The sequence below is a fragment of the Lissotriton vulgaris genome, chromosome 7 (assembly GCF_964263255.1).
Source record: "Lissotriton vulgaris chromosome 7, aLisVul1.2, whole genome shotgun sequence".
NCBI classification, from domain to species: Eukaryota; Metazoa; Chordata; class Amphibia; order Caudata; family Salamandridae; genus Lissotriton; species Lissotriton vulgaris.
Genome location: NC_141695.1, coordinates 173,147,225 through 173,219,313, shown reverse-complemented (window position 1 = coordinate 173,219,313; position 72,089 = coordinate 173,147,225). Strand labels below are relative to the sequence as shown.

The 72,089-nt window shown below is 44.3% G+C and overlaps 1 protein-coding gene across 1 annotated transcript; it reads right to left on the bottom strand.

The window, feature by feature from the left end:
• Nucleotides 1–53,024: 53,024 nt before the first annotated feature.
• Nucleotides 53,025–55,482, bottom strand: LOC147701114 (putative G protein-coupled receptor 33). The gene has a single exon (XM_086928577.1). The coding sequence runs from the start codon at nt 55,479–55,481 to the stop codon at nt 54,006–54,008; it is 1,476 nt and encodes a 491-aa protein (XP_086784703.1). The 5' UTR covers nt 55,482; the 3' UTR covers nt 53,025–54,005.
• Between the last annotated feature and the right edge of the window lie 16,607 nt (nt 55,483–72,089).

The window sequence follows — 72,089 nt, the reverse complement described above, 5'->3', positions numbered from 1 at the left end:
GTTGTTGTCGTTGTTGTTCTCAAGGTGAAAGTTCAGGTTTCCGAGGAGGATGTAGTTGGTGGAGGTCAGGGCGTGCTTGCTGATCCAGTCAGCGATGGAGTCGCCGAACTGGGGGCAGGGTCTGGGGGGTCCGTATACGAGGGTGCCTCTAAAAGGTGGAGTTAGGGTCTGTGTGGATCTGGAAATGCATGTGTTTGGCAGTGCTTAGCGCATCTTCGGTGCTAGTGGAGACCCTGATGATGTTCTAGTGGATGATGGCGATTCCTCCTCTGACTCCGTTGGTGCGGTCTCTGCGGGTGATCTTCTAGCCGTCTGGGATGGCTATGGCGATGTCAGGTGCGGAGGAGTCGTTAAACCAGGTCTCTGTCAGGAAGGCGACCTCTGGGGATATTGAGTCGAGCAGGTCCCAGAGCTCGACAGCATGCTTGCGTGCGAAGCTGGTGTTCAGTAGTATGCATCGGAGGTGGTTGGGGTCTTTCTTGGTGGGTCGTTCGTCAGCTCTGAGGCTGGTGTAGCTGCAGTTCCGGCAGGTGAAGGGGCCATGTGTGCTTTTCGGGGCAGCCTTGAAGCAGGTGTGGCTCCGTCCGGAGTTGAGAGCGTGCAGAGTGCTGGCGTCGTAGAGGTGGCTGTCGACGTGGTGGGTTTGGGGGCCAGTGATTCTGGCACTGGGCGCGGTCCAGGCGCCTATGGGCGCATACGGACTTGCCTTAAGCGCGCCTTTGGCACCACAGCAGTCCGACTGCGCAGCGGCCGGCATATATAGGGAGTTGGGCGAGAGGAGCAGCTGGGAGGTGGGAGGCGGGGGCAGCGAATGGGCAGTGGGAAGTCACGGGGGCGGGGCCGCAGGGGACGCATCGGCGAGGGACAACAAAGGTAACAGAAGGAAAAAGGGGCACAAAATCGAGGGAAAAACAAGTGGCACAGAAGGCAAAAGGGCACAAAAAACGAGTGGAACAGAAGGCAAAAGGGGCACATAAATGAGGGAATAACCAATCAATCAATCAATCAATCACGGCATTTGTATAGCGCACTACTCACCCGGGAGGGTCTCAAGGCGCTGGGGGAGGGGTAAGTTACTGCTCGAACAGCCAGGTCTTGAGCTGCTTCCTGAAGGAGAGATGGTCTTGGGTTCGCCGAAGGTGGGTGGGGAGGGAGTTCCAAGTCTTGGCTGCCAGGTAGGAGAAGGATCTTCCTCCGGCGGTGGCTCTGCGGATGCGTGGTACAGTGGAGAGTGCGTGGCTGGTCGATCGTAGCTGGTGGATGGGCGTGTAGAAGGTCATGCGGTCGTTGAGGTACTTGATTCCCAGGTCGTGGAGTGCCTTGTGTGCGTGGGTGAGGAGTCTGAACGTGATTCTCTTGCTGATGGGGAGCCAGTGTAGGTCTCTCAGGTGTCCGGTGATGTGGCTGTGTCGGGAGATGTCAAGGATGAGTCGTGCGGAGGCGTTCTGGATGCGTTGGAGTCTTTTTTGAAGTTTGGCTGTGGTTCCGGCGTAGAGGGTGTTCCCGTAGTCCAGTCGGCTGGTGACAAGGGCCTGGGTGACTGTCTTCCTGGTTTCGGTGGGGATCCATCTAAAGATCTTGCGGAGCATGCGCAGGGTGTTGAAGCACGAGGATGAGACGACGTTGACTTGTCTGGTCATCGATAGGGAGGAGTCCAGGATGAAGCCCAAGTTGCGTGCGTGGTCCGTTGGTTTGGGAGCGGTGCCCAGGGCCGGTGGCCACCAGGAGTCGTCCCAGGCGGAGGGTGATGATATCAGGATGAGGACTTCCGTCTTGTCTGAGTTCAGTTTAAGGCGGCTGTTCCTCATCCAGTCGGCGACGTTTTTCATCCCTTCGTGTAGGTTGGCTCTGGCGGTGGTGGGGTCGTTGGTGAGGGAGAGGATGAGCTGGGTGTTGTCGGCGTAGGAGATGATGTTGAAGTCGTGCTGGCGTGCGATGGCTGCGAGGGGGATCATGTAGACGTTGAAGAGGGTTGGGCTGAGTGAAGATCCTTGTGGTACAGAAGGCAAAGGGGCACAAAAAACTAGTGGAACGGAAGGCAAAAGGGGCACAGAAACGAGGGAAAAACGAGTGGCACAGAGGGCAGAAGGGCACAAAAAAACAAGTGGAACAGAGGGCAGAAGGTCACAAAAAACGAGTGGAACAGATGCAAAAGGGGCACAAAAACGAGGGAAAAACAAGTGGCACAGAGGGCAGAAGGGCACAAAAAAACGAGTGGAACAGGGCAGACGGGCACAAAAAATGAGTGCAACAGAAGGCAAAAGGGGCCCAAAACCAAGGGGAAAACTAGTGGCACAGAGGGTGGAAGGGCACAAAAAACGAGTGAAACAGAAGGCAAAAGGGGCACAAAAACGAGGGAGAAACAAGTGGCACAGAAGGCAGACGGGCACAAAAAACGAGTGGAACAGAAGGCAACAGGGACACAAAAACAAGGGAAAAACAAGTGGCACAGAAGGCAAAAAGGGCACCGAAATACCGGAAACACGAGAGGCACAGAGGCAAAATACAAAATACAGAAATACAGAGGCAGCTAAGAACAGAAGGCAGAACAGGCAGAGAGGCACGGGGGCAGCGAGGGGAACAAAAGGGAAAATCGGGCAGAGACACGGGGGCAGCGAGGGGAACAGAGGGAAGACAAAGGGGCACGGACCACGTACAGGCTGCGGGTGCAGATAAGACAACAGCAGTCACAGACACAACAATGAAAATGCAGGCAATACAATAAAAATAATAAAGCAGAGGATGAACAAACCCACCTACGGCCTACCACTGGCCACCAGGGATGAGGCGCAGGTGGTAGCCTGCGGGTGGTAAAGGGCCTCGAACTTCCTCAGCAGGGGCAGCTGGGGCAGCGAGACACAGACGGTGCTGTGCGGAAGGGGAGCGGCCTACCTGGAACACGATATTTCAATAAACAATATATGATGACTGCTGCTCCTTGCCGCTTGAAGATTGGGTACAAATGCTGTTTGCACTCAGGACCAAACCTCCTTGGTGGTGGGTATGAGCCAGCAGTCAGGCCTACTCCTGGGTGCTTTCAGAATCACAGACACATTCATAACACACAATGAAGGCGCCTTCTCACCTTTATGTCGAACTGGGATGAATACAGCAGTGGAGAGGAGTCCAGGCAGCACAAGTCAGCATTGCATAAACACTTCTAGATAGGCACCCAAACAGTTTAATGCACCATCTGCTTCTAAACACTGAAGAATGCTGTACAGTAATGCAAGGGGATGAATGCTAGTCTATGTTAGCGTTCAAAGAGCGTTAGATGTACTTGGCTCAATGTCTGAGTGTGATAACAGCATTGCCTCCTACATTAGTCAGTGAAACTGAACCTGTTCTGTAAATTCCTGTTATCAGTCAATGGAAGAAGGAACAGACTTGGCATGGATCTACTTTATGACAATAGTGGCTTGTGTCAGAGAAATAAAAAGGGAAAACCTAGGAAAGGTCGTAGGATATTACATAATTAAGGCCCTGTTTATGACATGCAACCACATTGTGTATTCTGTTGGCTAAACATTGGTGCAAAGAATAAATAATAAGAAATACAACACCACCTTTGCAGAATTTCTTCATTGACTGCATTTCATGTTTTTGGACTTCTTTGTGTGGTTCAGCATGATTATTTGTACGCCAACCGGGGTTTCCTCGTTTTTGCCACTACACCCTAGGTGGCAGGGTGTACATACCAGGAAAGCACAAACCTGAATTGTGTTTGCTTTGTATACTGACCTCTCTAGATTTGTGTGTGGCCTAAGATGTGCGAAGACTCTGGCATTGACTTCAACATTTTCTACATTGATTGTTGATTCTTTTGCCCCCACTACCTCCCTTCTCAGACGACTTAGTGGGGGGTTTGGAGCAAGTGGGACCCTTCCCACAGCGGGATTACGAATACACTAGAGTATTTATGGCTCTGATTGGTCACCATGCTGACTCGCCAACCAACATGTTGAGAAGTTAGTCCGAGCTTCATCTGATGCGCTCCTCCAGGAAGTAAAGTGGATTTCTGGAGCTCTTATACAAATCCAAGCAAGTTTCCAGAGATGGATTCCACCCATTGCAGAGGCCTGGCCTGTTAATCCGATGTCACTATGTTTAGAAACATTGATCATGTGCAACTTAGTGAGGTCCATATAATCAATCAATCATTCAGCCTTGTATAGCGTGACTTGTCACCCTGGGGGTTGTTATGTTCTAGTTGTCCTACGCTAGTAGCGCACTAGGCGCACAGCGTGGACCCACGTGGCCCGGCCAATAAAAGGGTCTGCAAGCGTACGCACGCCAGTTGACGGCGACGTGACCAGCAAGTAACTACAGCCCCAGAGTCTGTGTGGTTTATTCTAGGCCTGTACCACGTGCAAAGCACATAGCATCCCAGAGTTCCCCCCGAGCGCAGGGTCATCACCAGCCCTACCTGTGGACCCCCACATGACACAACAGCTGGCGACGAGGGTGGGCGTACCCTCACTGTGTGTGTGGGCACGTGCCTTGTGGGGCGGCCGCGAGCGCTGCCATCGGCTCGCGGCGCACGTGCCCCTGGGGTCCCGACTGCTGCACGACGTCTCGCCCGGACCGTCGACCGGGGAAACTCTGGTGCACGCCAGTTGAGCCACTGCGCCTGCAGGGAGGGGTGTGCACGCCCGGACCGTCGACCGGGGCACACAAAAGTTCGTGTGGCGAGCCGCCGTGCATACAGGCGGTGCGCACTGAACCACTGAAGGGCTGCGGTCTCCTCACCCGCCCGGCCGCTTGCACTGGCGGAATTCCCCGTAGTGGCAGGTGGAGCCCAACTGTCGTCGCGCAGCGCAGCAGGCGGACGAGCCATTGCGCTGAAGCGCGCTACCGCCTCACGGCCGCGGCCACGCCCCCTCAACTCCGCGCGGCCCGTGAAGAGGGCCCTGACACCGCGCTGCTGCAGGGAGGGGAGAGAAGATAGGATCACACGGAGCCACCACACGCAACCTCACCAAGAATAATAAAACAAGCATTGGCAACACAAAAGGGCAAGGAATACCCTGCTGCACAGATCAGAAAGTAGCCACATAATCTAAGTCACACGCGGGCACAACTGCACCACACGCCTTGCCAATAGCGAAACTGCACAGCGGAAGCCCAAGAGCACCCAGCACAGCCAGTAGCGCGACACCTTAATGGACATGGCCACGATACCACCAATCGAACCCTTCCTAGTAGAAGGCTCGCCGTCTTCACTGGCCCCGAAGTGGAAAGACTGGGTCGACAGGCTGATAATATTCTTTGAGGCCACCAAAGTCCATAAGGATCAAAAAAGGGCCATGGTGTTACACCTTGGGGGCAAGGATGTCCACAACATCGCGAAAACTCTAGCAGAAGCGTCTCCGAAGACCCACCGCACATTGATAGAAGCCCTGAACAAGTACTTTGAGCCCATGGCCAATCAGGACTACGAACGGTTCATATTCAGACAAGCGCGGCAGCTGCCCGAAGAATCTTTGGACGCATACCACGCCTGCCTAAAGAACCTCGCCTCGACCTGCGGATTTGCAGACGTCACTGAGGAGATCCGTGGACAAATCATTCAGGGGTGCGCATCAGCCAAGCTACGTGAACGCATACTAGAAGAATCAGGGAAGCCCCTGGCGGACATACTGACCCTAGGTCGCACAAAAGAATTATCGAAGGCCCGAGCGGCCCACATGGAGGCGGCTCTCCAGGCACCGGTGAAAGCCGAACCGGTCAACAAAGTGACCGCAACATTTCCAGCAAAATGGAACAAGAAGAGCCCCGGAACTGGAGCCGCAGGAGCAACCGCAAACGCATCAGGAAAGACGTGTGGATACTGCGGAGGATCACCGCACCCGGCAGCAGAATGTCCAGCAAAGGGGAAACGATGCTCTGGGTGTGGTCGCTTCAACCATTTTGAAAAAGTGTGTTGATCCAAGAAGTACCGAAGACCACAACAAGTGGTAAACACCATTCCTGAAGGAGACCCCAGTCAGAGCGACATGGACGACAACGAGGAAGAAGAAAAGGTCGTCCACCGGGTACACATGATCGGCACGGCCGTCAGCAAGACCAGGCGGCTACCACAATGTGGCATCCAAGTTGGAGAACAGTAACTTATGGCTGTGGTAGACACCGGAGCGACCATCAACCTCCTGGCTGCCTCTCTGTACCAAACCATGAATCCACCCCCTCGACTCAGTCCGTCACCCATCACCGTCTTCGCGTACGGCCAAGACACTCCGTTGAAAATCCGAGGTATATTCAGGACCTCCATCTCAAACATAGAGATTGTTCCATCACGGCCAACATCTTCGTGGCGGAAGACGGGCAAGGCATGCTGCTCGGATGCCGGGTGGCTGAAGACCTGGGGATTGTCACCTTTGCATTTGGGGTACATCAGGAATCCATCCAACAGCTCACCACGGAGTTCGCCGACATCTTCAAGGGCATTGGAAAGTTCACCGGGAAAAAGATACACCTGCACATTGACCCCACTGTCCAGCCGGTAGCATTGAGGCATCTAAGGATTGCGTTTCACCTAACACCGCTGGTGGAGGAGGAACTAAAGAAGCTAGAGGAAGCGGGCATCATAGAAAAGGTAACTGGGCCCACCCCCTGGGTTTCTCCGATAGTGGTCACACGGAAACTGAAACAACCTGGAGCGGTCAGAATCTGTGTAGATATGCGCCTCCCCAACGCTGCCATCAAAAGGGAGCGCCACATAACACCCACTATTGACGACCTGATAGGTGAAATGGCAGGAGCAAGTTGGTTCTCAAAGCTAGACCTCCGGTCGGGGTATCACCAGCTAGTGCTTGACGAAGAGTCGCGCAATATTACAACTTTCTCCACACATGGGAGACTCAGAAGAAACACACGCCTCAGCTTCGGATTGTCCAGCGCCGCGGAAGTATTCCAAAATGTGATTCAGGAGCTGATCACTGACATACCTGGAGTAATTAACGTCAGTGACGATATCATGGTACACGCCCGCACAGTACAGGAGCACAATGCCAGACTAACACAAGTGTTCAAAAGACTCAGAGAAGCCGGCCTCACTCACTCTACATCGTGAGAAGTGTGAGTTCCTAAAACGCAAATTCAGACCACTACAAGGTAAAGGACATTAAAGCGGCTGCTCCCCCCACAACAGTCACTGAAGTCCGCAGCTTCCTGGGGATGGTCAATTACTGCGGAAGGTTCATCCGAGATCTGGCGAACCTCACACTGCCACTAAGAGACCTCACCAAAGGCAACACGCCGTGGAAGTGGGGACCGGAACAGGCCAAGGCATTCCATGACATCAAGGAAGCCCTCTCAGACGCCACAACTCTGGCCTTCTTTGACCCCCGGAAACTAACATTAGTCACAGTGGATGCAGGCCCAGTAGGACTGGGAGCAGTGTTAATGCAAAGACAGAGGGCAGACGAAGACTGGACCCCCGTAGCATTCGCGAGTCGCTCTCTCACTGAGACTGAACAAAGATACTCGCAAATCGAGAAGGAAGCAATAGCAATCCACTGGGGGTGCCGGCACTTTCATCTGTATGTATATGGAAAGCCATTCACTGTAGCCATGGACCACAAGCCACTGGTGGCCCTATTCTCTCGAACATCCACAAAACCTCCCCCGCGTTTAGAGAAATGGATGCTTCAACTCCAAGACTACAACTGCCGGGTAGAATACCAGCCAGGATCAAGGAATCCCGCGGATTACCTACACCGACACCCGAGAGCTGCGACCAGAGAGGAGATGGAAGACGCAGCGTACACTGAAGCCTACATGAGGTGCGTCACAGCTAGGTCCTGTCCTGTGCCGGTGTCTTTAAAGAGCATCGCCGCAGCCACCCAGGCGGATGAGTGCTTACAAAAGGCCCGAGAAGCCCTGCAAAGTGGAAACTGGCACCTGGCGAGGGAAAGTTGGAAGATACTGACACCAGAAGCACAGCGCATCCTGGAAAGTTTGTACCATTTACGTGAAGAACTCAATGAAGACAACACCGGGTGTCTCCTGCGAGGACACCGACTGGTAATGCCATCTGCCCTGACGGCCCGTATGGTACAGCTGGCGCATGTGGGACACCAGGGAATGGTGAAAACAAAATCCCGACTAAGAACCAAGGTCTGGTTTCCCCTTATGGACGAGCTAGTGGAGGCCACCGTGAGATCATGCACCGCCTGCCAAGTCACAGGGGAGACGCCACGAGAAGCTCCCATAGCTGTTGAGCCACGACCACAGCACCCTTGGGAATGTGTCAGTCTGGACTTTGGTAGCCTTCCGGACGGGAGGCACACCATGGTGGCCATCGATGACCACTCCAAATATCCTGAAGTTGAAATTCTATCGACGACCAGTGCAGCGGAAGTCCTCCCTAAATTAGAGAAACTAATAGCAGCCCACGGTCTAATCAAAGAATTACGAATGGACAATGGCCCGCCCTTCCAAGGCCAAAAGTTCGCCAACTATCTAAGTACAATGGGCATACAGCATCACCGGATAACGCCCCGCTGGCCCCAAGCCAATGGAGAAGCCAAACGATTCATGAGGACCCTCAACAAGGTGATCCGGATTGCTCATGAAAAAAGACAATCAATAGAGTTGGCCATCTTTACATTCTTAAGGAGCTATCGGCAAACACCTTACACGACCACGGGGGTTGCCCCTGGACACGTCCTCATGGGTAGAGTTGTGGTGGACTCGATACCTCATCACCCTCACTGAAAGCCAACACCGTCCAATGAACAACAGATTGAAGCCTGACGGCGAAAAGCCTACGCCCAGACCAGTCTACGCCGAAAGGACAAGATCCCACAGATGGTCTGAGGAGATCTAGTGCTACTCAAGAATCGGGTCACCAGTGGAAAATTTAGACTAACCTATGAGGCACGACCTTGGAAGGTGATAAGCGTAAAGGGACCTCGAGTGATAGCCGCCAGAGGCAGAGAAGTAGTCACTCGCAACGTATCTCACTTCAAGATCTTTCACCCCGAGACGGAGGTGATCTCTCCCTCTGAGCCGCTGATAAATCCCCCGTCAGTCAACTCAGAGGCTCTCTCCCCGCTGGTGGCATCAGGGAGACCTCAAGAAGAAGAGTCCACTGACGTCGCTGGAGGAGAAGGCCTTCCTCAGGACCCATCAGAGAGCAGTGTCGTGGACCAAAGTGAGAACAGTCCCGTGGCCAGTAATGAACGACTACCTTCCCCGGCTGGGGTTGGTGCCACGCCGAGCAGGGGTCCCAGCCGATACCAGGAAGAATCCAGAGCCCTCCCGCCGGCTGCGGGATTACTTCACGTAAGACGGTTCCACTATTTTTGTTTTGAGTTGGTTGAAATGAACATTCTAAGACTGCGTGCCATAACCCATGTGGTCGAGATGCCTCATCCAATGGTGTCCTGAACTGTGCCCAGTAGAACTGTGTCATCTTTTATTTTGTTTCATTTTGTGGTTGGTAAGGAATGTTATGTTCTAGTTGTCCTATGCTAGTGGCGCACTAGGCGCACAGCGTGGACCCACGTGACCCGGCCAATAAAAGGGTCTGCAAGCGTACGCACGCCAGTTGGCGGCGACGTGACCAGCAAGTAACTACAGCCCCAGTGTCCGTGCGGTTTATTCTAGGCCTGTACCACGTGCGAAGCACATAGCATCCCAGAGTGCCCCCCGAGCATAGGGTCATCACCAGCCCTACCTGTGGAACCCCACACGACACAACAGGGGTCTCTAGGTGCAGGGGTTCCATGAGCCTTGGTTTAAAAGCCATGTCTTGAGCTTGAGCTAATGTGAAGCAACATGCATAGGGAGGGTCTTTGGACTTTGTGTTAACTATAAATAGTGCAGAAGGTTCAGTCACATTGGGCCCGGGTTGGTGAGGGGCCAATTGCACCCCAATGTTAGCTGTCCTTCAATACTGGACCTGACCATAGAGTCCTTTTCGGTGGCACTGCTGCAGCTTTGGGGGAAATCCCCCAGAACGCTTTGATTGTCACCATTGAGATGTTAAAAAGTCTTCACTTTGGAAGCAAACTGCAGTGCAAACAGACTAGGACTGGGTCTGGCAGACGTGCTCTCATGCGCCTAACCTGCAATGGTCCTGGGAAGGAGCTATACAGAGCATTGTATACGTTCTTGTGTGATAAAGTAATAACTCTACTTAAGATCGCCTCTTTTGGGTGTGCGGGTTGTGGGTGATTTTTATTGCTAATGAGAGCTGATATGTAAATATATTAACAACTTCACAAACATGTTTTTTCAAAGTCTGGCATTTGAGACAGCTTTTAGCTGCTAGATTGCAATTTATTTTCAGATTTCTTTTTAAAGTTGTTGTTATAAATGTTTAAGTGACATTGTAACATTGGGGCTGTCTGAGATTTAAATCGTTGGTTAGGTAGTAATGAGGTCTGGCTTTTGAGACAGCTGTACTTGTCTCGCCAAAATATTGTTTTCCACAAAAGCATACATAATACACATAGATGGAGGAGCTTCTGGTCAGTAAGCTTCCCCAATTTCTCTGTTGAATCCATCACAGCACACAGCATGGGGCATTGGATCAGCCCACTTTACCCACTGACTCCCTTGACATTGAGTGACTGCTCAAAGTATGTACACATTGTTCACAAAATAGTTGTTTTCACTTCATGGCAAAAACATTTTCAAAGTGGGCTTTTTAATTGTATATATTAGCTTTGAAAAAACAGCCATTTATTTACATATGACATGTACGGCCCCTAAAAAGTTAACCATAATGTATCCGAAAAAAACATCCAGCTGTGGCAGATGCAATGAAAATGTGGCAAACCGCGTAATGCGGGCCGGGGGAGGTAAGGCCCCGTAGGGAACCCCTAATGGCTGTAGGACCACCAGAAGCAGAAAGGGCGAAACCCCGTGAAAATATGCACAAAGCCTGGGTGCATTGTTTGTCTCAAGTGGGCAAAAGGGGGAGCTGCCACCGATCGGTAAACCGCTGGCAGCGTGGCGGAAGCAGCAAAAAAATAGAGGACCCAGAGAAAGAGTAACCTAGGTAGAAAAGCTGCTCAGACAGTGTCCTTGGTTTGCCTCGTGGCAGGGACTTAGGGAGCAGGTGACAGCACACAATGACAGCCAGAATAGAAGAGCTGCTCAGACAGTGTCCTTGGTTTGCCTCGTGGCAGGGACTTAGGGAGCAGGTGACAGCACACAATGACAGCCAGAATAGAAGAGCTGCTCAGGCAGTGTCCTTGGGATGCCACACAGCACGGGCACTGGGAGCAGGCGAGTAGCCAGCAAAGGTCCCAGGAAGCGGAATAGCACTTGTAGCCCTGGCTGGGTCTGATGGCCTCCCACGAGATCGGTAGTAAGAGAAGCCTAGAACTTGTAGAACCTGTGACACCTGCAAAAGGGGTCATCACGCAGGGACAGTATTGTCAGAAAGAAATAGAAGGAAACCCAGTGGACAATATCCAGAGTGATATGTAATCAGCAAAACATGGGTCGCGAATGACCAAGCAGTAGGTTGCAAGATGTATGATCAATGTTTTTTGTAATAAAACTGCAGCCTTTATACACCACAAACTGTTGTCCCCTTGTATGCTTGGTGGGAAGGGGACGATGTAGCGTATGGGCAAGACGGATGGGGGTAAATTGCATGCCTGTAAGGGGTTTTACACATGGTGTTGAGAGGTTCACTGGTGGACAAGTGGCGGGACAGGGTGGGCATCAATTTATGCGTGCAAGCAAGAGAATAAAACAATGAATATTGTATATATTTCCCACAAAGAAAAACTAAAAGGTGAAAATGAGTCTAGCTTCTCTGAGTACGGTTCTTGCCAAGCATTCATTTCATGAAGCTTTATTCGGTTCATATGATACAAATGACCATAAAAGCACACAGGCGAAAAACATATAATTGGGTGAAGATATACAGATTAAAAGAAGATACAAAATTTAAAATATCATACTTTTCCTGAAGTGGATGGATTTGCATAGAAAAGTAGCAGTAAAAAAACATTTTTCAGGAGAATTCACTTTAAAAATCAGCTTCATAGCCTCCTCAACATTATAGATACCATATTTTATGAACATTGGTTTCAGATAAGCCACCCTAAAATTCATGAAAAGGGTACAGATTAACATAAAGTGCAATGTGCTTTGTTTAGAATGTCCATCACATGGACAGGGACCAACAGGGTGCTTTTTAAGATGCGGAAAAGCCACCAGATGATGAGCCAGTCCAAATCTAAGTCTCGTAAGAACAAACCTATGGGCTGGTCTGGTTACCTGGCTCAAGTATAGTTGAAAGCCTTCACAGTCAATGTATTTGTTATAGAGGTTAAGTGTAGTCAAGTGGCCATTGGTAGCTAAACGCTTTTGGGCTCTATACAACATGAATTTATTTTTCATCTCCTGCTTGGAGAGATCTCCTGCAGCATAGGGGTCCACTGTTATATTAAGACCATAAATTGCCTGAAAATTGTCTACGATGTACTTTAGCCAGGGGCTCTTAGAATAATTAACCAAATCAAGGCAGTCCTTATCAACATGTTGGTTAAAAGCTGTCTCCTCCTTGTACCGAATGGAGCGCCAAATCATTAGAGGCCGTAATGATATAAGATCACATAAATAGGCGGCCCCCACTTCCAAATGGATTAGATCGGTTGGAGCAGAGGTGGGTGGGCAAAGAAGTTTTTTGAGGAAGGTATTTTCTTCCGTTTGCAAACAGCCTACGTTAAAATAACCCCACAACCCGGCCCCATATAATGCAATCAAGACACTCCTTGCCTGATAAATCTTCATCATATCATCGATTCGTCTATCGTCGATTTTAGAGGCAAATCTAAATATACCATAGGCGCTTTTTGCCATCTTTGACCGTACATTAACAATTTCCTGGGACCAGCTACCATCCCTTGAAAAAGTAACACCCAAATAGCAAAATTTTTCACATTGTTGCACTTTCACCCCTTCTATAAAAAATACATGATTTTTATTAGCCCTAGCCCCGCAAATCATCATGTGGGTTTTGCTCTTATTAATTAATAATTTTGTATCCTTTATAAAAACAGAGAACCGGTCCATCAGACACTGGAGACCTATAGGGGTCCTTGACAATAACACAGCGTCATCTGCGTAAAGCAGTACTGGGACTTCTGACCCTTTTACCTGAGGCGCATCAGCTCTGACTGTTTTTAAAATTGAGTCCACGGCATTTATAAAAAGAGTAAAAAGCAGGGGGGGCGAGGACACAACCTTGTCTTATTCCACGCTTTGCATTAAAATTAGGGGTACACTCCCCACTTACCCCGTAGCGCACACAGGCTTGCATCTTTTCATAGAGTCGGGCTAAACAGAAAATAATTTGCTCAGGTGCACCAAGTTCTAACAAAGTTGGCCATAAAATTTAGTGGTCCACCAGATCAAATGCACTGCTTAAATCAGCGAAGCAGAGATATAAAGTGCCACGCTTGGCCTTGGTGTCTTTGCCAATTAATAAATCTAGATTTAAGCATTGATCTAATGTACCACGCCCCTTCCTAAAACCATAATGTGAACTGGCCAGGATCCCCTTCTCATCAGCCCACACTTCCAGCCTGAATAGCAGCACTCTACTCATGATTTTCACCGAGGAATCAAGTAAGCTGATCGGGCTGTAGTTACTTGCTGCTGACTTGTCCCCTTTTTTATGGATATGGACAATAATAGAGTACCCCCATTTTGGTGGAATCATGGTAGTCACTGCTGCATTAAGAACTATGGTAAGTATAGGGCCCCATAACAGTGGGAGAGCCTTGTAAACATCAATAGGGACCCGATCCGGTCCCTGGGCCTTACCCCCCTTACTGGCCTTAATACTTTTTTCCACCTCAGCTAAAGTGATGTCAGGTGGGACTGTAGGCTATATTCTTGGTTTCACACTATTATGGCCAGTAGTTTGGAATATGGCTGAAAAGTGGGTGACCCAGGCCGCACTACTGACATGGGACGCAAGATGTGGGGCTTTATCGTCCATGAGAAAGAGGGAGTTTGCTGTTGCCCAAAACAGGCAGCAGTTGGAAGTATCCGCTGCCTGTGCTAAGTGGTCCCAAGCTTCTTGCTGCAACTCCCTCTTCCTTTTGGAAAGAGCCAATTTGTAATCATGTCTTAAGAGTATTACTTTGTTCTTGTCCCTAGGCCTAAGAGCTAAAGCCTGCTTTAATTGAAAAAGGAGGGCTGTACATGCGTGATCAAACCATCCCTTTTTATGGGCGGTTTTCCCTTTCAGGGTCCCAGTAAATATGGTATCTATAGACTTATTAATATTAATAAAATTCTCTAAGGTAGAAACGGAGGCGCTCCCTGGTGTCAGGATACCGTTAATATCTACCATAGATTTGGATATAATTGTGCTCATTACCGTCTCAGATTTTTCCCCTTTCCACCTTAGTCTTGTCCCGTTTGGTCAGTGTGGTTCGACGTTAACTATGGTTCTAGAGTTCAACAATGTCCTACGTTCCCAAATCTCAGTTCTCAATAGGATACAGTTATGGTCGCTTACGGTAGATTCCTCGATTACCAGGGTCTTACAGTATGACACAATATTTTATGAGACCATAACATGATCAATATGGGAATTAATATTCCTGCCTGTATAGGTAGAAATCGTTTGGCCAAGGGCATCTTTAGCAGGCTGTAGGAGCTCTAGATCATAAGTTGACATAATATTATTTATTGCCTCACCATATACATTATGTGGGAAGTGGGGAGTATTTTCACCCCTGTTATTTTGTACCCCACATGCCCTGGATAATGACATTGGGCAGATCGGAGTGTTAAAATCACCTGCCCAGATAAAATCAAAAGTAGTTTTCGCCTCTGCTGTCAGCTTCACTATGGCACTTTGTTGTTATGTTATGTTAAAAATGCTCTTTTATAGCGCACGGCTACTCCTGGGAGTGTCCCGGCGCTTTGGCAAAGAGCCCTAGGAAGAAGAAAAACATAACACGGCAGAATGGAAGAAAGCAAGAGAGCAGTTACTGAGCAAAAAGCCAGGTTTTAACTCCTTTTCTAAAGGAGAGCAGGTCATCAGCTTTCCTAAGCAGGGCAGGCAGATCATTCCAGCCTTGAGGCGCTAGAAAACGAAAGGAGCGTCCTCCGATTCTAGCGAGGCGAATGGAGGGAATCAAAGCTTTAGACAAAGAAGCGGAATGTAGCGTCCTGCGGGGCACATAAAAAGCCAGGCGCTTCTGAATATATTTGGGGCCTATCTGACGAAGGGCCTTGAAGGCAAAAGTAAGCGCCTTAAAAGCGATCCTTTTTGCGACTGGGAGCCAGTGCAAATTTGTTCAGCAACTCTGTGGCTCCAGCTCTGCGCTGGAGACCAAAGATGGCTCTGGTCGCAGAATTTTGCACAATCTGCAGTCGAGCCAAAAGATATTTCAGCAGGCCAGGATAGAGGACATTCGCATAGTCCAGACACAAAACTATCAAGGCCTGCACGATGATCTTTCTATGCTTCAGCGACAGCAGCGGAAGAAATTTCCGCAGCATCTTCAGGAGGCCGAAGCATTTACCAGTCAGCCCAATGATCTGGGGACCAAAGGCGAGGCCATCATCTATCACAAAGCCCAGGTTTTTATCTTTGTGAGAGGCGGCATCCGGTGGAAACATATCTAAAGGCCACCAGGCCTTCCAACCAGGATCAGGAGGGCATTCGAAAAAAAGCAATTCCGATTTATCGGAATTGCATTTTAGGCTGTGTCGCTGGAACCAGGCAAAGACAGCTCCCAAGCAGTCTCTAATCCGAGGACCATCGAAATCCTTGCCCTTATCAAATGTAAAGAGCAACTGGGTGTCATCAGCATAGGTTATGATCTGGGCACCGAAAGATTCCGCAACCGCTGCCAGAGGGGCCATATAGATGTTAAATAGCATAGGGCTTAAGATGGAGCCCTGCGGAACCCCCACCTCCAGCGGCGGCATTTCAGCGGAAAACGGAGGTGCCCAGACCACTTGCCGGCGGCCGGTCAGAAAAGACTTGAACCAATTCAAGACCGTGTGTTGTGTTGCTTACTTTATGCTCTGTTCCTTTAACCTCACACATTCTAGTTATGTCATCATTGATGTAGAATGTTATACATGTCATAGCTATGTGCATCCTTTGTATGTGTCAGTTATTCTTGGATGCTGATCTTGCTGGATTACTTGTACTATGCTCTTCGACTGAATAAAGGATCTTCCTTAATTATTGGACTGATCTTCTTCATTTCACTGGCGACGGGATTCGAAGAGCAGAACCTACGCGGAATATTCCTTTTACCTGCTTTGAATATTTTTTTTGGAGGAAAGGACATTTACTTCTCAACAGACAAGGAAGGATTTTGCTGTTTGGTGATTATACCAGTTATTATTGACTAGTATGAATTGACTTTCGTGTGCTTGAGCCTGTTATTGAACTTATTGAACTCCTTTTTCTTAAAATATTCTACGTTTAATTTGGCAAGCGCTTCTATATTTTGGATTATTGCCTTTAAAAAAAAATATAAGGAGAACTTTACAGCGACCGGACTTTCAATAGGAGTGGAATTGTTGATTTTGTGTGACATTAGTACTAAGGTAACGAAGGATACGAAGCATTTTACCGTTACCGTTGTACCAACCACACGTCACAGCTCGCAATCATTTCTGCTCGCTCAACAGCTCGCACCATTCTTTTTTAAAAGTAATCACCTTGTGTCTATTCTCCGTGTTTGCCGTCAGCTTCTTCCTTCGGATTCCACCTTCGAAGAACAGAATGCTACGCTCTGACGTCTAATGCTCTGTTTTGCATTCTGGGACATTTGCGTGTGACGTCTGACGCTCCGTTTGCATTGTGGGACAATTGCGTGTGACGTAACACGTTGGCGGCCATCTTAAGTAAACTGGAAGTCAGGAAAAGATACGAAGTCCTTCGTGAGAGACTTAAAAGGGGGAGTTTTACGATCGGAAAGAAAGTGACATCTTTATTCATCTGCGCAGTGCCATCAGCGGTGATTCGCACACCTTCCTCACTCTCATCAGCGAGTTACTACCTACGGTGATTCGCACACCTCTTCATTTTATTATTTTTTTTGAATTATTTATTCAGGCAGTTTTTGATAACTTAAATGAGCATTTAACACTGTTTTACCGCTATAAGCATATTATATATTTATGCATTAGTTCTTTTTGCTATTGATATTTAAGTACTGTATCCAGCATTTTATTTTAATTGAATTGTCTAGGTTTCACATTTTAGAATGACTCAACCTAATTATAATATTAGTCCTCCTCAGGCATTTTGGGTTTCAGGCAACGAACCACCACTTAAATGGTTGGAGTGGAAACCATATTTCTGCAACTATATAGATGCCTTAGATGAGGATGGAAAAATGTCTCATGCTCAAAAAAAGAGACTTCTTCTTCATTCCTTAGGTCCTGTGGGACTAAAAGTATACGAAACCATGACTAAACCCTCTTTTCCTGGAGACTTAAATGTTTATATGTTAGCGCTTTTACATTTAGACACTTATTTTGCTCCTAAAGTGTGTATTGGCGTAACGAGGTATAAGTTTTTCTCCAGGAAACAGACTAAAGAGGAAAACATTGACCATTTTCTTGCTGATTTGAAGAAATTGTCTTTGGATTGCAAATTTGGTGTTCTACAAGAAGAGTTAATTAGAGACCAAATTGTTATGCATTCCTATAATACATCCATACAGGATAGGTTATGGATAAATGGAGATTCTCCTTTAGATGATATTCTTGCCATTGCACGCAAAGCAGAAATGTCTGGCAGATGCGCTAATGTGATAAAAAAGGATAATAGTGCAATGTCTAATGATGTAGTTTGCAAAGTTAATGCTACTGATAAAAAAAGGTATAACTACAATTCTAGGCAGTCTTTTAGTTCTAACAACAAATTTTCTTCAACTAAACTTAAATGTTACAGATGTAACAGTTTAGACCATTTGGCCGACTTCAAAAGTTGTCCTGGGTTAAAAACCAAATGCGCTAGTTGTGGTTTGAAAGGTCATTTAACGAAAGCATGTAATAGGAAAAAGAGAAGTAAAGTAAATTTCGTAAATGACATTGATGAGGAAGATAATTTTGAAAATGATGTTGAGGACAATCTTGTGATGAATGTTCATGATAAGTTAGTGCTAAGAATAAGAGATGAGGATATGGTTAACAAACCTATTTGTACAATGAGTATTGGTGGTGTAGTTGTAAAAATTTATGCCGATTCGGGCTCGCCTTATACCATTGTTAATGAAGACATGTGGAAATCTTCATTTATTCAACATGTGGGGGAGAGATTATTACCATCGGATATCCACCCTGAAGGTTATTTAGGAGACCCTATTTCCATCTTGGGTTTTCGCTGGTTTGTTTTCAGGTTCAAAGACAGGGAGTGTAGAGGGAAACTGTACATCTCGAAGAAAGGACCACCTGTTTTAGGATGGTTCGACCAAAAACAACTCCACATCATCTTAGATCCTAATAGTAAAGAACAAGTCCTAGTAGTTGATGATTGTTCTATTGTTACGGATAGCATTTTAAAGAAATTTCCAAAAGTTTTTAGTAAAACTTTGGGGAATTTAGTTGGTTTTGAACATAAAATCATACTAAAGGATGATGCCTGTCCAAAGGTGCACAAGTGTAGAAATGTGCCTATCTTAGTGAGAGATGAAGTCAGTAAAGAACTGGACAAACTTGTGTCTACTGACATCATAGAACCTATTGAGGCGAGTGAATGGGTTTCGCCAATTGTCGTCGCAAGACGTAGCAACGGCAAAATCAGGTTGTGTGTAGACCTAAGGTATTTAAACAACAACATAGTGGTTGATAAATTCCCACTTCCCAAAATCAATGAGATGGTCTCTAGTGTTGGTAATGCCCAATGGTTTTCTACCATAGACCTGTCATCTGCATACCACCAGATTTCCTTATGCCCTGATTCAATGAAGTTTACGTCCTTCGTGACACCTTTTGGTTGCTTCCGTTATAAACGCATGCCATTTGGCTTAGCCTCAGCGGCTGCTGTTTTTCAACGACTTATGTACCAATTATTTAAGGGAGAAAAAGGTGTCAGATTTTTTCAGGACGATATTCTGGTTTTCGGAGATGATGAAAATGAACATTTATCAAGGCTACATAAAGTTTTGAATATTCTTGAAAGCAAAGGCCTTACTATTGAACATTCAAAATGTAAATTTGCTCAGAAAAGTGTAACTTACCTAGGCCATATCATTGACGCTGAAGGGGTTAAACCCAAATCCTCTTTGGTTTCAGAAATCTCTGAAGCTCCTGTTCCTACAAGTAAGGATGACATCAAGTCGTTCTTAGGAATGGCTGAGTTTTGCTCTAAATATGTTCCTAATTTTGCGAGTGTCTCATTCAATATTCGGCAACTTTTAAAAAAGGGTGTGAAGTTTGAATGGTCTAAATCTTGTAATGAAGACTTCATGAATATCAAAAACGCTATTGCCCAGACCACTGCTCTACACAGTTTTGATCCATCTTTAGACAATGTAATTACTACTGATGCTAGTAACAAGGGTCTAGGAGCTGTTTTGGTGCAAATAAATGAGAAGGGGAAGGAAAATGTAATAGCCTATGCCTCAAGATCTCTTTCTCCTTGTGAGGAAAAGTATCCTATTATAGAAAGGGAGGCCTTAGCCTGTGCTTGGGCACTTGATCATTTCAAATCTTTCGTATGGGGTAAAATGTGTTTATTACGCAGCGACCACAAGCCATTGGTAAAAATTTTGACTACCGAAGGGGTTATCAATGCTTCTGCTCGCCTGGCTAGAATTTCTATGAGACTACAGAACTTCATTTACAAGATTGTTTATGTGCCGGGCAAAAGCAATGTCCTTGCAGATTTTCTATCAAGGATGCCTGTAATGTTAGAGGAGGTTGATAATAATGAGTGGAATGAATTACAAATAGCATATGTTCATGATGAAGGCCTATCAGCTTTCAACAAAGAAGAATGGAATAATGAGTACTTGCTTGATGAATGTTTACAAAAGGTAATTTCTTACACTATTGAAGGTTGGCCAGATAAAAAAGATATGTTGGACGATATGTTTAGACCTTTTTGGGAAGTCAGGTCTGAACTCTCTGTTGCTCACGAGACTTTATTAAGGGGTGAAAGAATAGTTCCTCCTGGTGGTTTGCGTGAAGGGATCATTGAACTTTGCCATGAAGGTCACCCCGGGATTGTGAGATCCAAATCTTTGGTAAAGAATTTATTCTGGTGGCCTGGTTGTGATTCTCAAATAGAAAAGATTGTTAGAGATTGTGTCATTTGTGCTTCTGCAGACAAAACCCTACGTACCCTTCGCCCTCCTATGTTGGAGTGTTCTCCTCCTGAATCTACTTGGGAATCTGTCGCTGTGGATATTATGGGTCCTATTCAAGATCAAGATGGTTCTAATCGGTATTTGATAGTCATTATTGATTTGTTTTCGAAATGGCCGGTTGTTAAGGTTGTAGAGAGAGCAGATACTGATTCTGTTTTAAGTTTCTTGGATGAAACTTTTGTTACTGAGGGTATTCCTTCTTGCATTCTCACCGATAATGGTGTTCAGTTCTTATCTGTTAAGGCGAAAAGATATTTCAGTAAACTTGGTATTAGACATAGAACCACTTCCCTCTATAATCCTGGTGGCAATGGAGTAGTAGAACGTTTTAACAGGGTTTTGAAAAATACTATTCAACTTTCCATTAGCAATAATTTGGATTGGCCAACTCAAGTTGGGAAAGTTGTTTGGAATTATCGTATTACTGTAAATGACTCAACTGGTGTTTCCCCATTTGTCTTAATGAAAGGTAGGAAACCACGTTCTAAAAGCATCCCTACTTGGTTGTTTTCTGGTGGAATTGAGCCTTACTCTAATGATCTAGTTAAGGCACGTTTGGTACAGGTCCATGACAAAAGTAAAAAGTATCATGATTTGAGACATGGATCTAAAGAGGTCAAGATAAGTATTGGTGATTGGATTCGAATTAAAAAACCTTTTAAGGTACAGAAAGGCGAATCTACCTTTTCTGAACCCTTTCAAGTAATGGAAGTTTTAAAGAATTCTGTTAAACTTAGCAATGGGAAAGTCTGGAATTTAAGTAGAGTTGCCAGATGTAGTCCTAATTGTACTTCTAAACCTGATCTCTCTAACAAATGGAAACCAGAAGATTTGGATATGGATGGTTCTAGTGGGAACAATGATTTGATTGACAATTCTGGAGCAGCGATTTGTTCTAGTTCGAGTGATATTCCTAGTGCAGTTGTTTCTGAAAGTGACAATTTAGATTCTTCTAGTAACATCCCTGAGGATTCTGTTGTCATTCCTATGGAAGATGGTTCTGTTACCTGTGAGGATCCTTCTCTCCGCCATTCTTCAAGGAAGAGGGTGGTTCCTCTGTGGCTTAAAGATTATATCACTAACAATAGTTAGAGGGGAAATCACAAACCATTAGTAGTGGTTTCCTTTTCATTCAGTTTATGTTTGTTTAAGTTTTATCCACTCATTGTATTTTCCGGGTTCTTTTATTTTTTTTATTTTTATTATTAGAAAGGGAGATGTGTTGTGTTGCTTACTTTATGCTCTGTTCCTTTAACCTCACACATTCTAGTTATGTCATCATTGATGTAGAATGTTATACATGTCATAGCTATGTGCATCCTTTGTATGTGTCAGTTATTCTTGGATGCTGATCTTGCTGGATTACTTGTACTATGCTCTTCGACTGAATAAAGGATCTTCCTTAATTATTGGACTGATCTTCTTCATTTCACCGTCCCTCGAAAACCGATCTCCTGGAGTCTTAAAAGGAGACCTTCATGGGGGACTGTGTCGAAAGCCGCCGACAAATCCAGCATAACCAAAATGGCCTTCCCTCCAGAATCCAAAACCTCCCTGATGGCATCGGTGACCTCGAGAAGAGCGGTTTCTGTACTAAGATTCGTGGGAAAGCCCAATTGAGAGTCATGAAGAATGTTATTACTCTCAATGAAGTTGGAAATGGAGCCATGCACGTGCTTCTCGGTCACCTTAGCCAGAGCAGGGAGGAGAGAGATGGGCCTGTAGTTAGCATGGATAAAAGGATCAAGGTTAGTCTTATTGATCAGTGGAAGAATCAATGCATGCTTCCACGCTTGAGGGACAACAACTGTGCTCAGCGAAGCCTTAAGCAGAGGATTAAGCAACGCATTTAAAGCCGGCGCTACTTTCCCCAAACATTTCGCCGGGCAAGGGTCAAGCGGAGAGCCGGACTTGAGCCAAGACAGAAGGTCAAGAGAGACCGCGGGAGACATCACCGGAAATTCCGAAAGGATTGGGCCTTGCTCAGTTGTAGATGTGAACAAGCTAGATGTAAAGCCAGACACTGGCGTGGGGCATAAATGACGAAAGGAGCCGTGAATAGCTTTGATTTTGTTCACGAAAAAGTCCGCTAACTGGCTAATCCAGACTTCAGTGTGCGCATGGGAGGGAGCACTGAGGTGCTCTCTGAGTCATCTATTCTACGCTCAAGGTAAACTTTTTTTCCCACTAGGATGTGCCTGTGATATAGCTTAATGGCTTCCCTATAACTAGCCTTAAGATCAGGGTCATACAGGCGTCTCCAGGCCCTTTCGGCTTTCTTACATTCCTGCCGCATCGCACCCAAGGATGAAGTAAACTAAGGGGCCGAAGCGCGCTTTTCGGCAGACTTAGCCGGCTTCCCTGGGGCTAAGTCCTCAAAAGTAGCAGTCATCCACTTTCTAGTTCAGCTATAACTTTGAGCCGTGTATTATCGAATATATTATTATAAAAATTATATAAAAGCACCTTATGGCCTTCCTTCTCATGTATCCATAAGATTTAGGAGTGTGTTCCAACATTCAAGTTTCTAACTACGGTCAGTATTAAATTTAAAGATAGTAAAATAAGCAATCCACCTTTTGCTCTACCGTGCCGCGAACTTGATGCTTCTAGATGATAACAAACAAACCCATCATAACTGGGGTTTGTAGAACACCAGGGGGCATATTATCAAGAGGGTTTATCTCCGCTTTTTTGGCTTTAAAAGCCAAGAAAGCGGAGATAAAATATTCTCCCTATTACCTAGCTGTCGCTAACACCAGTTAGCGACAGCTAGTAGGAGATAGCGACCATCTTGGGCCCCACTTTGCATGTCAGTGATATTTATCACTAATGACATGCAAAGTGGGCGTGCCAAGATGTTAGCGACTGAAAAAAGTCGCTAACATCGCTATCTCCTATTACCAACTTATGGAGATATTCGCGCTAAGCGCGAATATCTCCAAAAGCTAACAACTGCCCTGAGCAGTTCTTAGCCATGTTATCCAATGGGAAGTGGATAACATGGCTAAGAGCATTAGCTCGGTAATGCATGAACATCGCTGACTTTTCACCGATATTCATGCATTGCGGCGATTTTTATCGCATTTGCGATAAACCTTGGTAATACCAAGGTTTATTTGAAGTAAAAATCGCTGCAGCTCAGCGGTAAATGTTTCCCGCTAACCAAGCAATAGGGATAATTATCGCTATTGCTTGGTAATATGCCCCCAGGTTTCTTGGAAACACAGGATATCATGTGATCTAATTAAATCGGGCCACCCCAGCATTCTATCTTTAGAGGCCCATCCAGATATATTCCAGCTAGCAATTGATATTCCCCTCATATTGCCACAATCAGACTGGTCTTGAATAGGGTAACAATTAAGAACATCCCCTCCACACTCTTCAACATCTATGCCAACATTTAGATTATCTACCTCTGCAAGTCCTTGGTCGTGTAATATCCTCTCTTTTACAGTGACAGTTTTGGACCTGGAAGGAACAGTTACTTGGGTTGTTCGGTGGACAATATCATGTCAATCGTTACTATCCAGGCCGCTTAAGACGTCATATCTATTTGATATTGCCACTCCCTGGTCAAAAGTAGATATTTGGCGCCTGTCATTAGGTAGTATATCTCTGTAGGGTGGGTTGGGTAGTTTGGATATTGGGCTGTTATAGAAGTAACTAAGCGGGCGCAGGTTTATACCTTGCTATGTGTACGGTAATGATGTTGCTCTTAGTAATGTAGTAGTGGTGTGCTGGTTTTTTTTTTAATGAATAATTACACAGTCACCCTTAACATTTTTATTAGAATTTTCTATCCAAGTAACTCTTCTCGTTGATATGATCTGATCTGAATAGTTCACAGGGAAGCCACAGTGGCGGTTCAGCCAATGTACTGATTTATTTTTAAGAGAATCATGGATTTCAACTTGTGTATGATTAAGCGGGGGTACGTTGGTTAAAACAGCTACGTAAGGTACGCAGTTAGGCGGCAGATTGATGGTATTGCTACGTCTCAATTCTGGATTTATCTTCCCGTTTCCAAGTTCCAATCTCCTAGATTCCTTATTGCCATCTAGTAGCTGCTGGCTTTGGGTCGCTACGGTTACACTACCGCCATTTCTTAAACCCACACCTACTGATGGGGATATTACATTTGCTTCATTGCTAACTACATTAGGGCTGTTTTCCTTAGTTATATGGCATGTTTTTCTTAATCCATTTTGGATGGATATTTCCCTGCCCAGCCTAGTTAACTCTCTGCTCAGGGTATCGATTTATCGCTGAGAGGTTGGAATAGGGATTCCATTTTAGTGACCAAGGAATTAAATAATTGGTCTAGTTGTTTATCTGTAAGGGGGACTATGCCATTATTCCCTGCCTGTTCCACAATTATGGGTTTGGATATAGTTTTAGGGCCTTTATTTGTATTGTTCGCACCCTTCTTGGTTGATATCTTTCTACGCGCTCTGGTAGCCCGGGGCGCTGGGGATGTGTTGCTGGCTAAACTATTCATATCTCCTTGTGTTATCGGTAGATATACTGTGGACTCGGGGGGGAAAAAACATCACTAGGGATAACCTCTATGACAACTTCTTGAGGTTCTCGCGAAGAGGGACAAGGTAAGGGTGTCCCAGACAAACCACCCACACCTAAGGAGATTCGACGCTCAGCTTGTACTATTTGATCATTAAGAGCATTGACCGCTTTAACGAGATAATTATCAAGGGTTGCCCCGGTGTGCTAAATTAGTTTTTTGTTCCCTTTCGGTTTGGACATGTTGATACTATTTGTAAATGCCTCAGTCTGTCCTTGTGACAAACCGATCACTGAGGGAAAAGAACTAACACCGGGTATACAAATAACAATACCTCTTATTACAGTTCAGTTTGTCCATGTATGTGGAGGGCACATAAAACATAAGTAAACAACCTGTCAGTGAGTCTCATACGTGACCTGGGGATAATGGGGTGTGTAGTGATCTCATAATGATGGGTCGTGGTAATGATAAGTGAAAGTTAAGGTTGTCACCTTACAGAACCTGAATGCCCATGTGTTTAAATCAAAAAATTATATCAATTCTCTTACATGTCGCTTTATTTCTGGATAAGCGTGGTTGTCTCTTTTTGATTTTTGACCTACAGAAAGGTTGTTTACTTATGTTTTACTTTTATAGTGTCTTTTCCCTGATGAAGGGCACAATTAGTGGCCCGAAATGCATTGGATCTGTCTGAAGGACTTTGTCACATGTTGAAAATGATGAAAAAAGACTGATTATCAAATGTCATATATGGAATATTTTTGGAAATTACTTGCAGAATAAAAACAACAAATATTGAACATACAAAACATTCGAACTTGTGGCTGTGCCATTTATAGTTGATTTAAGAAATAACAGTTTGGAAAACGTTCCTTTATGCACACTAACAGATGTTTAATGTTTGAAATGCACCTGTATCTTCTATGTTAAAGATGAAAACTTGAAATAAAAAGAATGCAAAAGAACATCCATGTATTTTGCGTGTAATTTAGGTGCCCAGTTAGATGGTGATTTATTTCATGTTTCCTCGTTAAAGTTGCTATTAGAAAGTGTTTAAGTCACTTTTTGCCATTCTAACTGCCAGCGATTTGAGTGCTTAGTTGGGTCACCATTTCTTCTTGCTGCTGCCATAAAAAAAATGAATAATTGGAGCAATGAAAGAACAACTTAAATGGCAATTTTTTTAAAATAACTAGTAAACAGTCACATAAGAGATTTTGAGGTCTCACCTATGCAGCTCGCATGCGCTGCCCTAGGAGATGACCTTTAGAAATTGGTCAGCTCTTTTCAAGCATTCGTGGTTGTGCTGGACTCCGCATTGCGGGAGCGAGCAGCAACGCGCGTGCTAATTGAAAACAGATGGCTAGCGCGCCGCTGCTTGCTCCCGCAAGGTGGATGCCAGACCAAGCACAAGTGCTTGAAAACAGCTATTGACTTCTCAACTTCTTGTCTTGCCGTCATGCAGGGGCCATCTGGCAGCCGCGTTCACTTTTGAGGCTGCTTGTTTCAGTGTCCTGTTGGATTCAAAGTCACTAGTAGTAGAATCGCTCTGGTTTTTCCTTCTATCTCCCTCATGTTCCTCTGCCCCCACCGACAAGCTCATTGTGTGCTACCCTTGTGTGCTTATCCCGACACTGTGTTTTTCATATGTGTACTCCTCCCACTTCAGTGTTGCGTTCTGTCATTCGTTTTCCCCAGGTTTCTCTCTCTTTGCTCCATCTCCGTGTTCCTTCCCCATGCCTTAATGTTGCTTTGCCACTTCTATGCCCTTGTGCTGCTTCGCACTCCCTTCTGTTCCTTTCTGTCCTCTGTGTTGCTTTACTCCCCCTCTCTTTGTTCCCCTCCAACCAAGGATGCCTAGCATACCTCCTCTTGTTGCTTCCACCGCTTCACGTTGCTCCCCTTCACCCTCGGTGTTGCCGGCAATTTATCATATTTACACTGTCTGACAGCCTGGTATCCACTTCTGCGCCATCTGGTATACACCTGTTACAACGCATCTTTTACAACTACCTACTATTACAACGCATCTTTTACAACGCATACCATTACAACGCATTGCGCTGGGGGGGGCGCTCTAGGATAGGGAATAAGTATAATTTACTATCCAACACCTTCCCTAGTGTCCACGGGGACTGGAGTTAGAATAGTAAATTATACTTACCACTATCCAGCACCTCAAAGCGCTATGCGTTGTAATGGTATGCGTTGTAATGGTCGCGTTGTAATAGTAGGTAGTTGTAACGGTATGCGTTGTAACATGGTACATCCCAGCCATCTAGGAATGAGACAGCACCAGCCATCCTCAGCAACGGGTTAAGCGGTAGTTCCAGTGCAGGGTTTAAGAACTTGTGAACAGCACATAAGCAGCTCTGGAGTACAGTGTGAGCCAAGGTTGACAATGCTGTCCATTTCACGGCACAAGGAGAGTCTGCGCATGGGGGGGCTTGGAGGAGCTGGGGTGGAAGTCGTGCATTTGCCCTGTCATGCATGATGTGCATTACATCTCGATAGATGTCAAAAGGACTGAGTGCTGCAATCTCTCTCCCCCGTCCCCCCTTATTCTTTGGCTCTCCAAGTTCCCTGTTTACCTATTGACTTTGTCAGTATTGCAAACCATTGTGTGTTGCTAGCTTTATTATTAGTGAAAAGGTCTAGTTTTTATGAAAGTTATAGACACTAGGGTTGCTGCCTGTAGTAACCATACATGTACCCCGCTAAAGTAGCTTGCCACACCGATCACGTCAATAGTCGAGATTACCTAAATCTAAGAATGCGTTGATAAACTTTGAAGCGAGATTTTTCACGGAATGCCCCCTACTAACTTTGCTTTTCTTGAAATGGTCCTCTGACAATAATTGTCGTTTGGGCAGTGATAAAGTCATTTACTTTCCTTTTGGATGTCCCTTCCGTACAGATGCATTTTGGAATTCATTTTCTGTTACCACTATAACCACTTTTTTCAACGTGACTCTTCGGGGGCTTCTCTTAGCGCACTCCGAGGCTGCCTGCCCCTCGTGCTCACTCCCTTCCTCCTTGCTCTGCTGCTTCCCTTAGCTGTCCCTATACCACTGTAAGCTATCCGGCACTGCTCCCAATGACGTGACCTTCCACACATTAGTCACTTCTAAAACTTCTCTTGGCTGCCCCTACACCACTGCAAATGACTCACAACTGCTCCCAATGCCACGAGCTTCCACATGTTCCAATTTTGGCTTGAAATAACGTTACACAAATTCAGAAATTAAGCTATAATTCAATGACTCGTGCTAATGTGCTGTATGGTTAAACACTTATACCGCCCCAAAGGTGAGACCTATTGGATATGCCAATACTTGTTTTTTTAATGTAACCTTTTTACTGGGAAGCATAGGGTGGCCACATTTAGCCGGTGGCTTGTTTTATTTTTGTGCTCTCCCTAAAACATGCTAAAATTTGCCTACACTTAATGGGCACAGATAATTTACTTATAAGTCCCTAGTTTATCGTACTAAATGCAACCAGAGCATGTACATTAAGTCTTACTAGGGGCCTGTAGTACTCATTATGCCACACGCTGAAGTAGCACTTCAAAGCAGGTCTCAGGCCTGCCATTACAGCCTGTAGTGCAGTTTAAGCTGCTATTTTGACCTGGCAAAACAAATCTTTCACAGGCCTAAACCTTTCATTTTAACATATATGTTACGCCAAAGGTAAGCCTATAAAACACTATATAGGCATGGTGCACTGTGTTTAAAAGTAGGACATGTGGGCATATGTTTTACATGTCCTTGTAGCAAAAACTGAGTTCGTTTTTCACCATTGTAAGGCTTACCTCTCCCATAGACTTACACTGGGTTGCCTTATTGCATTTAACCGCTAACTTTTGATTAGAAACAGTAGGGGATGTCATGTTTACTACCCCATTAATTGTAATTTAAAATCTTCTCTTCTGGTAACGTCAGATATTAAGTCACAATTCTGAAAATGACACTTTTTTAAGTAAGTTGGCAGTTTCTTCTCCTGATCATATGAGCCTCTCCCTGTGTCACATGACTGTGAAGGCTCCTCTGTTGTCCATTGTTTATTCGTCCCAGACAGTGAGACAATATGGGACTTGATGTGGTCAAGATGGGCCATCCTGCCAGGATGTTCTCTGCCTACAGACACTACAAAGGACTAGCCTCCAGCACGCACAAATCTGGCACTAGCCGTTTGTCACCCCAGACTTTTTGGAGCCTAGGTAGGGGAAGACAAAGGAATATTCCAGAACTAGATGTGGGGATAATATAGGAAAACCTCCCACTTCAATGCCTGGCAAAAAGTATAAATAATAGACCCTCAGAACAGCTCGTCAGAACATTCCTGGACCTGTAAACATTGAAGAAGAAGGACTGCCCTGCAACTAGCTGACCGCCCTACTGCTACAAGACAATTGCCCTGCTGCTTTGGGACTGCTCGCTCTCTGAGAAGTAACATTGCTCTTTCTCCCTTCATCCATGCCTAAGTTGAGTGACTCCAAGGGCCAGTTGACAGACCTCCTCTCTGAGATACACGGACACAACAAGCTCCAGAGACCTCCCTGCAACTGCCCAACTGACCTACTGCACTGGACCTGCCTGTACCTGCAATTGGACCTTCCTGAGCCATGCTGACCTCTGTTGGAGTGAGTTCTAGATCCCCAAGAGATGCCTCCCTATGTCTTGTACCCTTGACTGACATCAATTGAATTCCTTCTGTAAACAAAGGTAAAATCCTTAAGTTTTGTGCTCTTCGTAACTGCAAAGGTTTCATTTGTGCCAAAACTCTACAGCTCCTAATGACTGCCAATGCGAACCTCTGATGAACTCAGCACTTCATGCTACAGTGAACGCCAGCAACAGCCTGTAATTCAAGATGTGCACTTTGGTCTACAGCAATGGCAACCCACATTGATAACCATCCCAAAGATCCAGCAAGTGGCTCTTTGTGCAACAGCAACGACAACCCGCACCGCCTGCTTTGCTCTTTGCACTACAGCAATAACCATCACAATGCTTTACCTGCTACTCGCAGTCTCACCTTTCTTGAACAGAACTCTTTGCGCCAGACTTTCGAGAAGTTAATTTTTACAGTGAGACTAACCTGGTCCATGTATCCGACCTGTGATCCATTGCGGTCAGTCTGAACTAGTGACTTCTCCCAGTCTAGCATGACGAGATGACCGCCAGTGGCGCTTTGTGTTTTTAGACGCTATATCTACTCAATACTTTGAAATTGCACATCCCAGGTTATTTAATTGGATTTTGCTGTGCTGGTATCATTTTATGTATTATAGTTCACTCTATGCTCCTAAATTAGCTTGGTATTTTTTATGTTCTTTTTTCACTTTATTACTGTTTGTGCAAAGTATAAATACTTTACACAATGCCTCTAAGTTAAGGTACAGGTTCTGTACCCTGAAGCTGAACAGGTGTCAGGGGTGAGTCTTTCCTCTTGCTGCCCTTCCATCTTGGCCTCTGTTATCTCCTCGTGGGAGTTTTATCCCCAGAAACATGAGCTCTCAGGGCGCCCTGGGTGGCTGTCCTACCCAGCTCTTCTCTTACTGGTGGGAGCTCATTTCCCAGAATGCAGGCAGTGATCATCTGAGGACTAACTATGACCCACCTCAGGACCACTTCTCGAACCCATTTTAAGGGTGCAAAACCCATGGGGCAGACAAGGTCGTGCTTCAGGGCCTGACTTCCACTCCACACCTGTTTAATGTACTGTTCTGGGGAAACCAGACATTCCACCAATATGGTCTTGCTGGCAATGGTATCCCTCAGAGCACTGACAGGAATCTCATTCACATAATTGGATGGAAGTGAGGTCTCCGAACCTTAGAGATCACATGCTACCCTCTGAATCGATCTCCCAACTAAGTAAGACTAGTGCATGTTCTCCTACCCGCCCCTGGGTACTACTAGCCCATGCATTGACCATTCTCATAGAATTACCGCGAGTGGGTGGGTTCTTGGTACAGATCAAGTCCCCTTGCTTGTGCCCAAACTATGACAAATCAAAGGTCTGGAGTTGGAAAGGGTGTGCCTGGGGCCAACACACATAAGAACCTCTCCCCCTATTTTTAAGAGGGGTATGGAGACCCTTTCCCCCCACACCATTCTGATCTGTGTCATTTGAGAACTACCCTTCACTCTGCTGGGTGTAATCTAACCCAACCTCTTCAGGATCAATTGAAGGTACCTCCGCAGACACTCTGGTACTAATCCAGAAGCCTGCCTCCTTTGCAGGCTCCCTGGGGGTCAGTGAAATTGTGGTCTATTAGGTGTTGGCATAGCTGTGAGAAATAATGACTGAACACGTGCTCTCTAGCCACTAAATTGTACAGCCTTTCATATGTGTTTACCTTCCAAACCTTCACCCAATCATACAGTGGCTTACAAAAGTAGTCCACGAGATCCACCCAAAACTGTTGAGACAGCTTCTTACTCTTCCGGAATGTTTACCTTACTTTTCTGGTGGGAGTCCACACTCTCTGGTAAGTGTGTCCATCATGAGTTGATACTTCTTCCTGTCTCATTTTCTCAAGGCTCACTGTGCATCCCTCCCTTCAGTGAGAATTCACATCCAGACATGAACTTGTCAATCCCCCTTAGGGGCCCTGTGCATCTCTAAGGCAACTCGTTAGGCCTCAAACCACTTATCTACGTCATTCCCCAACAACAAAGTTAGATACCGGGGGGAAGATTTATGAGGCCATTGCGCCTCTTTGCGCCGCAATTGCGTCACTTTATTTGACGCAACTGCGGCGCAAACAATGCGCCCTATTTACAACATGACACATCTAGGAGATGCGTCACGTTGTAAAGCACTGCGCCATAAGGAGGCGTTCCTGCGCAGGGGGGGGCGTTCCTGCGCAGGAACGCCTCCTGAAAGTGGCTGAGTGAAATCTATGAGATTTCACTCAGTCACTTTCAGGGCAATGCTGCGTCAAAACCCTGCGCCTGCTTGAAGCAGGCGTAGGTCTTGACGCAGCATTGTGGAGATGGTGTACCCCCGAGCCTTGCTGGAGATGTGTCAGATGTGTCGCGCTTGCGACGCAACTCCAGCAATGCGCCACATTTCCGGCACAGATGCGTCACACATCTGTGCCGTTTTTGCACCATGGTGCGCCGCATTATAAATGCGGCGCACCATGGGTGGCGGAGCTGTGGCGCACTGTGGCGCACGTTAACTGGCGCATCCCTGGGGATGCGCCAGTCAACATAAATCTGCCCCCAGGTCTTTGGTTATGGAGACCCTCCTGTCTCCAATGGAAATTGCACTGCTGCTGCCTTACTATACTCTTGTGTTCTGATGCTACACAATATGTATGCACGCAGAAGCATGGTCTGCTGTGTGTGTGCAGATGCCGGAGAGAGGCCTTTCCCATCTCCCAGAATTCTGTGACGTACTTCTAGGCGCCCTTGCGCCCACTCCAGCTCCTTGGATTTTCTGTATTAACTATTAGAACCCCATACCTGGCTGTTTGAAGGTCCATAAGAAGCAGCTAATTATTACCTTCAACTTGTTGGTAAACCAGATGATGTACAATAGGGCCTTGTGCTCTTCAGCCCCGCACTCAAGGTTTCATTTATGAGAAGTGACGCATCGCTGCGTGAAAGCAGCGATGCGTCACTTCTCAATGCAACCACCTTGCGACATGATGGATGCGTCATATTTACTGTATGACGCATCATGTTGCAAGGAGTTACAGATACGTCAGTATTTCTGATGTATCTGTATGGCGCAAAACTGACATATTGCTGGAGTGTGTCACAAAAGTGACGCAACTCTAGCAATGTGTCCTTTCACATGGGGCGAGTCCCATGTGAATGGGCCTGCATCAGTCTTACGCCTGCTATGAGGCAGGCATAAGATATTGATGCATTTGGGTCCTAGAAGTGGCGCAGTGAAATCTCATAGATTTCACTGCATCACTTCTATGAGGCTTACTTGCGTAAGAACGCCGCCCCTGCATACATTAAACCTGACGCAGATATAAAGTAGTGCAGGGGTTTAGAAAGTGATGCATCTGCTTAGATGCGTCACTTTATAAATAGAGAGCAACAGGGGGCATGTTTTATGCCGCTGATGAGTCACAATAAGTGTTGCAATGTCAGTGCAAAACTGTTGCAAGGCCTCATAAATAAGGCCCTCAGTAGCCATGCCCAATAGTTAATACTGGTGCAGCCACTAAAGGACCAGCCAACATACATCCCCACTTTGTCAGCTGGAGACAGATATTCAAAATATTTTAATATTGGTTTGCATCCAAAAATTAAAGTGTATCATGTTTTAAAGTAATCTGCTGTACATGCTCACATAAAGTTCAGGTCGAGATGTCATTCAGTTTTCATATATATTTTTTGTCTTTTTTTGCCTAAATGTTATCAAAAGTTAGAGCCTTTCAACAATTTCAGTACCAGCCTAAGCGCTTCATCCCCATTGGGCCTTCCTCAAGGCATTAGTATTGGCACTATCTTTCCAAATTCATGCAATGACACAAATCTAAATCTTGTCTAAATGTATCTAACTTCCTGCAATAGACTGATATATTTACTGCTTGTTACCCCTAAATGACCACGCACAACGCTTTACCCCTATAAAGTCAAACAGAAGACGAATAAAAAACATATAAAAATTGAAAGACAACTCGACCTGATGGTTTTGTGTGAATGGAGTTGTGTTGTGTCAGCAAATAAACTTAAGATGTGATACAATTTAATTACTGGGTGCAAACGAACATTGAATCGATGGCAAACCATCCCTGGTGGATTATTGGTTTTCTGGCTGGTCGAATTATCCTCAATGGGATAAGATAGGATTGAAGATCCTTCATCATAACATCATGAGATGATGAAACATCAGAATTATTGCTGCTTGCTGAAGTAGAAATGCAATCGTGAAAATGTTGTGCAATTTCAAATTCATTATAGTTTGTATTAAAGATGAAGCTTTAAGTCCAGCAGAAGGGTTTTTTTCCAGGTCAAGGTGGATGTTTGCTACTTTAGTGGGTGGCACAATGAGGGCCCACTAGTAGCATTGAATTTAGAGGCTCTAGATATATTTGGACCACGCTACTAGAAAATAGCAAGTACATTTAATGTGCCAATCAGTAGTAGGGCAATTTTACAATGTTTAAGGGAGAAGGCACACCCTCGTTAGCTCTGGTTAGCAGTGGTAAAGTACACAGAGTCCCAAAGCCAACAAAACGAAATTCAGAATACAAGAGGGGTGAAGGCAGAAATCATTGCAGCCATGGTATTCACCATTCCCAGCCAGACATATCCTCCCAGTAATAGGGCTTCAATTTTCCAACAATTACATGGAGAGTGCAGATTCCTATGACTGTTAAGTTACAACAAGTGACTCCAGGACGCCCCCCGAGGTACTGGAGGTCTCTGCATGCGTAAAACAATAACTCAGAACTTTTAAGAACTGAGACATAGAATTCCCTTGAGCTAAATCACACACACATATCATACATGAGTCCTTTAAGCACATTATTACTATACCACCCACTTCCTACACTAGGCCCTATTCTTCTTTCACCTATAAAGGCCACACTCTTTCTCCATCCTACAATGCAGGGTAGTGAGCCCACTATAATTAAGAGGAACAGGAACTTCACGGAGGAAGAGACAGACCTTCTAGTATACTTTGGTTTTGATCAATGTAGGTAAAAATACACAATCTGTCTCCTGCACTAGTGGAGTAGGGATTTCATCCATGCGGCAAGAGCTTGCAGACTTTGGGAATGCATTCAGTCTGGAGGTTCTCACCCTAGAGAACCTGCAAAAAGATGCAGGATGAAAGGTGGCAGGTAAAAGAGAAGCTTTCTAAGATGCAGGTTGATAAAAATCTCCCTTGATTCACCTTGATCTACTATAAGTCATCACTGATTCAGGGAATCTCAGGGATAGTCCAGGTAAGAACAAAATGTCTATATATTCCTACTATATTACAAATCCTAACTCACGTTGGGCGCCACTCAAACTCCACAAATCTCCCCCTTACAGCTCGGCTAAACTAGGAACCAAAATCAATTTTGACAAAAATGTTTAAACCATCCATTCTCATCATTACTCTCTCTCTCTCTCTCTCTCTCTCTCTCTCTCTCTGTAATGTAAATGTAAATGTGGCGTATTTGTATAGCGCGAACAGTGACCCGGAGGCATCCCGGCGCTTGTACTCCTACCACAAGGGAACCCCTCCTGGCTTTTCCTTGTGGGGTGTCCACTCCTGGGCATCCCATGGTGAAACCAGGCATCCCTTGTGTATCAGGGGGCCTTTGTGGAGACTAAGCAAGCTATTGCCCAGAGTTGCAGCGTGGGACCCATGCCTAGAATCGGCACTGAGGCGAGAATATCCGGTCAGAGGAATTTAAGCACGAAACCCGCCGAGGCGGGAATCGAACCCTGGTCCCTGGCCAGCGTTCTGCATCAAGGTCTGCCGCTCTAGTCATTGAGCCACACCTCTCTCTCTCTCTCTATTTTTCTGTAGGGAACTAGGATATAAGTAGAGGGGGGTGAGTACCCATTCCAAGTACTAACCACAATACTTGTCACGGTGAACCACGAATGTCACTAAATGTACCTGAGCTCAAACCTCTCGTAACTAAGGTAAAGAGCAGATTGGGTTTGACTTAAAAGCATTGTGTAAAGTATGTGTGCAGCACCAAAACAGTAATAATGTCAAACACAACACAGAAACAATGAAAAACCAATTTAGAAAAATAAAGTACCTTTACTAAATAAAACAACACAAACATGACAAAAATTCAATAAGGGATACTGGAGATATGAATTTTAAATGTTAAATATGAAACTAGCCCCAAAAAGGCGCAATTTAAGGCCGACCACTATGAAGCATGGGTCAGATACTGAAACCAGTTTTGAAATGGTTGGAAGTTTTATGTTCAGACTTTAGGGCACATTTATTACTATTTCATGCAACGTGGCTCAGCAAGAGAACTCGCCGCGTAGCATGAAAGGGAGAGAGCAGGAATGCCCCATATTTACAAAGATATGGAGCATTTCTGCTCTCTCCTCATGAATGGCTCCCTCTGTGCTGTCTGGTGCCACCGCAGGGACCCTTGGACCATAGTACAAGGGTTCACAAGTTACGGGCATGATTATTTTTGTGCAGGAAGGTACAACTGTCTGCACACAAAACAATCATTAGGTACATCATGCATAGAAAGAGGAAATACGGAGAAAAAAATATTTTTCTCCTCAGTACGCCATCTTATGGGATGCATACTGATTTGATGCAATGCCAGGTATACAAACTTGTGTAAATCTGGAATTGTTTCAAATCCATGGGTGGATGCACAGGAAAGTCCATTCTTCACCCATGAAATGCCTCCCAGCTCAAAATGTAACGTAACTCACAGCAGGTAGCTGCGATTCATTAGATTTCTTTACAAAGCCATGTTAAGCAGAGTAAATATCCCCTTGTTTGGCTTGGTAAATCTGAATTAGGGAACTGTGCCGCCTTGTGTCACCATGTGTGACGCAAGGGCAACACAAACAGTTAGTCAATCAAATCCTTAATCGGCTGCAAATCAACCATAAAAGATTACATAATGAAAACATTTCATACAATTAAAACACTGAAATTTATGTTAAAATATTGTTTTAAGCAATATAAAATCATTTACCCACCATGTTCCAAAGCCGCATCACAGTGGAAATGTATTTATAAATCATTCGGCAAATAAATTCATCTTTCAAGAGGAGCAAATGTTCTAGCGTAGCCCTGCACTTTCTTATATTTAAAAATCTTAACAGTGGTTTTAAAAAAGCATGTCTAGGAGTAGTATATAGTCCACAGAAAAACATAAAATGTAAAGTGCTCTGTGCTGATTCTGAGTCACAAGGACACAAATTCAATTTTGCGAAACAATGTGCATCACGCGGATAGGAAACCAATAAGTGGGCAATACCCATCCTGAATCTTATAAGATAAAACACCATAGGGTGATTAAAATAGAAAGAGAGATCGGGTTCAGTACCTAAAAAACAAACCAGCAATGAGTGTTCGAGACCTCTTTCTTGCTGTATTCTACACGATATCTGACTTCATAGCTATATGTCATGTCCCTAGTTGCTCGTGTATATACATAATCCAGGGAATTTTCTTGACACAGTCCAGTTTCAAACAATCAGTGATTATATCACGATTTAGGGCAGTCACCCAAATACTACGCCATAACAGAAGTGGTGATAACTGGAATTGTTAATCAATATGGCCCTTAGTTTCTGATTTTAAAGTAAAAAAATGATGCTTCTGTCACAGTTCCCTTTAAATTACATGCCTGCTCGGGCACAGGTATTTAGGGTTCTCTTCCCACAGAAACCTACAAACATTGTGTACCCCAAAGGATTCCTCTGCATTTGTAAAGTACTTAATTAGAGCCTTTGTAATGATGCTACAATGATGAAGCTGTGCTGTTGAGTACATTTTGTCTTTAAAAATGACTAGCAGCCCGTCCCGACTTTGTCCGGGTATGAATTGCTGCTGGCCAGTAGTATATTGTTTTGTAGGATTTCGTTTTGATAGCATTTCTTATCTGTGACAGGCCTGTGAAATGCTCCGATTCACAGTGCACTGCTGATGCACTTAAGAGTGCGCGTTCAGTAGTGTGTGAACTCGAGTTTCCCTACTTTATTTTTCCTTGCAATATTATATAGCGCGAACTCGACAACATGGCATGAGCACAATTTACATTACAGAAGAACACATTCATTTGTGGTAGGCACGGGGAGCCAAAGCAATTTGCCTGGAATCACAGGATGGTGAGCTGATGCCGAGATTCGAACGTAGCTCCCCAGCTCTAAAGTTCGCAATTCTAGAACTTGTGGCGGGAGGAGTGTCTAAAAGTGTATGTCGGTGCTGACCATCAATGAGAGAGACCTGTGCATTTTTCAAATGGGTGGTGAAAAAATATGAGTATGTTGCTGGAGATGTGGGCCGCCGTGCCACCAATGTACTTACCGGGGGAGGGTAAACACCCATTATTCCGCAACTTTCTTTCAGCATACCTTTCATTACGAAAGTACCATGACTCCGCAATGCCATTATAACGCATAGCATTACATTTTATATGCTTTTACCACGCATACATTTACAACGAAATTCGTTGTAAATGCATGAATGGTAAAAGCATGTTTTTAATGTTTGGATAAGGTAAGTATGGGTATATGTTTTGGGGTACTGAGGTATATGATTTGGGGTGTTTGGGTATTTTAAGGGTTCAGATATAGTTTTGGGTTATGGGGTACAGAGGTAGTTTTAGGGTTTAGGGATAGGTATAGGTTTTGGGGTACAGGGGTATTTTAAGGGTTCAGGGCTAGATTTGGGTTTTGGGGTACAGGGGTATTTTAGGGTTCAGGGGTAGTTTTGGGTTTTGGGTTAAAGGGTTATTTTTAGGGTTCAGGGCTAGGTTTGGGGTTTGGGATACAGGGGTATTTTTGTAGGGTTCAGGGGTAGGTTTGGGTTTTGGGGTAGAGGGGTATTTTAAGGGTTCAGGGCTAGGTTTAGGTTTTGGGGTACAGGAGTATTTTAGGGTTCAGAGGTAGGTTTGGGTTTTGGGGTACAGGGATATTTTTACGGTTCAGGGCTAGGTTTGGGTTTTGGGGTACAGGGGTATTTTTAGGGTTCCGGAGTAGGTTTGGGTTTTGAGGTACAGGGGTATTTATAGAGTTCAGGGCTTGGTTTGGGTTTTGGGGTACAGGTGTATTTTTAGGGTTTAGGGATAGGTTTGGGTTTTGGGGTACAGGGTATATTTATAGGGTTAAGATGGGTTAGTGTTTAAGGGTGTTGGGGTATTTTAAGGAGTAAGGGTGGGTTATGATTATGGGGTGCAGGGGTATTTAAAGGGAGCAGGGTGGGATTAGTTTTTAGGGTGTAAAGGATAATAAAATAAAATAATAAATAAAAATATTATAAATAATGCAATTTAAAAGAACAAATGTTTTAATTAAATAAAAAATATGTGTATACATATATATATATATATATATATATATATATATTGCCAAAACTTCCTTGCAGTGCGAAGAAGCAGAAGAGGCCACACGAGGATTTCTGTAGGGAGGCACTTTATTGACAAGCAGGTGTGGCATGATGCATTTCGGCGAACTCTCGCCTTCCTCAGATGCCGGTGCTTTCCGTGCCTTGCATGAACACCGCCTTAAAGTTTATTCTTTGCACATCCCATTGGTGGAAATGCTCGCCTCCATCAGAATTGTATCCGCCCACTGGATGCAGCACGGTAACAGACTGCATCTCCCAGAGTTCATTGTGCCGGGTAAGTGTTGCGTGGAGACTTTTTACTCAAAATTGTGCCCATGTTGGCTTGAGCAGTGCAAAGTTAGGCCCGGTGAATACAAGTGTCGGTGAGTATTGTCTCAGTGTCTCCTCTGGTCCCCGCTACCGTTCACACCCCCAGAATAAGTGTCCGCTGGGCCGTAGGTTCAAAATACAGTGATTTTCACCTCACGTGAAGTCACGCGCTGCCGCTGGCAGAGGTCCAATGCTTTGCTTGCGCTGGATGGCGGACTGGAGCTGTCCCAATACCTTGGGCGAAGAGAAGCTGAGAACAGCAGGAGCCAGTAAAAGCCCCAGTCAACTTGCTGAACGGGGCCCCTTTTCCGCGTCTCTGGCTGACGCGCACAAATTGCCAAAACTTCCTTGCAGTGCGAAGAAGCAGAAGAGGCCACACGAGGATTTCTGTAGGGAGGCACTTTATTGACAAGCAGGTGTGGCATGATGCATTTCGGCGAACTCTCGCCTTCCTCAGATGCCGGTGCTTTCCGTGCCTTGCATGAACACCGCCTTAAAGTTTATTCTTTGCACATCCCATTGGTGGAAATGCTCGCCTCCATCAGAATTGTATCCGCCCACTGGATGCAGCACGGTAACAGACTGCATCTCCCAGAGTTCATTGTGCCGGGTAAGTGTTGCGTGGAGACTTTTTACTCAAAATTGTGCCCATGTTGGCTTGAGCAGTGCAAAGTTAGGCCCGGTGAATACAAGTGTCGGTGAGTATTGTCTCAGTGTCTCCTCTGGTCCCCGCTACCGTTCACACCCCCAGAATAAGTGTCCGCTGGGCCGTAGGTTCAAAATACAGTGATTTTCACCTCACGTGAAGTCACGCGCTGCCGCTGGCAGAGGTCCAATGCTTTGCTTGCGCTGGATGGCGGACTGGAGCTGTCCCAATACCTTGGGCGAAGAGAAGCTGAGAACAGCAGGAGCCAGTAAAAGCCCCAGTCAACTTGCTGAACGGGGCCCCTTTTCCGCGTCTCTGGCTGACGCGCACAAATTGCCAAAACTTCCTTGCAGTGCGAAGAAGCAGAAGAGGCCACACGAGGATTTCTGTAGGGAGATATATATATCGGCAGCAGAAGGTCGATTTGGAATCACCAATGTTTCGGCGATCATACACAGAAAGACCAACGAATCCCAAATGATGGCAAAAGGTAATTTATTCCCGAGAGAGGTACAGCAGCGTGGCAGACGACGCGTTTCGGGCAGTTGCCCTTGTTCCCATCAGAAGTATTTCCCATAATGCCCTCTTTTTAACTGAATTTGTGTGCACCATGTGACAAATAAAAACAAACAAAATACTCATAGGTCCGAGTCACAATGAATACATCCGGGGTTATTACTTGCCATTTCCTTCTTATTAGTAAATACATTGTTTACATTTATCTTGGATTAATACCTGCATAAATGCATGTTTATATAATTTGTTCTGGATTAGTATCTATAAAGTGCGGTCTGATTGTGCGGCAGTTGCAACTGTGCAAAATACAAATAAATACATTGCAGTTCCGAAGTTAAACCACCTTAAATATACACATAAATATACAAAATTCAATAAATATGTATATAAAAAAAAATTCTCTACAAATCCATTCTTGGTTAAAAAGTAATCATGTGCATACTTAAAAACCCTCTATTCGAGTATAAATATTATTTCATAAGATTTCATCATTGTGGCTATACCATTGTTAAGGTGCAATGCAATAATACTGTAAACCTCACTCTCAAATGTGCAACATAGCGCAAACAGATATTAAAGTGCTGTCCAGAACCCAATCTATCATTGTAGTCCAAGCATAGTGATTTCATTTATTTACAAAATACCCAAAAATGGGGACATCTATTTTGGATGGCAACCCCTTCTAAAATGACCAATATGACCTACATGTAGTGTATATTTAAAGTGTAACTAATATCACGCAGGAGAATCATCGATCCATCACTGCCTCAAATGATTTGAAAAAAGAGAACAAAAAAAGATCAATTCTGGGTGTAGGACTGAGACTGATTATATATTCAACAAATAAATTGAAGGCTTAGATTGAAGCAATAGACCGAAATCTGCCTAATGTCAGGAAGGTGCTAGCAAATTCACTAACTACGGAGCTTGTATTGATAGACAAATGATTGTTTTACAGAAAATAATACAGGTCTTCCGTAGTGTTTTGCCCATTAGGTACCTTGGAATCTAGTTCTAATATCATTTTAGATTCCAATTGCCGCAACATCCTATCCCGATCTCCTCCCCTTCTAGGTTTAGGCACTGATGTGAGGACATAGTAGCTTAGACATTGAAGGTTGTTACCGTGTACACTTTTAAAGTGTCTAGCCACTGGGAAGGAGCGGTCATTATTGACGATTGCCCGAATATGCTGCAATATCCTGGCATGCACCGGAAGCCTGGTACTACCCACATATCTCAGGCTGCAGGTACACGCCAGGACGTAAACAGCATACTCTGTCTTGCAACCGTAGTTACCTTAGATTGGCAATGGTACTGGGCTGAATGGAGTATTATAATGTTGGGTGTTGACTCCAAATTTGCAGGCCCTGCAACTACTGCACTTGTAAAACCCCAGCCGGGGTGGGAACCAAATTTTCTTTCTGGACAGTTCAGGGCAAGGATTAGTGATGTGTGTACGTAAGAAGGGTCCCCTCCGAAACGTAATATCTGGCAGGGCAGGTAAATGTTGAGATAACACCGCATCAGTTTTCAATATAGGCCAACTTTTGGATAAAATGGACCGAATCTTCCTGTCCTGGCAGCTATATGCAGTGATAAATCTAATGGTAGATTCAGCCGAATCTTCCTTGGTGACTATGTTTGGGACCACTGGTTTGAACAGAGTTTCTCTAGGTCTTATTTGCATTTTATTTACCGCTCTTTTTAATATATATATACATACAGATATATACAAACATATATTTGATGTTTTAATAATGTACTTTTACAATGTATATGACTTTACCACACATGCATTTGCGTTATAATGGCATGCGTGATGAAGTCATATGTGTTGTAAAAGTTTTAAAAATTATGTCTTTGCGGAGTAATAGTCCTGCATTATAAAAATTGCGGAGTGATAGTTTGCGGGATGTTGGTTTGTGGAATATCATCACATAATCCCGGGGGAGGGATAGTCCCTTTCTTGCTATTTCCGTGGAGGCGGGCCTTCTGTCCGGATGTGCGTGGCACGAGGCCTGTGCGCAACAGAAGTGGAAAATCTCCAGTGTACGCTTCAGGTGTCGCCGGAAGTTAAGGCGAGATTTCATTTCCTGCACAATGGCCCCTGTTTGCGCTCCTTCCGGCCCTTGGGAATAGCACCGTGCCTGACCTCTATACAGTAAAGCAGGTGCACGTTACTGGGAGCGCGGGGCAAGCACATCCGGAGCTGGAATGTACATAACCTGGGAAGAAAAAACAATGAAATATTGGGCACAACGCTCGCTTTATTTTTTCGTAATCCCGCGCCCTGCACACGCCCACGCCCACGCCACCAGCACACGATATGAGACATGGCATGAAGGGTGGAACGTACCACACGCCCCCAGCGTTTGTCAGGCCCCCAGCACACAACCACAGCACAAGGCAGACACGCCCACAAGGGACTACTTTGCCGGCACGGTTCTTTTACCTTTTAAATCTATATGGTGGGCATCTGCATAGCCAATGTCCTTCTGCTGCAACTGCCCTTTCCAACGCTGTATTGGTTGTTGTGATTGGTGCTGAGGTTCCTGAGATTACCCGCCTCAAAGGTTTGGGCTCTCTCTTTATTATATTAGTATAGATAATCGAGGGAAGTGAAAACAGCTAAAGTTAAAGGCAGTCCTGAAGCTGCAGGAGAGCAGCCCCAGAGCCTTCACTGCAGCACAAAGTTCTATCTGTGGAATACCTCGGGAACTGTAACAGTTTCCGGACCTTAAAATACTGTAGAAGTTGAGGTACACATTGACCATTCAGGTTTCAGCCAACAGTAACATCCAAGAGGCTAAAACTTTATAACTAAATGAAAGCTATCAGTTTTGGCTGCTCTATGTTTTAAAACTCAAAAGCTGACAAGACTGTGTATTTTCTCTCCTGAAACTCCTCTTGCTTGAAAGGGCGGCAGTGGCGGAAATTGTGAAGTAGGTGCAGAGGCGCCAGGGCCCAGGTTTGCTGGATCACGTCTGGTGCCTCCTAAGTTAAAGTGTGACTCAAAACTCCTCTGATTTTCATTGTTGCTGATTTTCATAGTTTCAAACATGATCAGTAAATGTAATCCTCACAGTCCTACCACCGAGGTAATTCTCTATCCAGGGTCTTTTATCCAAAGTAAGAGATGGGTTACACAGAGGAGTATCACATTTCTCTTTCCTTATACTCAGGGCCACTGAACACCGTCTGTACAGCGGGATCACATCTTTTTTACCACCTCAACACACTAATACAGAAATAAGCAACAGAAAGGGGGGCCGTCAGCCTTTGCTAAAGGCCTTCCACTGTGTGACAACATGTGTCTCCATATTTATAGTAACATATGATCTATTTAAGTTAGAAAACTATTTTTTTATGTTAAACTCTGCAGACTTTGTAGCAAATGATGGATTATGAGGCAAATCCACAAGTGCACAGAAACTTCTGCAAGTGCAAATAGCATAATTCCAGTGGCCCTGCTTTTAGCCTGCAAATGCATAGGAAAACTGCAAGTACCAAAATCCTCTGTAGTAGTCTTTGTAATTTTTCAGTGAAGTTGACAACTGTGAGAGAGAATCAACAGATGTTTTTAATCAAATAAGTAATTTTATAACAATATGCACATTGGTTATCAGCTTTTGCATGCTGCTAGTTATGGTGTGAAGCCAAATGAAGCCTGTAGACCTGATTTGTTCACTAGGAAAAGTTTTGTCAGATGCCATATGTTTGATCCGTTTATTATAAAATGTTATGACAAAGGCAGTAGGCCTGGCTTGATTATTGTGAAAAGCATTTGTTAAAATCAATACGTCTCTAATGGGGCATGGTTATGACACTGCTCTAAAGCCTTTAGGCAATCATTTACGTATGTAGAATTTCAGAGGATACAGTAGAAGACAAGGGATTTGGTGTTGGTGACTGACTTGACCAAATTGTGGAGACAGGTGATTTGCATTAAAGATAAGCCTTGACAGGTGTTCATATAGGTTTTGTTTTAGACAACTGTAATTTTGAATATATTTGCAATTTTCTTATGATTACCTTGTAGGAAAGTGTGTGCCTAACACAGTTGGCTTGCCTCTACTGCAGTGAAGAATCCAAAGACAAAAACTACTGACCTGATTGGTCCATTGGGAAACGTTATTTCTTATGCCGTAGGTCTGTTCTATCTCTTATGAAACGTTTTGACACAGGCAAGTGACTTGATTCATTTATTATGAAGCACATGTTAAAGCTAATAGGCATGTAAGGGTGAATTGTTATTGCGCCCTGTTAAAGCTTGCAGGTGTATTTTGTTACTTGCAATCTCACAGATGTCCTATTAGGCAAGAATTGTTGTGCTGATTGCCCCCTTGACCAACCATTAGGGCTGTACGATTCACATTTAATAAGTCTTATTAGAATCTCTTCTTAAAGTTCGACAGGCTTAGTTGTCTGCCAGGATAGTGTAATAAAAAACATATATACCACTGCTGTATATACCAGTGAAATGTATTCCACTACAGACATTAAGGGGCCAATTAGGATGTTGAGAGGATTGCCACCGCCATGCGGGCGGTGGTGATCCGCCCGACATCCTTGCCCACCTGCCACCCATTTCCCCCCGCCATATAAGTATGGCGGGGGGGACCGCGGTGGACGGAAACACCGTCCGCCGCTTTTCCGCCCCGGTCGCCTTGCGGCCAAGGCGGAAAAGGGTTTATATGGTGGCGGTGTCTTTCAGACACAGCCAGATATATTACGATGGGCTGTGGGAGATGCCTTTCCGTGGAGGCAATGACTCCACGGAAAGGCAGGCGGTCTTTACTTTGGGGGCCCCCAGCGGGCCCCCATGGTGAAGGCGAGGTGGGGGGTGCACACACAGCATCTTTTCTCTTGTCTAATTTTATGCTATTTTTCATCCCGCATATGTTCTTGAGTTTGTGCATGCATTTTATCGTGGTTGTGTGAATTAGTGAATGCATGTATGATCACTTATTCTGTGCATGACTAAGGAGGCATTTTGATTTATAAGTCAGACCTATTGACATTGCCAAAGCTTGCTATCAAACTTCAAGTGGTAACTAGTCAAGTTTCCTAGTTGGACATCTGATCACTTGGCTGAACACACAAGCTAGAAAGGTATGAATGCAAACACTCTGTTGCCACATACAAGGAACAAAAATATGAGGGAGCATTGACTGCAGACAGTGTTCAAAGAGGGCTCCACATTATTTTATAGACTCTGTATGAGGTGTAGTGATGCCTTTGTCTTTTGGTGCTTTTGCCTCGTGAAGATCTCTACCTTCGGATTTAGTTACTTTTTTGAGCTCGGATGCTTCCAGCAAGATTCCGCTAAATTGGAAGTTGTTCCTGTGGAAAGATTCAGAGAAGATACAACCTCAATCTTAGGCCGAGTGGCTACGCACCTTCTTCGGATCAGCTTGGCAGATTTGTTACAGTCTTCCAGAGGTCTTTGGAGTTAAAAAGTGTCTACATTTCAGGTTTCAAGACTCATTAGAAGGAATACACTTTGACATCAGTCAAGGGTGCAGGACCTTAGGGACAGCACTTGGGGGTCACGACTCACTCAAACAGAGTCCATCAACAGGACCCACGGCACGTCTAGTTGGCACTGGTCAACTGGACAGTTGCAGAAATCCAAGACAGTAAAGCATTATCTCCTTGTGTAGAGCCTTTGTGCCCATTCAAGATTGGAGGCCAGGGAAATGAGCAAACCCTCCTCTATGGTCACTCTAAGCTAGTCTTGGGGGCAGCTCCTCTACCACTGTGATTGGAGCCTGCTTGGCTAGTGAAACAATGAAGACCCTGCCCAGATGTACACTAATATTTGCCTGTTCATTACCATGCCCAATGCCTTTATAGCAGCTCTGCGAGCAGGTTCACAGTTCATCAAGGGAGCTGTTGAGCTGCTGTTTGACAGTTATATATATATATATATATATATATATATATATAGGTCCGGGTGCTCCTTTGTACGTTGGGTACTTTGGAGCTGAAACATTTACGCGGCGACCCTTGCCGCGGAAGGAGCACCACCCTGAAAGAATCTGGGGCCATGCGGTCTTGACTACGGGCCGAGAACATGGGACAGCAGCGTATATGGATCTTGCACGAGTTCCACACAGCGAGGCCCATCTGTGGGCTTGAAAAGTTACCGACTGAACATTAGCGCGACGTGAGGCACTACAAGTCCCAGAAGTCCCATCCAGGGCGTGCATCTAATCAAGAAGGGGTGTGGTGCCTCAAGCGCTCCTTCATAACTGCCAAAGCCTCTGAAGAGAAGTGGGGACACTTCGAAACGCGTCAGGCATCCAAGGCAGTCTGAACAGTTAAAGGATATCGTTGTGCTGGAGGCGTGCTTACCATTCAAGGCTCCTTGTGTGCAGCTGAGGTCCGGGTGCTCCTTTGTAAGTTGGGTACTTTGGAGCTGAAACATTTACGCTGCGACCCTTGCCGCGGAAGGAGCACCACCCTGAAAGAATCGGGGGCCATGCGGTCTTGACTACGGGCCGAGAACATGGGACAGCAGCGTATGGATCTTGCACGAATTCCACACAGCGAGGCCCATCTGTGGGCTTGAAAAGTTACCGACTGAACATTAGCGCGACGTGAGGCACTACAAGTCCCAGAAGTCCCATCCAGGGCGTGCATCTAATCAAGAAGGGGTGTGGTGCCTCAAGCGCTCCTTCATAACTCCCAAAGCCTCTGAAGAGAAGTGGGGACACTTCGAAACGCATCAGGCATCCAAGGCAGTCTGAACAGTTAAAGGATATCGTTGTGCTGGAGGCGTGCTTACCATTCAAGGCTCCTTGTGTGCAGCTGAGGTCCGGGTGCTCCTTTGTATGTTGGGTACTTTGGAGCTGAAATATATATACATATATATATATATATATTACCTACTGGCGATAGCCAGTAGGTATATATAGTTAGGATTTTTTTCCTATGGGACTTTTGAAAATTCTATGTCTAATAACTTTGGCGTTTGTGGACGGAATCGGCTGAAATTTTCAGGAAAATGGCACATTTTGTTTCTGAGCAGCTCCTGAAAATTTGGGGGGGGTTCGTCAAGGGGGGGCCGAGAAAAAAGGGGGGTCCCAAAACGCGTTTTTCCCATGTTAATTTCCATAGGGCGGTTGGACTCACTTTTAGCCCGAACGGCTGAATGGATTTCCACGAAACTTGGCAAAATTGTAGGGACTGTTAGCCCGATGTGCCTTTGCTAGGTCTCAATATATGTGCTTCAGTGGATTTTGAGAAATTAACGTTTAAATCAAGATATATATCTGTAACAGCGCTCCGGGCAGCGCTCCGGTTCGCGAACTTTTCGCGTATCGGAACTTTGCGAAGCGAAGCTGATTGGCTCTCCGGTGTCTGTCAACATTCTAAACAGTCCGGTGCGGCCGCCATCTTGTCTCTCGGTAGGATCGAGAGACAAGAGGAGGCCAAAACAAAGGGGGAAATGAAGGAAAGGGGGCAAGGTAGACCCCTTCTGACCCCCTAGGATTGATGAGGGGGATATTATAGAGCCACGCCGGGCCCAAAAAAAAAAAAGAAAAAATCCGATTTTTTCGCCGTAGAGACGCGTCTTGGTTCGCGAACCGGGCAGCTAACCGGGCAGCTAACCGGGAAGCTAACCGTCAGTGTAACCCAAAAAAAAAAAAAAAATCCGATTTTTTCGCCGTAGAGACGCGTCTTGGTTCGCGAACCGGGCAGCTAACCGGGCAGCTAACCGGGAAGCTAACCGTCAGTGTAACCCAAAAAAAAAAAAAATCCGATTTTTTCGCCGTAGAGACGCGTCTTGGTTCGCGAACCGGGCAGCTAACCGGGCAGCTAACCGGGAAGCTAACCGGCAGTGTAACCCAAAAAAAAAAAAAAATCCGATTTTTTCGCCGTAGAGACGCGTCTTGGTACGCGAACCGGGCAGCTAACCGGGCAGCTAACCGGGAAGCTAACCGGCAGTGTAACGGGAGTCTGAGGAGTAGCTGATTGGCTGTCAATATTGTAAACAGTCCGGAGCGGCCGCCATCTTGTCTCTCGGTAGGATCGAGAGACAAGAGGAGGCCAAAACAAAGGGGGAAATGAAGGAAAGAGGGCAAGGTAGACCCCTTCTGACCCCCTAGGATTTATGAGGGGGATATTATAAAGCCACGTGGGGCCAAAAAAAAACAAACAAAAAAATCCGATTTTTTCGCCGTAGAGACGCGTCTTGGTACGCGAACTGGGCAGCTAACCGGGCAGCTACCGGGAAGCTAATCGGCAGTGTAACGGGAGTCTGAGGAGAAGCTGATTGGCTGTTATCATTGTAAACAGTCTGGAGCGGCCGCCATCTTGTCTCTCTGTGGGATCGAGAGACAAGAGGTGGAAAAAAAAAAGGTGTAAATGAATGAAAGGGGTAAGGCAGACCCCTCCTGAACCCCTAGGATTGATGAGGGGGCTATTAAAGTTCCCTGGGGGGTGAAAAAAAAAAAATTGCGATTTTTCGCGGTAAAGGTGCTTCCTGGTACGTTAACCGGGCAGCTAACCGGCAGCGTAACGGGAGTCCGACATATTGTGTTTTTTGAACGTTTGTGATATGTGCACGTGTGGATTTTGTCTAATTAAGGTTAAAAAAATATATATATCTTTAAGCGTGTTCTGGCGCGCTTACGTTTTGGGTTTGGTTTGCGCTGCAGAGACGATACGTCACGGTTATGCGATGCATCATGAGGCGTCTCACGGGCTACGTGATACGTCACTTAATAAAGAATATATTTTACAGCTATAGATATTAGCTTTTAAAAAACCAATGAAATTCACAGAAAAAACCATAGGTTATAGACCATATATAGTTAGGAATTTGCATTTACAAAACCTTGAAAATTCACTGAAAAAACCATAGGTTATAGACCATATATAGTTAGGGATTAGCATTTAAAAAACCTTATTTTATTTGCACAAAACCATTGAAATTCCATATATAGTTAGTTGCACTAACTATATATCGCGGACCCGCAATCCACTGCTAATGATGTCACATATTACATCATTCATGACATGGTCAGTGACATCACTGATGACATCACTGATGACATCTCAAATGACATCACTGATGACATCACTGATGACAACACCCAGTGACTGTATGTTTCTGTAAAGTTAAAATATGTCTTACATATTGAAGAATGAGTGGATGTATAAGTGTCTGGATGAAGGATTTAGTAGGTGCATGACTGACTGTATGAGAGAATGATTAAATGTGTCTCACTGAGTGCATGGGTTAGTGATTAAAGTGTCTTAATTTGGCAATCAATATTTATGTTCTTCTGTAAACTGCTGCATGTTTAAATCAGTAGCTATATCAGTTACTATATGGGTTATTGAATGGTTGCCCAAGTATTTGTATGGGAGACTGAGTGTGTGTGTGGGTGGCTGGGAGGTGTATAACTCTGTGCATAGATGTGTGAGCGGTTGATTCCCTAGGTGTATGGGTTCAAAAGTGCATGTAGAAACAGCTGTATGGACAGTTGACTGTGTGCATGAGTATATTGGTGAGTGAATGGATATCTCAGTTCGACATGTCAAAGTAAGTACATATGTAAAACACACTCCATGTGAGAGTTGACATATATAAATAACGGAACATAAGAGTCAGTGAATGTGAGAGTGGCTGTATGAATCATTGTGAACTTGTATCAAGGATTGTATAAGAGAGTAAATATGTGTTAGTATAAGTTTGAATAAGTAAGGTGTGTATAACTGTATAGTTAAGGAAATGGAGATGTGATTGATTCTTTGCATGACTGAATAGGTGTGTGAGTAACTCCATGGATGTGTGACAGTCTGTGAGTGCCTGTTTACACTGAGTGTATCAAAGGTTATATTAGAGTCTGAAGATGTATTATCACATAAATGATATCATCAGTGATGTAATCAGTAATGTCAAATGAGATGTCAGTGATGTCATCAGTGATGTCATTTGAGATGTCATCAGTGATGTCATCAGTGATGTCACTGACCATGTCATGAATGATGTAATATGTGACATCATTAGCAGTGGATTGCGGGTCCGCGATATATAGTTAGTGCAACTAACTATATATGGAATTTCAATGGTTTTGTGCAAATAAAATAAGGTTTTTTAAATGCTAATCCCTAACTATATATGGTCTATAACCTATGGTTTTTTCAGTGAATATATATATATATATATATATATATATATATATATATATATATATATATATATATATATATATATATATATATATATATATATATATATATATATATGCTGTATGTGTCGTCCTCAGCTTGACTCAGCTCAGCATGTGCTGCCAAAGGATGATGCGAGACCCAATTCTTGGTGTTTAAATATTTATTGTGAACCCAAACACCAGTTTGCCACGACGCGTTTCGGCCAAAGCCTTGATCACATGACGCAGTCATGGGGGCTGGCCACCCATTTAAAGTGAAAGGTGCATGACGCGCAAATAGACATACAAGAAATACTGTCCCAACATATTACTGCATAAATGCCTGTAAATTGTAAGCTTGCACTGCAACTTAAGGAATAAGGGCAATTGCCATCTCATAATCTCTGTAAAAATACATTAGCTTCGCAACAATCATAAAATCCATAGGTTATGTGATAAAACCATACAGTACATGCGAGGTTAAAAACGTGCATAGCATATTACGAGTAAAACCACAGCTCATAAATAGCTAAAATACTTATAAAACCTAGTGATGTTGTCAACTGGATCTAAAACCTAGTAAATCCAGTTCATGCTTAAACCATCAACCGTATACTTAAAAAGCAACAATAAGATATGTAAACATAATACACATTAAAACCTCTCATAGAAGGACCTAAATTGTCAATTGGTATTGCCCAAGTGGGCTCAGGTCCTAATGGTTGTGCAAAATAAGCTAGTGCAATAAATCCAAATTGGTTAGATGTGCAAATTGCGCGATACAGTGTAGTATAAAGTGCTACCAGTGTATAAATATAAAGTGGATCTAATAAAATAATATGTAAAAGAAATATGCAATATATGTTAAATCAACGTGTGGAGGTCAAAGGGAACGTTCTATGGAGCTGTTAAGATATTAAATAACCATATGTGCATAATAATATATATATGTCAAGGCAATGGTGATTAACGCTGGAGCGCTCTGCAGCGGGTGCGAGTGAGGGACCAACCACAGGTCCAAAATCTTTTTTCCGCAAAGTTAAGACGCCGCACTCGGGAATTGTCAATGACTCTTCTTTATTTAGCAAACTCCACCATCAGTCTGTCACACTGTGACAGACTGATGGTGGAGTTTGCTAAATAAAGAAGAGTCATTGACAATTCCCGAGTGCGGCATCTTAACTTTGCGGGAAAAAAAATATATATATGTATATATATAGTCTTTATTGCTTGATTAATTAAAATCATTGAACTCACAGCATCTTAATTCACCAAAATAAAATACATTTACATTTCAAACAAGAGATGTTCTCTTCACATAATACACATAATACAAAAAACAATCCCATAAATACATTTTAAAACCTTATTAATAAGCTAAAATCTGGCCACCTTACATCTTTTATTACTTAATACAGTTTAAGGTGACGGTGTGGATTGCATACTATTTCCATGAATATCACAAAGGAAAATTATCAACCAATAAGCATTCATTTCCCATCCTTTCAAAAGTGCTAATGTGCAAAAGGTGCATCGGTTTGCTGCGATGGTAACCCGGCAGTTATTACTTTTCAAATGAATACCATTGTAGCAAAAATATTTAATTGACAACATTTATAAACCGTGGAATCGATTCACCAGATAATTACATGATTAATGCCTGACGTGCAGATCTCACACCACTCATCAGAAAATAAGGTCTAAAAAAAAGTCTAAGATTAATCAACTTCAGGCCTACACATATTATATGTAAAAGAGTTTCCTGTGGCCATCCGCAGAATCTACAATTAGAGTCCGGCCATTGTTTGATCCAAGAACGGGTGCCCTCCTTTGTTGGGTTTATACCCATACGTAGCCTTAGAATTTTTTCTAAGTACTACCACAGCAAGTATAACAAAGTAATCTTGTAGTACATAAACACCTTCAGCAGATAATGTGGATACATTCGAAGAACCACATATAAATAAATTATACACAGTAGAATTCACACATTGAGTTTTAAGTGAATTAAACACTATATTGCGTGAAAGGTGTTAAGCGTCGTGTCACATTTAGTCACTTTATTGTTTTTTTGAGCTGAGTATTGATCTCCTTGTACCCTAGGGTTTCATGCACATGTATGTTATTATGTTTATGTTAGATCCTTCTGTGCAACTCTTCTGTCCTGAAGATGGTCCTACGGATCGTTATGACCAACAAGGACCGAAACGTCTGCTGAAGGTGTTTATGTACTACAAGATTACTTTGTTATACTTGCTGTGGTAGTACTTGTGTTGCCAGACCTTGATTGTCTAAAACAAGTTATTTATATACTAGAAAACAGAAAATATTAAAATATTCTATTTTTGATACAACTTTGAGTGTTGCTTCTGAAGCCTTTTGGTCGCCATAGTTAATTAAGTGTTCACGGATGTGACACAAAGAAGTATAAAAGTATACTGTTGAATGATTCCTTCCTGGACATCTAGCTTATATTGTCAGATCACTGATGACATTTAATCTACAGGCCCCGGGTACACTTTGTACGGTATTCTCAGGATTTTAAGGTAAATTAGGTATGCCAATTAGAGGTGTACAAATTGTATCATGTTGAAAGAGGAGCATAGATACTTTACCACTAGTTAGCAGGTTTTACCTGAGTTGCTACAGCCATTAAAACGGTCAAGGCAAATATCTGGGAGTACACTATGTAGAAGACGGCCTTTCCCAACACTCTCCTTCTCCCATCTGTCTCTCTTTCCCCTGCTAATCTCTCTCTGTCTCTTGGTCCCTACACCTCCACTGTGCATGCTGTAATTAACCTCCGGAAGGAGGAGAAAGTGACAGAATCACAGAGGTAGACACGGGCCTTCAGAAACGACCCTTCGATGGTTCCAGCCCCACAGGGAATTGCCCTGTCCAGACCTGCCTCATCATAGATAGGAATACAACACTTTTGCCACTCACACACAGCTTTAACCCTTCATATAGTTTTCCTTTATTTCATTAAATAGTCACTACAAAAGCACTTTTCAAATCAAATGAAGTGGCTTTAGAGAGAAAATAGAAATAGCGAACCTGTTTGATGAAAATATGATAAAGCACTGTAGTCAAATCCAGTTCCAGTCTGAAAGTCTCCATTGCTGTGGAACCTCATAGACCAGGTTAAGACTTCCAGAATTGTGATTATTAGTCGCTGGTTCTCCTAAAAATGTATGGGATTTTAACAGTTTAAAGGCAGCTCTTCTACAACCCTTTTTGGGGAGCTGTTAGACCTCAGGCTCCTATTATCACTATCTTATTTTTATTTTCATCGACTGCTGGCTTATGTGAACTAGAAAATTTTCCCAACGCAAGTAACCTGATACACCACCAATACAACGTATTCTTCGGTGAAGGAGATGAGGTTTTTAAAGATCATGCTACATCTTATTGTTTAGTATTACAAGACGTGTCAAACACATGTGATCAGAAGAAAAGGCCATTCATACAGAAGACTCTAACTGCAATAGATTGGTCATTTGGCTTTGGCCGGAGGTTGGGAACTCATGGGGCTTCCTCTCATTTTCCAAGTCATTATGTAGTGTTTCTTCAGCAAACGCTTTGCTGAACAAGGAATGGATGGATGCCTTGAACAGATCTCTAAATGTCTCTCCAATGAACAAGTACATGATTGGGGTACAGCCAGCATTGATGCAGCATAGCACTATGGTGAAAAACATAACCAGAAGGACAAGTAACTGGCTGACAGACTCTTGGTAGACGATCAAGCCGCTATATATATGGTAAGGCAACCAGCACACAAAGAAAGAGGTAACAGCAGTAGCAATCACCTTGAATGGTTTGTTGGTCTTGTTGTGGTTCCCAGCCTTGAGCTTCAAAGCTAATTTCAAATAGCAAGCTATCATTATTGAGAAAGGTAAAAGGAAACTCATCACAAGCCAAAGGATGAACAGTGACAAATGGACTCTTCTCCTTAGGTCTTGTATCTCAGGAGTAATCCAATCATCAGAAAGGACATAATCATTGAAGCAGGCTATTTTATTGTTGGCAGCAACAAAGGTTTTTCGGAACACCAAGTAGGGTAAATTGAATGCTAAGGCCAGTATCCAAACGGAAAAGCAAACTATCGAAGCTCTTTTGGTTGTCCTGTGAGATTTGGTCCACAGTGGAACCACCACCAGCAGACACCGGTCAACACTGATGACTGTGAGCAGCAATACAGATGCAAACATGCTGAAAGATACCACAAAGTTGACTAGCTTGCAGAGAGTTGTTCCAAAGATCCATTGACAATTCATCAGCAAAAAGATAGCATGAAATGGAATGACCAAAGTGAAAAGCAGGTGAGCCGAGATGAGGTGCTGGAACCAAATGGTGCTTACCGTTGGCTTCATCTTCCAACCCAATATCCACAGATAGAAGCTGTTTCCCAGGATCCCAATGGTGAATGTGATAAAAAAGAAAACGGCTAACAGAATGGAGAGGACAGATAGGCATTCAGAAGTGGAGGGCACGTTGCTCTCCGGCGATGTTACAGATTCAAGAAGAATGACCAGGGCGGAGTCACCAGGAATGTCAATATCAACAGTTGTGGAGTTCATGTAATCCAACAGGGTGGAGTCCTCTGGTGTTACCACAGCAATAGCTGTTGAGTTCAGGGTTTCCAAAAGTGTGGCCCAGGGCGATTCTTCTGATGTGGCATGAGTACTGTAGGCATAGTTAAGGGATTCCAGGAGAGGGGGCAGTGTGGATTTTATTGATGTGACCATATGGCCAGGTGTGTAGTGCACAGATTCCCCCACAGTTGCCAGGGAGTAGACTTCTGATGCAATGCTCACATCAGGTGTCAATATCTCAGATTCCAGGGGAGTGGTCATGGTGGATTCTTCAAAAACCGTAACATCACTATAAGTGGAGGCTTTGGACAGAGAGGAAAGTGTCATCATTCTGTCGTCCATAGTTCTGTTGGGAAGAAACATGCAAGAGACTGCAGTCAAACCAAATAACTTCCATGTAGATTATTTCAAAAGCTGGAAAATTAACCGTTTTGTCAATAGTCTTATCATTGTATTGTACGTGGTTTAAGCCTTATTTAAATGTTAGTCCCAAACTGAAAAAGCATATTTTATGTACAAATGAGACAATTCATAACTCAATAGCACTTAGTTTTCTAACACCTAAAATATAGTGCATATTTTTAGACTCACACGCAAAGAAAAATTACTAAATGGCCTGACCTCCAAAATGATATATCTGCTGAAATTTGAGATCACAATGTCAGTTGGGTTTGCATTGTGCTATATTGGAAAATGCAAAAGATTCAACATATGTTTAAAAAGTAACTGAATACACAAACTAACAAAAGTCTTACTAAAACAATTACAAACAAACTATCAACTTGACTAGGAGAACGGAAATATACATTTTGCAGTGGAATCCGTGGACCATCTTCCATGCTTCCACCACCATATCTGCCAGGGCTAGGCAGATGACCAGTGTTGTTTTTGCATTTGTCACCCCAAGTGGGATGGGTATGCTCAGACGTGAGTCCCATGCTCTCCACACCACTGGAGTCAAGCTATCCTGGCTGAAGACGGCTGATAGCCAGAAACTGGTCCTAGGATGCTTGATTCCGGTCCAGGAAAGGCATGGCTTGGCAGTTCGAGCTGGACTGTTCCCATGAGGCACAGAGTCAAGGCTGATTTGCATATGGCCATGTCTGAACTGGGGTGGTGTGGAGTTCAAAACAACGATGGATTTAGGCCCAGATCTCTGTACTGGGGAGAATGTATGACATTGTTCTGCTGCATTCTGTCCATCAATTGTTGTTTTTGCATTTGTCACCCCGAGTGGGATGGGTATGCTCAGACATGAGTCCCATGCTCTCCACACCACTGGAGTCAAGCTATCCTGGCTGAAGACGGCTGACAGACAGAAACCGGTCCTAGGATGCTTGATTCCGGTCCAGGGAAGACATGGCTTGGCAGTTCGGGCTGGACTGTTCCCATGAGGCACAGGATCAAGGCTGATTTGCATATGGCCATGTCTGAACTGGGGTGGTGTGGAGTGCAAAAAAACTATGGATTTAGGCCCAGATCTCTGTACTGGGGAGAATGTATGACATTGTTCTACATTCTGTCCATCAATTGTTGTTGTTGCATTTGTCACCCCAAGTGGGATGGGTATGCTCAGACGTGAGTCCCATGCTCTCCACACCACTGGAGTCAAGCTATCCTGGCTGAAGACGACTGATGGCCAGAAACCGGTCCTAGGATGCTTGATTCCGTTCCAGGAAAGACATGGCTTGGCAGTTCGGGCTGGACTGGTCCCATGAGGCACAGGGTCAAGGCTGATTTGCATATGGCCATGTCTGAACTGGGGTGGTGTGGATTGCAAAAAAACGATGGATTTAGGCCCAGATCTCTGTACTGGGGAGAATGTATGACATTGTTCTGCATTCTGTCCATCAATTGTTGTTTTTGCACTAGGCGGATGACCAGTCATATTCGGGGCTAGGTGGATGACAGGTGTCCTGCTAGGAGAAACTTCTGCAGCTCCACCATGAGGTTTGCCAATGTAAGAGTATCTAGAATGACATGGTGCTGAGCAGGCACCTCATCTGGGAAAGCTGATCCACCAATGTGGCTGGACGTGTTGCCTCTATGGAAGAATGTGACGTAAAGGGTGGAGGACAGCCACTTATGGATAACTATGCGTTCACTTACATGATAAGAGATATCTCCCAGCACATTAGGAAGTCTTGACCCGAGCGCAATCACAAGGGATCCCTACTTTGGGGGTCTATTTCCAGTGCACACATTTGCTGGATGAAATTCCACCCACAGAGGTGGACACTGGAGGATTTTCCACCATAGCGTTTCTGCCTCAAAGCGGCTCCTTCCACAGCAGGCAGAGCTTCAAGGAGAATCCCACTGTTCCTTCGGCAGCATCGGATGGGATAGGTCTCTTTTGTACTGTGTGTAAACATAGTGATGCTGAGTCTTTGATGAGATATTTCTTGTTGCTCTCTGGTCTGTCTTATAGTGTGTCTCACTGCAGATTTAAAGGGGCCTGCAGGGTTCAGACAGATCTCTAGTCACCACTAGGGTTACTTCCCTTCTTTATTATACAAAATCTGAAATATGTATGTATGTAAGTATGTATGTATGTATGTGTTCCTATATAGCGCTCGACTTACCCTAGAGCATCTCGGCGCTTGCATTGGGAACCCGTCCTGGCTTTTCCCTGTGAGATAACCCGTACTGGGCATCCCCAAGGTGAAAGACAGGCATCCCGCTGCGGGGGGGCCGTTGTAGAGATTAAGCAAGCTTATTGCCCAGAGCTGCATAGTGTGAACTCGTGCTTAGAGAGGGCACCGAAGCGAGAATTATCGAGTCCGTGGACAATTGGGCTCAGGACCCTGCCGCGTCGGGAATCGAACGCTGGTCCCGGGTCTGACCTCTGCTTCAGGGTATGCCTCCTCTAACCAATAAAGGCCCCATCCACTTTGAGAAGTAGCAATGATGCTTACAGCACGCTTCTCAGACATGATTAGTGCTGGGAACAGCAAATAAAACAATTGCAAACCCCGGAAATAGGGTGGTTGGCTTTAGCAGAAAGGGGCTGGATTTAAAAGTGTCAACCTCTTAAAGGGAGTAAGTCACAGCTGTCTATGGTTTGTCAGTACATAAGCATTCTTTTCCCAATCTCTGCCCTCAAAGAAATTGATAACAAGGAGAAGTAGATGTAGAGTAATTATCCACAGCAGTTGAAGAGAAAAGTAAGTTTATTCGTACAAGAGAAGCACTCCCTGCATACAGCTTCAGTCTCCAGGAGTTCAGCAGTAACTGACTTTACAATACAGTTGTGGCACAGCAGGCGTTAATAACAAACTGTACATGGTCTCGAGTGATGCACAATCAAACCACAATAACACTCGAGACATGTACTTGAATAACAACACTGGCACGAGTTGGCACGAGTGCAAGTAGAAGAATGCGAGGAAATACTCGCGCCGGGCATGTACTCGCGCTGACTCGTGCACGGAGTACACAACACACCTTCCCTCCTTATAAAAGAGAAAAAAAAAAAAATTACATTTTTCCTGTCATATAAGCAACAAAATCAGACAACCATTTGGGTTTCTTAGACACTCTTTTGGATAAAGATACATCGCTTAAAACAGCCACGTCCTGACTGGAGGTATTATTACTAGAGCAGGAAGGTACAGTATATGTAGAATTCTGATTGGTATAACCAGTGCTTGAACAACAAGGCAAAGCATCTGAGTTATCACAAACTACACCCTCACTGGAATCCTCATCCAAAAAAGAAAGATCAGGATGTTCAGGAACAGGTTCTTTGCAATAAACATCCTTGTCAGCTTTTAGAATAGCAATCCTGCTCAGGTTCCAAACTTTATTGTTAGACAATCTCACAGAGTTTTTTAATACTTCTAAAACTTCAAAAGGGCCCATAAATGAACTTTCACCCTTCTTGACCTTCCATGGTTTTTTAACTTTCACCAACATACCCACTTCCACTTTCGGATCCTTCTTTGAACCACACTTCTCATCAAAGTACTTTTTGTTAGAGCAATGAGTGCGAATGATGTTTTCCTTAACTATACACAGATCTACGCTTGTAGAAGTAGACTTGACTAACCACGAAGGATTCACCTTAGTTCTAGGAATTCTTCCCCTCATCACCTCAAAAGGAGAATATCCAGTCATAGAATTCTTGGTTGTCCTGTACATCCATACTTTTTTAAAAATCTCAATTTCCCGTTTCTTGTCATCATTACCATTCAACAGTATAGCACTCTTCAAAACCCTATTGAACCTTTCTATTACTCCATTGCCACTAGGATTATATAAGGAAGTAGTGGAATGGACAATGCCAAGCCTTGAAAAATAATCATGAGCCTTCTTTGAATTGAACTGCACCCCATTGTCTGAAATGATTCTCACTGGAAGACCTTCTTCAATAAAAACTTTATCTAAAAAACAAAGGACCGAATCTGTATCTATTTTCTGAACAATTTTGATAATAGGCCATTTAGAAAAAATGTCAATGGCTGCAATGACATACTTAGATTCATAACCAATAGGACCCATGATGTCTATGGCAATGGTTTCCCAAGGATTGTCCGGAATGGTATGCGCACCCATATTGGGTTTTAAGGTAACCAGAGACTTATCTGAATTAGCACACACTACACAATTCCTAACTAACCGTTCAATAAACATATCCATCCCTGGCCAGCAAAATAAATGTTTAACTTGTTGCTTAGTCCTAACCATGCCACTATGACCTTCATGACCCTGTAACACAATAACCTTCCTCACACCCACGGGTGGAACAATACACTCACCTCTTTTGATGATGTTCTCACAACATGAGAGTTCAGACCTCACTTCCCAGAAACTTTTCAATTCAGAATTCAAACACTTCTTGTCGGGCCAAGTACCAGTAATGTAACTAGCAACACTCTTCAAATTTTCATCAACTTCAAATTTCTCTCTCCACAAAGTTTGATCAATAGAAATAGGACCCTCATCATGAATCATGGCGATCTGAAAATCGTCCCATTCATTATGTAAATCTTCCTGAATAGGTAAGGGCATCCTAGATAAAAAAATCAGCAGAAACATTCTCTTTGCCAGGTAAGTATTGTATATTATAAATAAAGTCTTGTAAACGCATGGACATGCGAGCAATGCGGGCTGAAGCTCTCAACATGCCTTCCGTGGTGAGAAGACGTACCAGCGGTTTGTGATCACTACTCAGAGTACATTCCTTTCCCCATACAAATACTCTAAAATGTTCTAAAGCCCAAATGCACGCTAATGTTTCTCTTTCTATTGTGGAGTACTTTTCCTCAGCAGGGGTAAGAGCTCTGGACGCATGTGCAATAATTACTTCTTTACCCTCCTTGGTTTTCTGGGTAAACACAGCACCTAAACCTTTTGCGCTAGCATCAGTAGTCAGAATATTCTGCAGAGAAGGATCAAAACAAGAAAGTGCACTAGCAGAACAAATAGCACCTTTCACATCACAAAATTCCTTCTCACATTCACTTGTCCACTCGAAGACAACTCTATTCTTGATCAACTGCCTAATATTATATGTTCTGCATGAGAAATCAGGCACATATCTCGCATAGAATTCAACTAAGCCTAAAAAGGATCTTACATCATCTTTAGATTGAGGATGAGGAGCAGACTTAATAGCTTCTAAAAGTGAAGGTTTTGGTTTGACACCATCTGCACACAGCTCATGACCTAAGTAATTTACAGAATGAACACCAAATTTACATTTCTCATGCTTAATGGTAAGGCCATGTGTATTAAGAGCATTCAAAACTTCCTCTAAAGCAGCAATGTGTTTGTCTTTGTCATCATTGAATACCAAAATGTCATCTTGAAAACAGATTGCATTTTTACAATCTTTTAAAATGTCTTGCATAACTCTCTGAAAAATTGCTGCCGCAGACGCCAAACCAAAAGGCATCCTGTTGAATCTGAAACACCCAAAAGGTGTAATAAATGCAGTCAGGTCTTTACTCTTTTCATTCAACTCTATCTGATGGTAAGCAGCAGATAGGTCGATAGTTGAAAAAATATTTGACCCCCCAACAACAGACAACATTTCAGAAATACGAGGAAGAGGGAATTGGTCTACAACAATATTGTTGTTAAGATGGCGAAGGTCAATGCATAGTCTCACCTTGCCATTTGCCCGTCTGGCAACCACTATGGGCGAAACCCATTCAGATGATTCAATTCTATCTATTATGCCACCTTCCACCAAACCATCTAGTTCATTTTTAACTTCCTCTCTGACAGCAAAAGGAATATTCCTGGCTTTGTGTATTTTAGGACAAGCATTATTCTTTAAGCGAATCTCATGTTTAAAGTTAGTTAACTTCCCAATACCTTTAGAAAAAACATTAGGGAATTTTTTTAACATTAATGAGGAAATACCATTCTGCTCATCAATTAACATCACTGGATTAGGACTATTCGGGTCCAGAACTATGTCAAGTTTGCCAAAGTCAAACCAGCTAAGCACTGACGGACCCTTTTTTGAAACATATAATTTTGCTATGCATTTTCTGTTTTTAAACCTGAAAACTAAGGTTCTGAACCCTAAAATATCTATCCTTCCCCCTGAGTATCCCTCGGGATTGATATCACTGTCCTCTAAATGACTGCCTAGTCTAGGTACAAATAATTTTTTCTAAACGGATTCACACACTATAGAGTAGGGTGAACCTGAATCAGCGTACATGTTGATTTTTACCCCTCCAATAACCATATCACATAATGGTTTCTTCTTAATGGTGTTGTCATTCACATTCAAAATTACAGAATCTCTTATGTTCAAAACAAAAGAACAGTTATTAGAGTCACTAGTGAAATCCTCATCATCACTGTTTTCACTAAGTTCAATACACTTTACCTTTTGATTAACTTTACCTTTTCTGCAAGCAGATGTAAAGTGACCCTTTAAGCCACAATTGGAACATTTCTGTTTTAAACCTGGGCAAGATTTGTTATTTGCCAAATGTGACTTGCTGTTACATCTAAAACACTTTAGATTACTTCTTGAATCTTCAAGATTTTCTTTATGAGAAAATACTTGTTTCTTTTTAAAAGAGTCCTTATTTTTACCATCATATTTATGATTAATTTTAGCAACCACATCTTTACTAATAGAAGTCTCTTTACCTTTAACTTGCAAAGCGCTCCTACAAGAAAGTTCAGCTTTTCTTACAATAGCTACCACAAAGTCTAAGTTTTCATCACCATTTATCCAAAGTCTTTCCTGTATAGTTTCATTACTGGAATGCATAACTACTTGATCTCTGATGAGATCTTCTTGTAAATTACCAAATTTGCAATCAAGTGCTAAAGTTTTAAGACAAGAAACAAAATTATCTACAGATTCTTCACTTAACTGTTTTCTCTGGAAAAACTTAAATCTAGAAATTCCTATGCATACTTTAGGAGAACAGTATTTATCAAAATCATAAATTGCTTTATCAAAAACATTTATGTCACCACTAGCTTGTGAAGCGGGAAGTTGATTGAAGGCTTTTAATCCTTCAGGTCCCAAGCAGTGTAAAAAAATACCTTTCTTTTCTGGTGCTTTCATTTTACCATTGGCATCTAATGTCTCAATATAGTTTAAGAAATAAGCTTTCCATTCGATCCAAGGCATACAAGGAGAACTACCAGCTGACCAATAACTTTGAGGAGGAGCAAGAGTATAACCTTGAGCACACATAATGAAAAGAATTAGCAAATTAATTTACACTTTAAGGAAATAACTAGAATAAAGTACTTGGAGATAATGGCCAGAGAAAAAAAAAATAAAGTACTTGATAATCGAAGAAAAATAAGATTTTCAATAAAGTTTTGAAGAATCCAGGCGTTTCCTGTGTTCAAAGGAGATAATATCCGTATTTTCCTGTATTTTGTGTCATAATCTGCCTTTCCGATTTCCACTCGGTTTTTCCAATTCTCCCCGTTTATTTAAACTGTAAAAAGAAACAGATCCGGGGAAAAGAAACGAAGTCACCTCTTCGGTTTCACCTAAAAACAGAGTAACCAATCAGGAGCGGTGTCTCTGCGTCTCACAGGTGCAGAAATAGCTTCGTCTTTAACCGGGGCTTGTAGGAAGAAATCAGTATCGCACTGCAACGTGAAGAAAAGAAAATAAATGAATTCTTCTTTCCAGATGGTTGTGCAGCGCTTAATTCCTCCTTCGGATGGCAGTACGTGACTTGTAAACAGGTGGGTGAAGTGAATTATTAACTTTCACTAGTTCCAACGGAAAATCGAAAAAATACGTAAAACTGCATAAAATGAAACAGGAAATGCTTCTCCGAAGGGGTTCAGTACTCAGACCCTCGTCGCCAAATTGTAGAGTAATTATCCACAGCAGTTGAAGAGAAAAGTAAGTTTATTCGTACAAGAGAAGCACTCCCTGCATACAGCTTCAGTCTCCAGGAGTTCAGCAGTAACTGACTTTACAATACAGTTGTGGCACAGCAGGCGTTAATAACAAACTGTACATGGTCTCGAGTGATGCACAATCAAACCACAATAACACTCGAGACATGTACTTGAATAACAACACTGGCACGAGTCGGCACGAGTGCAAGTAGAAGAATGCGAGGAAATACTCGCGCCGGGCATGTACTCGCGCTGACTCGTGCACGGAGTACACAACAGTAGAGCAGGCTATTATGACTTCTGGTCACAAACAGATCACATTTTAAAATAGCGTAGGAGGTTAATGCAAATGCAGAAGAGATCATTATGCTACCTGCTGTTCACAAGCCTAATGGCCATAACATAGCTGAGATAGTTACTTTGACCCCAAAGGAAGAGATACATGTATGCTTTTGGTCACAAGGTTGTATTTTAGTACATGTTTAGGTTAATGCATTTGGTAGGGAAAAAAACTATTATAACTTGCAAGTTCCCAATCCTGGTACACATAGGTTAGGATTAATGCACCTGCATTAATACTAGGGAACGTGCTTGAATTATTTCAGGTTTTCAATCTAATTTACGTTCCTCTGAAAATTGTTAAACTGGGTACCAGTAACTTGGGTAGTAATTAACTCCTATTGTAAAGTGCTGAATCAAATTTCCTTTAGATTGTTCGCTATATAAATGTCATCATTAGCGTAGATGCACCGAGATTACAGACATATAGAGTTTACAAAGTAGGTCACACCTTACTTTCACATAGAGCTTCAGAAAGTAATCCCCTTTCATATCTCTTGGATTACTTGTGAAGTAATCCCCTTTCATATCTTTTGTATTACTTATGAAGTGACATGGGTGGCGTATGTTTGCTTCCTCCTGATGGACTGCTGAGCCTGGAGAGAGGTCTGGTGCTGCTCAGATGGGTGTCCTTGGACCTTCAAGGTCTGCACCCAGCCATTAATCACTTTAGGCAATTGCAATTGCTGATTGTTCTTGAAGTGAGGCATTTGGTGGCTGGGTCCACTGGTGAGGGCAAAAAGAGCCTCAATTGCTTCAGTCTGACTTCTGGTTTCTGCTCATCCTGGCTCAGCACCACTTACCACCCTGGTTTCGATATGAGGTCCCCAATAATCCTGAGTTGCAGTAAATGCACAAGTCCAGGGTCCACACAGGTGAACGGGGTCCCCCCACTTCTTTCACATGGTGGATGACGTCCACCCTGCCAAGAAGTTGGCCCCACTAAAAAAATGCTTAATTTCTTCCCGGTGTAATTTCCAAACACCTGGACACTTTCAGCAGAGCTCTCACGTTGTTGTCTGCTTTCGATCACAACAACGTGCAGGCGGGGACAGGGCTCTCTTATTTCTGACTCCTTATGGGATACTCAGCCATAACAAAGGCCGAGTCTCAGGGGTCATCAAGCCTCCTTTGGTTGGAGTTTCCTGGCTGGCAGAAGTCAGGAGCCTCACACCTGTTGCAAATGCAGCAGAAGGGAAACAAAGGCTTGCACCTTGTTAGCACTTCACACATACTTAGGAGAGGCCGCTTTTCACTTAGTTCAGTCTCTGTTTAGGAGATTTGCATGCACTGTTAGAATGTCGGATGTGTTGATCTTTCCCAGTATTTGCACAAAATAAATTGCATTTATATACGCTTATTACCCTTGAGGAGGCGTTATAATAATGTGAATATCACTATTTCTTTTAAAGCCCTAAGGCTATAGAACGCTTGACGCTGACAAAAGGTAATATTGTTTTATAAGTAGCGTACAAAAGAAGGATTTGCAAGTATACTTGAAATGTGCTCAAATGTACTCATGATACACCTGCTAAACATATATGTGAGGGCTTAAGATCTGATGTCACTTCTTGGAATGCCATTTCCTGTGATGTCACGTGCCATGATGTCACAGGCTGTGATGCCACGTGCTGCGATGCCACTTGCATACTGATTAACTAGGTTAGTCCCCCACTTCTTTTTTTAGGTCTCGCTAGAGTCAGCGTGCATGCGCTGCTCGTGCGAGCAATTTAGTAGATGGTTTAAAAGTGCTACCCAGGCTGGCCACCAGCCTGATTAAAAAGGCAAAAAGCGCTTATTTTTGCGCAAAAATTGAGATCGCGAAGAATTCCTCTCAAGAACTTTTTAAAACCGTGACTAATCTAAGTACTTTGAAATCAGTCACTATTCCCCCTAGTCTGGAGCTATGCGAGACTCTTGCAAAATTCTTCTTGGGAAAGGTAGAGCAAATATTTACCACCCTGGAGGATCAAGTGAGGCTCACTCTCAGTGAGAGAACCCACAAGCCCATGCAAAAGAACTCACAGTCCCTGGAACTCGTGGAGTTCAGCCCAGTAAAAGTAGAAGAAACTACAAAGTTATTACTAAAAACCAAATCAGGCTCACCCCACGATCCCTGCCCAGCTGCTGTGGCCCAACTTGCAGCCACTCCCATCTCAGCTATGCTTACTGAAGTTTTTAACATGATGTTTAAAGGAGGAGAATATCCACTGTGCTGGAAGCAGGTCTCCATCGCACCTTTGCTTAAAAAAGCTACCCTAGACATCTCAGATCCCAATAGTTACCGGCCCATAGCTAGACTCCCATTGCCGGCCAAGCTTATTGAGAGGGCCATGAATGCTCAGCTCTGCGACTTCCTCAGATCCTCTCGGGGGCTTGACATGGCGCAACATGGATTTAGGGAGGGCCACAGCACCGAGACTGCCCTCATTAAGTCCACGGAAGAAATTAGGAAGGTGATGGATGCGGGCGGGCGGGCGGTCCTGGTACTTCTCGACCTGTCCGCGGCCTTCGATACGGTCCACCACAGTATTCTGGTGGACCGCCTTGAGAGCTGCGGAGTACGGGGAGCTGCGCTGAGCTTGCTGAAATCTTTCCTCTCGGACAGAGTTCAGGTGGTTGCCCTGGGAGATTTTGAATCTACACCGTTCACACTCCCAGGAGGGGTGCCTCAGGGCTCCTCCCTGAGCCCCACCCTTTTTAATATCTACATCTCCTCCCTCGCCCCGGTGATTCGGTCTTTTGGCTTTGAACTTACATCTTATGCAGATGATACACAAATTGTGGTATCTCTGCTCCCGGGCCGAGAGGAGGGAACAGCAGCAAGATTTCAGGACTGTATGACCGCAGTAAGCTCATGGATGGCTAGGAATTGTCTTAAATTGAACTCCTCGAAGACAGAGGTTCTTCTCTTTGGCAATGAAACCAACCTATGGACCCCCAACTGGTGGCCTCAAGAAATGGGTGATCCTCCCATACCTGCCACAACAGTAAAAAATCTAGGGATACTCATTGACAATCAACTTACTTTTAAGGCACAAGTCAATGCCCTCTCATCCTCGGTCCACTGGATAATAAAAACAATAAGGAAAATTCTCCCCTTCCTCTCCAGTAGCAGCAGGAAAACTGTCGTGACAGCATTAGTGCTGTCACGCCTCGATTACTGCAATAGTCTTTATTTACAAGCACAGCAAGGGATCTTGAACAAGCTACAGACGCTGCAAAATGCTGCTGTTCGCTTAATTACGGGTCTACCCAAGTTTGCCTCCGTCTCTGGGGAACTGAGCAAATTGCACTGGCTCCCAGTACGGAAACGTATGATGTTCAAAGCACTGTGCATAGTGTTCAAGGCAGTGAATGGACTAGGTCCGTCTTTCCTTCAACAACATTTTCAGCTGTACAAGCCAGGTCGACATTTAAGATCATCCAATAAATGGCTTGTCAAGACTGACCGTATTAGGAAAGTTCGATGGGGAGGTCGCAGTTTTATCTCCGGAGCAGCTGGCATCTGGAATAAAATGCCCCTCCCCCTAAAACAAAGCACTGACCTAATGACATTTAGGAAGAACATTAAAACATGGCTTTTCAATTTATAGGACTTTCATCGCATGGAGAAAGCATATCATTTCAGCGCCAGGACACCTGCCCGGTAACAGTGCGCTTAATAAATGGTAAAAATAAATAAATAAATAAATTAAGCGCACAAGCGAGTGCGATGTGCACAGCACTTTTTCCTGTCGCGCGCGCACAACTCGCGTCACTCACCACTGACTTTCTTTTTTTTTAAATTATTTCATCATTTAACGGCCGTGCAGTGTTACTTTTACGACCGCGCGGCTAATGCTTGTTTGTTCTGGGAACTTTATTAAATTAGTTCAACTAAATAAAAATAACTTCAAAAACATTTCAGGACCTTTTGTTTCAGTGAATACTTTTAACTTTCTGCACAGAACGTCACCCTTTTAACTAATCCCTTTCGCCGAACTGAGGAGAATGGCGGCATTGTGACTTCAGACAGTGCTTCGAGTGTCTCTACAGTACCAAAGTGAGGTCAGCACAAGACAATGCCCAACACCCAATGGCCATTCAAGCTTCCTTCACAACTCTATCAAAGTGTATTTCTTTCTCTTGCCCGTTTTCTCTGGCGGCAAAGTCAGCAGACAATGGGAAATCCATGCAGCACCATTTATGGTCAACATATTGGCACATGACAATGTCTATTCTTCTGCGTTTGCCAGCTCCTGGCAGAGAATGAACTCCGGACAGATTTTCCCACCATTTACAACGTTTTAACTAGTTGAGATAATCATAATAAACACGGAAATAGCGGACACTTGAGTGATAGCTGCAAAGTGACTCCAGTGTTTTCTGAGCTTACAGTAGAGTAGGCCTCTAGGCTGAGACAGCGATTGCCTCACCCAGTGACAGATGAGGCGTATTGCCTGACAGATCGCAAAAAGATAACAATTTTTTTTTTTAACGAGCTAAATGATAAACTAGTTGTGATGATATTTAATTGTCTCACGGCCCAGCAGTGTTATTATAAAATATTGTCTGAGAGTAATAAAGGCGGGACTGCACAACAAGCACCAACTAGTCTGGTTTAGGATGTTAGCGCTGCGTTATCAACAAATAAATAATTTGCTGGAAATGTTTTGTAAGCTAATGTAGATGTTTTGCGAAGAGAGGAATGCCAGAAATGTATTTCCCATCTGCAGATGTTTCTTCTGGAAGAAAGGGGGGGGGATTCTGCAAGCCATTGTGAGGGCCTTCTGATCAAGGGTTTTATTTTGAATAATAGAGCGGCATACCACAACTTTGACATCATGATTTATTGTTTTGTTTCAGGCTAGGAGTAGCTTGTAGCCATTTGAGACCATCCAGAGCATGTTAAATAAAACCAAGGAACTTTGCGCAATAGCATAACAGACAAGACCATTTCTTAAAAAATAAAAATGCATACGGCAAAACACCCCTCCCCCCCCAGCCGACTTTGTAACCATGGAGACTTCTGTTTTCTTGAATTAGAACTTATTGATTTGAAGATATAGAGGTTCACAGGCCCCATGCATTAACAGCGCTCATTGTTAGCTTTTCTGTCAAGGAATGAAGAAATAGGAAACAAGGCGAATTCTATATCTGAAATCAGTATTTTGTTGGCTCTGAATGTGCTGGTGACTAATTTAACTTGTCGTCTTACGCTAGGGTGTGCCAGTTGATCACCACCATTAATAAGGATGTTAAAGTCAGTAGGCATCATGATTTATAATCTACTTTTCAATACTGTATCTGACAAACCAGCATCTTCAACATGTTGCTGTAATTCTTGCTCATATGAAATGTTAGAGAATGTTATTAGCTCAACAGGGGGAAAACTACAGATCTCTTTGAATAGCAATGGGCAGAGTATTTTAGAAGAATGCCGTAATACCTGCTGTAAGAACGGGCATGAGAAATTCCATAGCTGGTGTAAGAATGAGAAAAAAGCATTGACTGCCCAGTGTGCATAGGAGTTGGGGTTACCAGATTTTCCGAACGATAAACCCGGATGGGCACAGACTGGAAACAAGCATTGGCATAGCCAATAGGTCTCGCCTCTGGGACCTTAGAAGTGTTTAGCCATGCAACAGTTGAGATTGTTGCTTCCAAGGTTATTGTGCTGCTTTACCAAATACTTATAAGGTCCCAAAAGCAGGACCTATTGGCTATGCCAATGCTTGTTTAGGACTTTTGCCCTAGTTGCAGTACTCACCATCCGGCTCGGGATTACAAAGCCCACAGTAACTCCATGAGTATTTGACCAGGAGATTCCAACTGGTGAATGCGGATTATCCGGGGTATTTGGCACCAGACCTAAGAATTCCCCTGGTAGCTCGCCGTGTCTAAGGGGACCCTCAGGTTCCTACACCTAGTACCTAGTAACCCTACCCTCCTGGGCAGGTAACAAGTCCTAAAAAAAGTGGGGGGACGCTGATGTCACGACAGGAAGTGACGTCAGGAAAGGTGGCTGGCACCATCAGACTCATTGCCTCCCCTCCCTTACTGCTTAGATGTGATTGCATCAGAGAAGCCAGCGCGTCAACAGCGTTCTGAATGAGCTCCAACCTTGCCCCAGAGAGTCCAAAGAGTGAATGTGTGGCTCCATTTGCTCCAGTTATTGAGCTCCCGGTAAAACAAGTGGGGGGACGCCATCCACCCGCGTGGTACCTCGACTCAAGCCCTGCTCCTGGGTACGCAATTCCCCCAAGATGCGTAACTACGAGATGGAGGAGCTGTTACTGGGCCCAAAGCCCGGGTCCGGCCTAAGAACAGCACTAAACCGAACCTGTGTTCCGAGGGTCTATTCCTCGTATGGTAGTTCAGTTGGTTTGCGTTTTACTGTAGAGTTACTTTCAGGTATCACTTTAAGCCCCAGAGTTGCAGGCCTGGTCACGCTGCTCACTGAGTTAGGGTGCTAGCTAGAGACATCTACATATGACCCACTACTGCAGAGCTTCATAGGGCTCACTCAAGGGTACATTTTACTGAGGGCGATAACGCGTATTCTATTGAGTTAGACAGCATTTGGTACCACACATATTTCAGTTTGTTCTGTGCTCTATATAAATAATCATTAGCGGTGAATGCGTGCATGTGCAGACGCACTTTCCTTGTCCCCCTGAAGACGGGGTGCAGCCTTCTGCAGCCACTTGAATGGGTTTATTAGTTTTGTCACATCTCGTGCTTCACTGTTGGTGAATAACCTGTTCAGATGCTCGAGAACGGTGGTCACTTTTACATTTTTGCGTCTCTCTCAGCCCCCATGGCGCGAGACACTGCAGACAGCGCGTCAGCCCACTCTTAATGACTGCTGCCGTGTACTGGGGTTCGCACACCTGCTCTTACTAAAGATCCTTCATTTCACCCACAGTGTACTTCTGACAAGAGATATCATTGATTTCCTTTTGAATCTGGAGCTCAGGAGGGAACTGGAGACATTTGTATGTTTATAATTTCTGCTTTTAAAGGTCGATGCTACTCCGTCTCGACTGAGGGATCGTGGCCGGACCCACCCCTAACTCGCAGGTCCCCAGTCCCGACCAGTGCACCTGTGGTTGGTTCTTGGGGGTGCCACGATTCTTCTGGTGGTTCACACCCCGGAATCTTGCCCTCCCCTGGCCAGTCCTGAGCTGCGGCCTGTAGTGTGACAGCCCGTAGGACCCTACTTTGGGTGTTAGTTACCCCAACCCCAGCGGCGCTCATCCTCTTCAGACAGGTCTACTCACCCTCCCTACACTTCAAGGGTGAGACTGGAGTAGTGTCATTACCCAGCTGTAGTGCAGCAACTCGAGGCACTGGAAAAGCAGGAGGAAATAATAACTCTACCCTCTAGAGACACTGCCCGGGAACCACTCACTGTCCCTTCTGCGTTCCTGGTGATGTGCGCGGTTTGCCGCCTGTTGCCCCTGCCTCGCTCGCCTCACGGTGTCTGATGGGGGCCTTACCTGGGGCTCTGGAGCTGGGGTTGATTCCAGCTTTGGAGAGACAGCTGTGCCTGGCTGAAGTCCGATCCGCCAGGGCTTCGCTCCTTGTCCTGGTATGAACGCCACTGCCCGAGGGTGCCAGAACCACAGGTAGGTTCTGTTTCACGCCTAACCACGCACTGCAGGAAAGGGAAGTGACGCGCCGGAAGAGTAGCCAGTGATTGAGCCACCCGGCAAGGCCGGGGGAGGCCGAGCCGTTGTGTCTCAATGTTTTGATGCAAGTCTGTCCTAATCTCAACCCACAATTAATGTATTTCGGTGCTGGGAAGGGGAAAGGGTGGGCAGAGAATCCACTCCTTTCTGGTAGGACGGAGGATGAGTACATTATGCAATATGGTGTTGGGGCAGTGTTTTATGTAAACAGACACTTGCAGGCTACAAGTTCTCTTTCTTGCAAGTGTTTCCACAAACGGGGAGGGTTTTTATTTAGAGTACACAATTTAAGCACTTTCAAATTAAAATTAAAATTAAAATTAAAATCCAGCGAATCTCTGTGTGGAGTGCTGTGAGTGAGAGGCTACAATAACAAATGAATCAATGTGTGGAGCAAGGGACGCGTGAGTGCCAGGGTGAGCGGCAAAGTGCATGCAAGGGGAGTGACCGAGGTGGGGGTGCTAACAATATCAAAATACCAACCTGGGACAATATGGAGTCCACAGTCAAAGTAAGCATAGGTGCATTTAAGAGTTGCAAATCTGTACTTCTCTGATATATATCTGCCTGGAAGAGTCAATGTGGTGGT

Coding starts and splice junctions, on each gene's coding strand:
- LOC147701114 (XM_086928577.1), bottom strand. CDS start 55,481: ATGGACGACAGAATGATGACACTTTCCTCTCTGTCCAAAGCCTCCACT.